Below are 72089 nucleotides of genomic sequence, written 5' to 3' on the forward strand. Positions count from 1 at the left end.
ATACTCACGCTTCCTTTCAGAGGAGCATGATCATGCTTGAACATAGGTTCAAAGGAAAGGTGATATGGTCTAGATTGATCTTAAACATATCAAGGAACACTTTGCATTATCTAGCAGACGAGCTGATCGAGCAGTTGATTGTGGTACGAATAAATCCAAACGAGGTTGTTTGCGTTTGGTCACTTACAGATTGCTATGTGCGTGTACGATTGCTTTAAAGATCAAGAACAACACCCTCATCCGTTTGGATGAAATCCACACTCGCTGGAAGAGGTTGAGGTTTGAGTATGAGGGTGATCTGAAGGATAGGAAGGCAGACATCTCTCTGTTGCCAGAATGAGATTTGTTAAACTGTATTTATAAGCTATATTGGAGAGCTTATAAAAATAAGGTGAAAATAGCTTATGGACATGTCATAAAATCTTATAAATATGTTCAGAAAGTGTTTATATCAATTAATAAGATAAGTCAATCAAAACAGACCCTTGATTGTTAGCATCCGGGAGGGTTGATTTATCAAGGTTTTGTTTTTGGTTGCTATTTAACTTTTCTATTCAGTTATTAATTATTATTTGTTAGGATATTTTTTTCTCCCTTTATGAGGTTATAATTTGTTCTCATGTTTTGTCAGTGTATGGCTGTTATTGTGCAACTTCTTTGTTGGAATCGTGTGTTTGTTCCTTTTTTGTTTGAGAAGCTTTTGGTGTATCAGGCAAGTTTATGTCATGCTCTTTTTACACCATCGTAGATGATTCTTGTGTATGTAGTCCTAAAATTGGTTTTGCATGCGGAAAATGTAATTTTTCTTAAATATATATATATATATATGTATGTATGTATGTATGTATGTATGTATGTATGTATGTATGTTAAATATGAAACATAATGTTCACCCATAAACTAGCTGAAGCTCACCACCCTACACCTCTAGAAACACACCATTCGTGATTAACATCATCATTTTCGTCTCAATGCAAAGGTAATGTGTATATAATCCTTCCCTCATTTAATTTTTAGGTGTTGTCCTTTTGATCACGTCAATGAATCTGTATTGGAGCATTTAGGATCATATAATTTGAATTCTAACAATGTGGTTCTTATTATATAATCCGAACGACACCAATACATAAACTGTTTGCATTTTCCAACTATTGTTTCACACTATTTTAGTAATCGATGTTCCTGTTGATGTGTTCAATGAATTGCCACCTGAGATTAAACCTCTTACTGTGTTTCCAGTTCTTTTACTTGAAGATGTGGATGATTCCAGAAATGCCAAAGTCAGGGATCCCTCTTACCACCACCGAAACTTGATATTATTTCTTTAGGCGATGCGAAAGTAGATGATGCTCCTCCTCCTATTCCTCCTATTGTACCTCCAAATGTTGTTGTTTTTGTTGATCATCGAGAACATTTTACCACCAAATAAAGGTTTGCTACACAAAATGATTTGTTGGAGTGGATTCGAGAGGAGGGAAAGAAGCTAGGATTTTCAAATGTTATTGGTAAATCAGATAGAGGTGGCAATGGAAGAAGTACATTTGTTACTGTGATATGTGAAAGATGAGGTTCATATACCAAATACAATAAGTTGATTCGGTGCAGAATAACTGGTTTGGTTAAATGCGAGTGTTTGTCCCAGCTAAGAGGTTATTTGTTGATTGCTGGTGATTGGAGCCTCAGAGTTGGTGATGGTAGACACAACCATGTTGGTGATTATACCTTCATGAGATGGCAGAGTCAAACGTTCCTCCGAGGCAAATTATTACCAGCTTAAGGAAGAGGAACCGTAACACTACAACTACTATCAAGCATGTTTATAATGCTTGTCACGAGTATAGGCAGTCCATCAGGGGTACAAGAACATATATGCAACATCTCTTGATATCGTTGGTTGAGAATGAGTATGTGTATCATTGTAGGAAGTATCATGATTATGATGATGTCAGTGATATTTTCTGGGCACATCTAAATTCTATCAAGTTGTTTAACATGCTCTCTATAGTGCTCGTGTTGAATTCCGCTTATAAGACCAACAAGTATCGTCTTCCATTTATTGAGTTTGTCGGTAACACTTCTACCGAGTTGACGTTCTTTATTGGATTTGCTTATACGATGTCCGAGAAGGAAGACAACGTTACTTGGGCTCTTGAGAGGTGTCGTGAACTGTTGCATTCCAAAGATATTTGGCCCAAGGTAGTTGTCACTGTTTGGGACAATGCTTTGATAAAAGCTGTGGATACCGTTTTCTCTGAGGCTACTACTTTGTTGTGCTCGTATCACATTGAACGAAATGTTAGAACAAAGTGTAAAACGGATTGCAAAGTAAAGGATCTCAAAGGCAAGGATGAGAAAGATATCAAGTCAAGTGAGGTGGTGAAGACATTGATGGTAGCATGGGAGGATATTGTGGAATCCAAAACGGAGCAAGCCTACATTGATAATTGCAATCGGTTCAAATTTGTATGCGAAAAATTTCCTAAGTTTTTGGAATATGTTGAAAATACAATTTGGATTCGGTGAAAGAGAAAGTTGTGAAGTTTTGGGTCGACAAAGCGATGCATATGGGGAATACTGCAACAAACAGCTAAATCTGAACACAACCGGTTGAAAAAATATCTGACTAGTAGTTTGGGTGATTTAAGTACAAACTGGACCTTCGTTCACAACATGCTAGAGTTGCAACATACTCAGATACACGCTTCCTTGCATACGAGTGATGTAGTATTTTTGCAACGATCAAAAGTAAGTATTTATGTATCGTCTCCACAGGGACTAGTGCGATATCACAAATCGTTCGACATCATTCATCATTTTAAGTTAAAGAGTAATTTGTTTGTTTGTTTAAAACTAAAATACGAAGATAAAAGTTGAGAGTAATAAGGCATAAAACATGTTAGGATTATAGTTCCTTGATCAAGCATTGCATATAACCTAATGACCACATATACAAATTATAACTTTTAATCAATATTATCATGTATCTCTCGACAAAACCATTCATGTCCAAATGATCTCGTGAAATCAATTGTATCGTTTAATCGTTGATTTCTCAAACTACTAAACAATCCAATATTCGATCGTATCGTTTAATCGACGATTTCTCCATCTATTAAACGATCCGAAAGCATGAAGCTTTGGAAACAAAAAGTGATTATCAAAACATCAATCCTATGTCCAGAATTCATGTTTTGATAGATGATTATTCTAAACCTAGATTCAAGAGTATTTTTCAATAACAATTAAATCAAACATAAACATAAAGTGCAAGAATAATCTCAATATCAATTCAAATGCTAGAATCATATATTAAAGATCAAAAGATTACATGTTTAGCTAGATCAGGTACCTCTAATCTCAACAATGGAGATTTAGCTACTCATTGTCATGGTAACTTTGCAAGTTTGAATTAAAGGATGAAGATTCATGTACAAACTTGTGATTTCTCCACAAATATGGTAGAATCCACCTTCTATCACTCTCACTATATGAGAACATAAGATTTCACCCTATCTCTATCTAAAAAGTATGATAATATGATACAATTGAAATGACAAATGGGCTTTTATACTATTTCTGATCTGACTCAACTCGCCTCGCGGGTAGATGCATTTGCCATGGCGAGTTGATGTTTCTTCACTAGTGGGTTTCTGCCATGTCAGCTCTGAGGAGTTTTGGCCGCCCTAACTCGCCTTGCGAGTATATTGTTCGCCATGGCGAACTCTGATGCACACTGACTTTGCCGTTGCGAGTTGGGGGCGAGTGATTTCATGTGTTCACTGACTTTGCTCGCCACTGACTCGCCTTCTGCTTGCCATAACGAGTTGAACTTTGTACTTTTTCTTTGTTTTTCTTCTTTGCTCGGTGTCTTGGCACTCAATACATGCACAAATGGATAGAGTAAGATGTATAAAGCGTAATAGGGCAATATTCACTTTTCTCTCGGCTTTTCCCTACATAACTTGTGAAACAAGTAACAAACGTGCCTTAAATATACATTTGAAATACTACTTTCTGGCACTTATCAAACTCTCCCCAACTTAACTGTTTGTTTGTCCTCGAACAAAAGATTGAAAACTGACAAAATTTTAGTTTGTGCTTAGCACAGACGGGTCCTACGTGACAATATTCTCTTCTTAAGAATGACAAAATTTTAGTTTGTGCTTAGCACTGACGGGTCCACATACTAGTTTACAACAAACAAATATAATGATATTGTTAAAAGACATTACAATTTTACTTAACTAATAAACTTATGCACTATTGGTATTGAGTATTTAAATTAAATTATAATAAACTTATTACATTAGAAAGTGTAAATGATACTTCATTTTAAAACAATTTTGTAGGAGCATTTTCTGAAGAATGGAGGGTGAGAAAAGCAACAGCAAAAAGTAGAAGCTATCTGCACTTACTAACAAAAAGATGGAGTCAATAATAGCCCACTCCAAATTATTATATTATTATAAATAAATAAAACACGATCGGAAGGAAGAGTAGAGAGAGAAGCGGCGACAACGCAGCAACACAGGTAGTATTATTGAGCTCTTGAATTGAATCTTATAATTATAATATAACATAATTTCTATTAATCAATTTCATGTTGTTGTATTTATGTGTATAAGATAGGGTTTTGTTTCAACAGGAGAAAATTTCATACAATTTTTTGATTTTGAAAGAAAGATGGAGACGAAGGAAGAAAATTGTAAGCATCTCTTTAAACATAGCAACAAAATCTCCTTTTGATATTCATACTTATTGTCCTCTCTCTCTCTCTCTCTCGCAGATTTTCGTCACAAAATTCGGAAAAAATTGGAATCCTGTGGCATTGTTGAAGATGGTAATGATGCGTCAAAACTATATAAAAAACAATTGTTTACACTAAACGATGAATTGATTGCAGCAGATCCGGAAGAGGATTCGTCTGTTATGGATAAAGTGAGAGCTAAGCTTAATGACCTGTTTATAAATGCCCAAACAGAGCATGATGTTATTGCTACTTCTTTGGCTACTACTTTGACAAAGAAGATTGATGCATTAATTGCGAAACAAAAGGAGCATGTTGCATATGCATTTAAAAAAGCGGTCACTGAATTGTACTTGTATGCACAAAAAAAGGTTGCTGCTTTGTATGTGGAGGCGGAGAAAGAAAGTGGTTAGCATCTCTTTAAGCATAGCAACAATATCTCTCCTTATGATACTCATACTTATTTTCCTCCTCCTCCCCTCTCTCTCTCTCTCTCTCTTAAATCTCAGTGCGCAGGTCTAGAAGAAGATTTCGGAATTTTATGAAATCCTATAACATTGTTGAACCTGGTAATGATGTGTCAATGAAATATTCAAAATTTGTGTTGACACCAAAGCTGATTTCCGGACCGGACCCGGCATCTTCCTCAGTCATCCTCGGAGAGTATAAATGGTGTGCATCTTTCTTAATTTTCTATTTATATATTGAAGAGTGAATAATTGTAAAGATATAAGTAAAGATTTATATTCTTAACGTAGGACTTTCATAGTTCTTCGGAAGGGAACCGCGGTGCAATTTAAGTTATTTGCTGACAGAGACAACGACCCAAGCTTGAAGTTTTATGCACTGTACACATTAGCGATAATTCACCCACTTGACTCCGAGAGAACCAATTTTTTTGGTAGGTTTTTTTTGATAATCCCATTGTTTTTTTAAAAAAGAATTAATAATACTAGCTATTTCATTTGAGTTTATTCAGATGCATTTAGGGGCGTTTCTAAGGATTACACTGGAGATGTATTTGGGCATGCCGCTGCGTGTGAAATTGATTTTCTTGACGCTAAGGGTATTGTTAAAGTAGAATTGCAGATTCAGGTGATTGGGTAAGTCATTATGCGTGCTCATAGAATTTTAACCATATTACTAAGTATATTGATCAATAATAGGCATTAAGTGTCACTGCATTACATGCAACTCATTGTGTGATTGTTTTTAATGCACAGAGAAAATGTTTTCCAGCCTTCCCTTAAATGGGAGTTTCATATTGAGCTTTTTTTGGCGTATACGACAAATTTGGACAACATTTGTTCTACATTCTTTGAGAAGACAAAAGAAAATTTGAAGAGTCTGGTTCAAGATAAAAATAAGTGGTCAAGGTATTTTTTTACTTTTTTTCCATGAGTAAGTTGAAATTGATATTTTATTTATTATTATGGAGTTGACAAAAGAGTTACAAACTTATGTGATATTGTTAATTTAATATATGTATATGGCTTGCATTTGAATTTTACTAGTCGCCCGTAAGCAAACAACAATAAATATTATGAACATATGTTATTGTATGTTTGTCATGTCTAAGTTAATTAATTTTTTTTTTTTTTTTTTTTTGTGGAAGGAATGTCTTAATTAGATATAAGTTAATTATTTTAGGATTGGGTTTCAAAGTCATATCCCAACAACTTGCCACTTATTTTTCTGCTGTTCACCATCCAACAAAAGTTAAAATTAGGCGTAGTTAATGATAATAATTCATCCATCTTCTGTTTCAAATTAGGTCGAGTTAGGCGTAGTTAAAATTAGGTTGATTTTGTGGTCAGGATCGAGTTCCTGTACAGGAACGTAATGAAAATCGAGCTGGGCTGGCTAAATTGAAATTGGGCTTTACAAATCGGGTCTGGTCAAAATTAAAACCCGGTTCCCTCTCCGGTCCTTATTATAAGAAATTTTTCAAAATTCTTTTCGGTCCTATTTGTAAGAAAATGTCACAACTTTTAAGGTGTAGTTATTGCTTAAAAGACTTATCTATCCCTCATTTAACATTAGTGAGTGTATTTAATGTTTCACACTTTTTTATGAGGGTATATTTTAAAAATATTTAAATAGTTACATCAATTGATGTTTACATTGGTTTTGTTTATAATAAGGACCGGAGGGAGTATACAGTTATGGCATATGGTTCTTTCATTCTTTCTCTTCCCACCTTCACGAAAAAACCCAACCAAAAACTGCAACCGTGTTCCCTTTCTTCATTCTTCTGTTCTCAGCTTTGAAACGGCCGCCGCCGTTGCCTTTCTCCCTCCTCCGTGATTTGAAACAACCTTAACCAAGAACGACGGCCATGTCTCTGTTTCACGAACGACGGCCGTGTTCCCTTTTCCGGCGAAAAAGGGAAGTTCTCGCTGTCGTTCACTCTCTTCCCTCACCAAAACCCTTTTTTCGTTTTTTCCTCCCTTAACTCTGTTTTTCACACAACCTTTTGGTAATGGCTTCAACATGGCAGTATGTTGTTTCTATTGAAGGAGGAACAAGAAAGGTGAAGTGTAAAATTGTGTGAGTGTTCTTTTATGGGAGGTGCATACAGAGTGAGGCATCATTTGGCTGGAACTGGTAGAGATGTTCAACCTTGTCGAATGGTTCCTCCGGATGTTAAGAAAGCTATGCAGTTTTTGATTTGGTAGAGCTGAAGAGGGAATTGGTAGAGATGATAAACTTATTTTGAACCTAGTAGTTATGATTTAGTAAGTTATTTTGTTCTTATATTGTATTATAATTATTATGTAGTTTTTAATTTTGCAAGTTATTTTGTAAGCTATGCTGTTTTTAATGGTTATTTATTTTTAAGGACTTTTGTTCTTGTATTATAATTTTTATACCAACTAAAACGTGAATTGTGGAAAGACTAAGTCAATTCCACTAGCACTCCCTAACAAATAGGAATAATTTACTACATGATAGGAACAAATCCTATGACTGATAGCTAAGTAAATCAGTTTCAACAGTACAAATGTTGTTCAAACGTTGTAGGAGTCTAAGTTTGTATTCGATGCTTTTGTAGGAGTCTATGTTGTCAAATGTTGTGAATTTAAATGTGATACTCTTAATTTTTGAGAAATGAAATTTTGAAACCCATGTTTTGTTATTCAACAAAAAACACGGGCGTCACACTCCCTCAAATTTTTTGTTTGCTAATTAACTAACTTGATTTTTCAATATTTGCAGATTTTGTGCTTTCATGAAAGAAAGTGGCCAAATTTCAGCGGACCAAATGTTTTGTGAAGAACAAGATGTAATTAAGGAAGCCTTGGTGAAGCACTTTTTTGTAGATGGTGCTGTGACATCTCCTTTGCTAATGGAGATATTATACAATGGTTACAAATCAATAAATGCTAAGAATACTACGGCTAAGTTTGTCAGAATTGAGAAAAATAGGTTTGAGTTGGTTGGTGATGTTCCATCCCTATTTAATAGCGTTGTTGGTATAGAGTATAAACTTCTAAAGGTTAATACACCTACTGAAGAGGATTATGAAAGCAATGTCACAAAGTTTGGTTGCATGATTGTGGAAATATTTGTTCTTGACTATCTATTCAGGTACCATATATGATTTATTTATTGACCTGTGTCTTGTTTCTTTATATTAAGTATTCGTGTGATTGTTTAATTTAAAAAATTAGTTAATAATAAAAAGTGCGATACAATAGTGTTGCTACACTTTTGGCTTGATATCCAGTAGACTGTGCAGGCTGTTCATATTCTAATTATTTATTTAATGGATGCAGGAATAAAATTGAGGTGAACTTTACTCGAAGTGAAACTGAAAAGAAGTACAAGAAAAAAGGAAAAAAAAAGGTGTGTCATACATATATGTTTATTTATACGTTTATCATCATTTTTATCTGTTTATTAAAAAAAAAATAAAACTTGTTTTGTCGGCTAAACCAAAAAAAAAAAATGATAAATGTGTAGAAGAGAATGAGCAAACGGTAAACATGATTTTGGATGATTTAAGAGAATAGATTAAGCATATTAGTTTAGCCTATTAGATTGTGACACTTGTCACTCATTAAGTGCATTCTATATGCTTCTATAAATATGTCTAATTCTCAGAGTTCATTTAATAATAACAATCTCATTTTCTCTCTCTCTCTTTTAACTGATTCTGTTACAAATTCCATTGATGAAGCTTTGAGCTTCTAACATGGTATCTAGAGCTGCTTAATCCGATCCCTGGCCTCTACACCAGAAACTCAGTCTTCCAATACCGATCTCCACCGCGCCTCCTCCGATGCTCAGCACGTTACGGCGGCGGCGAAAACCTTCAAACAGGTTGTTTCGGTGAAATTAGATGATACGAACTACAAGTAGAAGGAATTCTTTGCGGCACAAAAATGGTGAAAATAGCTGTTTCGCCGCAAATTCCTTCAGTTTTTCTCTCCGACGCGGATCACACAGCAGGGAAAGAGAATCGACATACACTGAATGGGAAGAACAAGATTCTCTCCTTTGCACATGGATTTTATCAACTATTTTGTTTTCTCTGCTTTCGCGTTTCGTATTTCTCCGTCGTTCGTGGCAGGTTTGGGATGAAATCCACTCTTATTGCTTCACACAAATGAAAACTCGTTCGCGTCAATTTCGTTCTGATACCAAAGGAACACGCACAATTGCTGAATTCTTTGTCCGAATTAGTCAATTTCTAAGTCCTTGATGTCAATAGGAGATCCTATTCCACAGCGTGATCTCGTAGAGATTATCCTTGAATCACTTCCAGAAGAGTTCAATCCTATTGTTGCTAGTGTCAATAGCAGATCTGAAGTTATATCTCTGTATGAACTTGAATCACAGCTTCTCACTCAAGAAGCGCGCAATGAAAAGTTCAAGAAAGCGCTAATTGCTGATTCTGCTTCAGTTAATCTCACTCAAAACTTCAGTGCTGAAAGCCAGACTCAGCCTTCTCAAACTCAACACCAACACTTTCCTGATGTGAATTCTAATGGTAATCCTTATGGTAATGCTCAGTATGCTACTCCTTATGGTAATGTTTAGTATGCTAATTCTGGAGGTAGAGGTGGCTATTTCAGAGGCAGAGGAGCTCGTGGTGGACGTTTCAGTGGCCGTGGTGGTGGACCTCGTGCCTATATTCAGTGCAGATATGTCACAAAACTGGACATGATGTATTTGTTACCACCGTCTTTCTGTTCCACCTTCCTATGAAGGATATGGTGCTTCTGGCTTTTATGGTGCCACTAGTGGCGTTCTTGGGCCGCCTCCCAATGTGTGGATGCAAGGAATGCAGCGTGCTCCTATGGCTATCAATCCTTACAGAGCTCAATATCCATCTGGAAATCAGAGGCCATAGGTTGACTGGTCTTGATACCAACATCACTTTTCTTAATGTTTGGTATCCAGACTCTGGTGCAACCAATCAATTCACTCCTGATGCCTCAAATCTAATGGATTCAGTGTCTCTCTCTGGAACAGATCAGGTCCATATTGGAAATGGACAAGGTTTGCCTATCACTTCTATTGGCGCTATGCACTTTACCTCTCCTTTTGAACCACAAACTACTCTTAAGCTTAAAAATCTTCTTCTTGTGCCTTCAATAACTAAAAACCTTGTCAGTGTAAGCCAGTTTGCTAGAGATAACAATGTTTTCTTTGAGTTTCATGACTTCATCCTGATGTGTTTTGTCAAATCTCAGGTTTCTTCTAAAATTCTCTTGCAAGGCTCCCTTGGAAAGGATGGCTTGTACCAGTTTGAGCAAGCACCTTTGTCCAAGCCTACCAATACAGACTTAAGTGTCAATGTTCTTTGCAATAAAGCTGTTCGAGCTAGTCCTTCTTTAGAGTCAAGTTCTAGCTTACACAGAAAATTCTTCATGTAATAAGCTTAATAGCACTGATCATACTAGTTCATGTGTTTCAAATTCTAGTTTACCTTTTCAGTGTAACAATGTTAATACTACTGCTCAGTCTTTTCCATCTCTATATAGCATTTGGCACTTCAGACTTGGTCATCCTCATCATGAGGTTGTTAAAGATGTAACCAAACTTTGTAATGTCAATTTACCTAATAAAAATCTATCAGACTCCTTTCCTTTGCATCTACTGCATCATACACAACACCTCTTGAACTCATATTTTGTGATCTTTTGGGTCCCTAACCTGTTGAGTCATTCAGTGGATACACATACTTCCTCACATGTGTTGATGCTTACTCTAGATACACCTAGATATACCCCTTAAAATTGAAGTCTCATACTCTCACTACATTCCAAAACATCAAATCTATGGTAGAGTTACAGGTTAAATTCAAAATAAAGGCTGTTCAAACTGATGGAGGGGGGAATTTCGTCCCTTTACCAAATATCTCACTGAGTTTGGTATCACACACAGATTTACATTCCCCCACACTCATCATCAAAATGGGTCTGCAATGGGTCTGCAGAGAGAAAACATAGGCACATTGTTGAAACATGTTTAACTCTCTTAGCACAAGTCAAAATGCCTCTCAAATTTTGGGACCATGCTTTCTTGACCGCCACTTATCTTATTAAAGATTACCTTCTCCTACTATAAATAATCCAGTCACCATTTTTTTTTATGTTTCAATTTCCTGATTATAAGTTTCTCAAGAGCTTTGATTGTGCTTGCTTTCCTTTCTTGAGACCTTATAGCAGTCAAAAAGTTGATTTTCACTCAAAAGAGTGTACCTTTCTGGGGTACTCCCCTTCTCATAAAGGCTACAAGTGTCTTGACACTTCAAGAAAAATCTTGATTTCAAAGGATGTGGTGTTTAATGAAGTCAGGTTTTCCATACCCTGAACTTTTTTCTTCCTCTTCAAATTATACTATTGCCCCTGATGAGCCAAATTTATCATCCTTTCTTCCCACATATCTTCCTACTTCCACTGCATCATCATCATCTCCTACAAATTCGTCTGCCTCACCTCCCATTATCAATTCACCTATATCTTCTGCTGGTCAGAACTCACCTGCTACTCCTAACCAGCAATCTCCTATTTTGACACCTGCATCCCATACTGACTCAGTTCCACCTTACAGTCCTGCTCATGTTTTTAATCCTACACCCATTACCATACTATCACCATCACCTTCTAATACATCATCTGAATCTCTCACTCCTACACCCATCACCCATCACCCCTCCACCTAAACCTCACAGAATCCATCCCCTTAACACTCATTCCATGGCTACTAGAGGGAAACTTGGCATTGTTTAGCCTAGATTACAACCTACTCTCCTTCTTACTCATCTTGAACCTACCAGTCATAAACAAGCATTATTGGATCCCAATTGGCATCTTGCTATGAAAACTGAGTACAATGCATTGTTACTCAATAATACTTGGTTTCTGGTCCCATTACCTTCTAACAGACAAGCCATAGGCTGTAAATGGGTATTTACGATCAAGGAGAACCTTGATGGCAGCGTCAACAAGTACAAAGCACGTTTAGTTGCCAAGGGATTTCATCAGCAACATGGTTTTGATTACTATGAGACATTTTCACCAGTTGTAAAACCAGATACTGTTAGAACTGTCCTCACTCTTGCTGTTACCATGTTACCAAGCAGTGGGTTATTCAACAATTGGATATTAATAATGCATTCCTAAATGGTTTTCTTACTGAAGAAGTATACATGAGCCAACCACCAGGGTTTGAGTCATCTGATAAAACTCTTGTCTGCAAGCTGCAGAAGGCTTTATATGGACTCAAGCAAGCTCCCAGAGCATTGGTTTGAAAGGTTGAAAGCTGCTGTTCTCAAGTTTGGGTTTAAATCTAGTAAATGTGATCCATCCTTGTTCACACTTCACACTAAGACCCATTGCATCTACTTGTTAGTTTATGTTGATGACATAATCACTACTGGGAATTCTAAAAGTTTCATTCAGAATCTGGTGTCTCAACTTAATGCAGAATTTAGGAACACTTGATTATTTTCTTGGGATAGAAGTTCACCACTCTCCCAATGGATCTCTTCATCTCTTTCAAACTAAATACATCAAAGATCTATTAGCACAAGCAAATATGGAAAATGCAAACAGCATGGCATCTTGTTTCATGGTGGACAAAGAAACAAACTCTTGTTGCCAGGTCAAGTGCTGAGGCAGAGCATAGAAGTTTGGCTCAAGCATCTGCAAAGATTCTTTGGATACAATCTCTTCTTCAAGAGCTTCAGATCCCAAGCAAGACTCCTCGAATTTATTGTGATAATTTGAGTGCTGTCTCACTTGCTCACAATCCTGTTCTTCATTCCAGGACCAAGCACATGGAATTAGATATTTTATTTGTCAGAGAAGAGTCCTTAGCAAAACTCTTATGGTTTCTCATGTCCCTGCTCAAGATCAATGGGCACACATTCTGACAAAGCCTTTATCCACATCTAGATTTACTTATCTCATAAACAAACTTAGAGTGTTTGACAACACCCTCAGCTTGAGGGTGGAATGTTAAAGAGAATAGATTAAGCATATTAGTTTAGCCTATTAGATTGTGACACCTGTCACTCATTAAGTGCATTCTATATGCTTCTATAAATATGTGTAATTCTCATAGTTCATTTAATAATAGCAATCTCATTTTCTCTTTCTCTCTCTTCTAACTGATTCTGTTGCAAACTGCATTGATGAAGCTTTGAGCTTCTAACAGGATGTAAGTAGATGGATTTTTCTTATTTTGTTAACTACTTACTAGAAAGTGTTTGTGGCTGCAGCAAAATGATGAATCGATTGCAGAAGATTTGGAAGAGGATACATATTTTCTGGAGAGTGGGAGAGCTTTGCTTAATTATTTGTTTATGAGTGCCCTAAAAAAGCATGAGGTTATTGCTACTACTTTGAAAGAGAAGATTGATGAATTAATTGTGGAACAACAAGAGGAGTGTGTTAAATATGCATTGAAAAAAGCGGTCACTGAATTGTACGTGGAAGCACAAGAAAAGGTTGTTGCTTTGTATGTGAAGGTGGAGGAAGAAAGTGGTAAGCATCTCTTTAAAAATAGCAAGATCTCCTTAATATACTCAGACTTATTTTCCTCTCTCTCAATTCTCAGTGTGCAGGTCTAGAATAATATTTCGTAATGAAATTCGGGATATTTTGGAATCCTATAACATTGTTGAAGATGGTAATGATGCGTCAAAACTACATATAAAACAATTGTTTACACTAAAGCCGATTTCTCGACATAGCCATTCTTTCGTCATTGATGTTGGAGAGTGTAAATGGTATGCAACTTTCTTAATTTTCTATTTTATATGTTCAAGAGTGAATAATTGTAAAGATATAAGTAAAGATTGATATGCCAATGCAGGAATTTCATAGTTCGTCGGATGGGAACCTGGTTGCAATTTGAGTTATTTGTTGACAGAGACAACATTCCAAGGTTGAACTTTTATGCACTGAAAACAGTAGCGATAATTCACCCCCTTGACTACCGGCTAACTATTTGTTCAGGTAGGTTTTTAAAAAAAGTTACTATTATTGTTTAAAAAAAAAGAGTTACTAATACTAACTATTTCATTCGAGTTTATTCAGATCGATTCCACTCAGTTTGTAAGACTCACCCGGGGTATGATTTTCATCTTTTGTGTGCCTGTGAAAAAGATTTTCTTGACGCTGAGGGTAATGTTAAAGTAGAATTGCAGATTCAGATGTTTGGGTAAGTCGTTATGTATGCATTAGAAATCTCAATCTCATTCTACTGTTGTTGGTCAATATACTCATATAATTTTTACCATATTGCCAAGTATATTGACCAAAAACAGGCACTGGGTGTCACTGAATTCCATGCAACTCATTGTATGATTGTTTTTAATGCACAGAGAAAATGTCTTCCCGCCTCTCCTTGTAAAGAAGTATCGAACTGAGCTTTTTTTGACGTATATGGATATTGTGGTGAAAATTTGTTCTAGATTTATTGGGAGCATAAAAGAAAATTTGAAGAGCCTGATTCAAGATAAAAATAAGTGGTCAAGGTATTTTTTACTTTTTTTCTACGAGCAAGTTGAAAATGATATGTTATTTATTATCATGGAGTTGACAAAAGAGTCACAAACTTACGTGTGTGTGGAGAGAGTTCCAAAAATCTTGTCGAGCTCTTAGTTGGAACTCTCGGCTCTTTGAGGAGAGACGGTAGCCATAAAACTTCAGCAGACGCTTGAGCTAAGCTCCTTTATTCCGCTTCAGCACTGGATCTAGCAACCAGTGTTTGTTTCTTTGCCCGCCAGGAAATGAGGTTGGGACTAGAAAGATGCAAGCACCTGACTAACGGTCAATCTTTTCCTCCATTCCACCAGCTTATCATGTTTCACATGTTCCTCTTCTTTCTCTTCTTTGCTTCCCATTTCACCAGGGCATATGTCAAGGATACTTCCCAGGGCATAATCTTACTATTAGATGTCGATCCTTGATCTCATACTAATTTTATTGATCCTAGTGAACTTGTATTGTGTAATTGTGATGAAGTTTATAAGTATGTAGTCATGGGGCCTAGAAAATGATAATTGTGTGATTAAGTTATGATTTTCCTAAAGGATTAAAACTTGCAAGTTTAGAGAAAATATGCTGGCAAGCTAAACATTAGATATAAGAAAATCTAAGGTTTTTTATGTATGTGCATACAATGATGTACATGTAAGAGTAAAATAGAAGGGAATTGAACGGTATTATTCGAGAAATGAATGTGATACTCTTAATTTTTGAGAAATGAAATTTTGAAACCCATGTTTTGTTAATCTACAAAAAACACGGGCGTCACACTCCCTCAATTTTTTTGTTTGCTAATTAACTAACTTGATTTTTCAATATTTGCAGATTCTGTGCTTTCATGGAAGAAAGTGGCCAAATGTTTTGGGAAGAACAAGATGTAATTGAGGAAGCCTTGGTGAAGCACTTTTTTGTAGATGGTGACGTGACATCTCCTTTGCTAATGGAGATATTATACAATGGTTACAAATCAATAAATGCTAAGAATACTACGGCTAAGTTTGTCAGAATTGAGAAAAATAGGTTTGAGTTGGTTGGTGATGTTCCATCCCTATTTAATAGCGTTGTTGGTATAGAGGATAAACCTATAACAGTAATTACACCTACTGAAGAGGATTATGAAAGCAATGTCACAAAGTTTGGTTGCATGATTGTGGAAATATTTGTTCTTGACTATCTATTCAGGTACCATAAATGATTTATTTAATGACATTGGATCTTTATATTAAGTATTCATATGATTGTTTAATTTTAAAAAGTTTGATACAACAGTGTTGCTAGGCTTTTGGCTTGATATCCAGTGGACTGTGCAGGCTGATCATATTCTAATTATTTATTTAATGGATGCAGAAATAAAATTAAGGTGAACTTTACTCGAAGGGAGCTCGAAAAGAAGTCGAAGAAAAAAGGAAAGAAAAAGGTGTCGCCTTCTAATTGAATCGATTGCGGCAGAATTGGAAGAGGATCCGTCTGTCAAGTGGGTAAGACAGACAAAAAGCCGTAGATACGGGAAATTAGGCGAAGCATTGTTTTTGTTCAAATAGACAGTGGTCGAATTATGGACTTGACTGTATTTGACAATCCACCGAAGATATTTAAGGGGTAAAGAAAAAGAAATGGTCGTGAGATGTATGAAGTAGCTATCGATTTAGAAAGCAACAGTGAAACAATAACATATTCTTTAGAAGGTTCTCTTAGATTATTGTTTGGAAACATGATGTACCTAAATTTTGTGCTCTCATGATTAATTTGATACTATCTGCTACGTTCTTTGTTGAGATAATTATCATATATTTCAAATATGCATGCGACGGAGAATTAAGAGAAGGAGGATCAAGCTGATAATATTATGCTCCTTTCTGATCTTTTGACGTGTCAGTTTTTTTTTTTTTACCGTTTTGAAATAAATTCCTTCAAATAAAAGTTAATTACCTGTAAAAATACATTATGCTTAATTTTAATCTTGACACTGAAACATTTTTTATCATGTCTTTTGTATAAAAAAAATAAAATCACTTCTAGACGAGAGAAGATGAGTGTTAAAAGATTGATTTCAAGAGTTCACTTCATATCAGAGTTTGTTCACATACTCAAGAGGACATATTGATATATGATGATGATCTCGTGATTGCGGAGAATGACACTTATGTATGCAACACTTTATACAATACTTGTGCAAATATTTTCATATAAAGATCTCGGAATACTCAAATATTTCTTAGGTCTGGAACTAGCTCGTGGACCGTTTGGCATGTCCATATGTTAGCGGAAAAGAACTCTTGATATCCTATGTGTTTTGGACTGGTCAAAGACCTAGGCCCAAACACTTAGGCCTAATAACAACTCAAGCCCAAATGCTACATTTGGCAGTTTACTCGCAACACGACAACATGTGCTGCTTTTATCATCATACAAAGTAGAGCCAAAATCCAAAAAAATTAAAGGTGCGCATGAAATCAAGCATTACAATTAAGATATGGATCCAAAGTAACTCAACACCAACACCAACACCTCAGAATCAAGTAAACAAAGACAAAACAAATATTACAAACTTATAGTTTAAGGCACCAAATAATCCCTAAATCCCTTAATTCAATCCAGAAATCAAGAACCGAAATTCTACGTGACAATATTCTCTTCTTAAGAATGACAAAATTCTAGTATGTGCTTAGCACGGACAGGTCCACATACTAGTTTACAACATATAAAAAAATATAATGATATTGGGAGGTTGGGGATATTATCGAAGAAATACAGGTTTTATCTTGGCGTTGGTTTGGTTACTATCCCGGATTAAAACCTCTGTTTGTTTGTTATATATGAATGGAAATGGAATCCGAAGGAATGCCTTTTGAGGTGACGTAGTGGAGTTAGGCTTCCTTGCAGGGGGTTTGGTCACTGGTGGAGCTTTGGTGGAGGTCTGTTGCAGCTGCTGCCTGTTTTAGCGCCTCTGCTGTAGGCTGGCTGGGCAGTTTTCAAGCGTTGCAGGCTTCATGTTTGCTGTTTTCGGGTGCTGGTTTGTTGTTTCAGCAAGTTGCAGGTCCCTTTCTGACTTGGAGCTGTGACACATCCTCCTTGTGGGAGTGGGATCTAATGTGGTTTGGTTTTCTTGGGCTTTAGGGGTTTGGTTAGAGGTTCCTTTTGTATACGGAGCTTTTTGGTGTGCCACCTAAGAGGTGTTCCGCATATATAGACAAGTAGAAAGAGTGCACAGAAAAGCAACATGTCTCTTAATCCTCCTAAGTCAATTCCCGTTAAAGTCCACATACCACACAAAGACCAAACCCCAAATTGGATGCATGATTTTATTGAAAAGGTGGTGGATGTACCTGTTGATGACAATATTCTCTTCTTAAGAATGACAAAATTTTAGTTTGTGCTTAGCACTGACGGGTCCACATACTAGTTTACAACAAACAAATATAATGATATTGTTAAAAGACATTACAATTTTACTTAACTAATAAACTTATGCACTATTGGTATTGAGTATTTAAATTAAATTATAATAAACTTATTACATTAGAAAGTGTAAATGATACTTCATTTTAAAACAATTTTGTAGGAGCATTTTCTGAAGAATGGAGGGTGAGAAAAGCAACAGCAAAAAGTAGAAGCTATCTGCACTTACTAACAAAAAGATGGAGTCAATAATAGCCCACTCCAAATTATTATATTATTATAAATAAATAAAACACGATCGGAAGGAAGAGTAGAGAGAGAAGCGGCGACAACGCAGCAACACAGGTAGTATTATTGAGCTCTTGAATTGAATCTTATAATTATAATATAACATAATTTCTATTAATCAATTTCATGTTGTTGTATTTATGTGTATAAGATAGGGTTTTGTTTCAACAGGAGAAAATTTCATACAATTTTTTGATTTTGAAAGAAAGATGGAGACGAAGGAAGAAAATTGTAAGCATCTCTTTAAACATAGCAACAAAATCTCCTTTTGATATTCATACTTATTGTCCTCTCTCTCTCTCTCTCGCAGATTTTCGTCACAAAATTCGGAAAAAATTGGAATCCTGTGGCATTGTTGAAGATGGTAATGATGCGTCAAAACTATATAAAAAACAATTGTTTACACTAAAGCCGATTTCTCGACATAGCCATTCTTTCGTCATTGATGTTGGAGAGTGTAAATGGTATGCAACTTTCTTAATTTTCTATTTTATATGTTCAAGAGTGAATAATTGTAAAGATATAAGTAAAGATTGATATGCCAATGCAGGAATTTCATAGTTCGTCGGAGGGAAAGCAGGTTCCAATTTCAGTTATTTGTTGACCGAGACAGCATTCCAAGGTTGAAATTTTATGCACTGAATACAGTAGCGATAATCCACCAAAGTTATTTAAGGGGTAGAGGAATGCTATCCTCAAACTCTCTGACACTCGCGGTTTAACACAATCGCTTGCATAAAGACATGTCATAATTTTTTTAAGATCTTTTACTGGTCACCGGTTGGAAGACTTGCAGTTTTTAACTTTTACTTAATTGCTCAGTATGCATGTAACTCACCCACCACCACCTCTACCATGATAAATACAACCTTTTTTCAAGCTCCACTGACGTCTTCTCAGCTTTGTGACAAGCACCTATTTTGAGATGACCATTTTTCTGTAAAACAATTGTTGGTGTTGCCCTTTTGGTAGTTTGTTTATTTCAAAGCCACCAACATATCTTATCTACCATGGTGAACATGCTCACACTTCTTAAACATATGATGTGATAAATTTTAATTTTAATCTCAACCCAATTTCAGAAACCAGAAAAGTAAATTATAAATCGATTCCTCTAAGCACACATTATGGCAATACTTAGATTATAATTATAATGTCATCAAAAAAACTGTAAACAAACGTGTATAAACGAAAAACAGAGCAACTCCAATTCGCCTATTTGAGAGAAATAAAACGGCTGAGATGGCGAAGGTTTATTATAGGCTTAATTGGACTTTTGGTCCCTTAAGTAATTTCTTGTTTTCATTTTGATCCCATAACTTGTAAAATCAACATTTCAGTCCCTCTTGTTTTGTTTCATTATTTAATTTGGTCCATTCCGTTAGTTTTTTAATGTTTAAAATTTTTGATTTGATTTTAACCATTTGATTGCATGTCCATTGTATTTAATGGTGAACCGTCAACACCTAATTTTTTTTTCACTTTTCATCATCTTCTCTTCTTCTTCCTCAAATCTTCATTAAACTTTTTTCCAGAATTTGAAAGAAGAAAAAAAAAAAACCTAGAAAATAATAGTGTCAAATTAAATTAGTACTAATTCACAAAATCAGTACCAATTTCTTCAAATCAAATCCAATTCTCATATTCTGGAAAGCTGTTTATCTCTACCCATTTCTCCATCAATATGAAAATACACCACAACAACAATCAGTACCCATTTCTCCATCAATATGAGCTTTCTTCAAATCAAATCCAAATCTATTTCACAAAGAAAATTGCTTTTCTGACATTCATAACTTCACAATGACACAAGTAAATGACTAAATTACCCCCAACAGTAGTTAACTGCCGCTGGGCCCCAACGGTAGTTAACTGCCGCTGGGCCCCAGCGGTAGTTAACTATCGCTGAATTCATTTCTCAATTTATGCCTATTCCTTATTTCCATATCTCACCATGAATAAGGAACTTGCAGAATCGTTAATTGCAAAATCGTGAATAAGGGAATAAGAAATTAGGAATTATATAAAGTTTGGGGTTGTTGATTACTGAGGATATATATAAATTAAGAAATTATGAATCTGCACTTTCTTTTTTTGACACAGGAAATTAGGAATCTGCACTTGTCTTCTTCAATTTTGCGGTTCCAATTTTTATTAAAAAATTGATGCTGTGAAAACGTGAGAAGGAGTTATATCAATTTTGCTGAGATATTGAATTCCCATTCCTTATTTCTAAGATTGAGATTGAAAAAAAAAAGGAGGAGTTGTTGCTTCATTCACATCTCTGTTTTAATGGGTTTCCAATTGAATCACAAATAACATAGCCCATATTCTTTTCCACAAATTGTATCTTCACGTACAAAGAGGAATTGTTGATTACTGAGTTTGTTGAAGTAGTTTTGTTTCCAGATCTAAGTGGAAAAAGGAAGAAGAAAAGAAGACAGAGAAAAAGAAATGGTACATCAAACGTAGTTAGGATATATAAAAATGAATTCAGTGGTAGTTAACTACCGTTGGGTCCCAGCGGCAGTTAACTACCGCTGGGGGTAATTTAGTCATTTACTTGTGTCATTGTGAAGTTATGAATGTCAGAAAAGCAATTTTCTTTCACAAAACCAATCCAGAAAAACAAAACACAACAGGAAACCGCAAGGCTTCAAAGTCCGAAACCAGTGAACAATCTTTTTCTTTACAAAATAATTATGTTCTTCCAAAGATTTGTATCAATGCATCAGATTGAAAGTAAACGTAAATTGAAAATAAAATTGGTGTGAAACCAGTGAACACAAACAAAACAAATGCCAACTGATATTATCCATTGTCCGGCGCAGTGGAGTCATTTTCCGGCGCGGTGGCCGCCGGAAAAATTCCTCTGATTGTGGTTTTTTTTTTTGCGTGGGTTTTGTAGAGAATATGAAGGAGAGTATGTTTATGGTGGTGGTTTGTCACAAAACAATTTGTGGAGGTCTAGATCTAACAATGAAAGTGACAGTTTGAAGGCTAAAAATATGTCTCCGATCCAAAATTAAATTTCAGGATGAGATAGAGAAAGAAGAGAGGATGAAGATTATGTATTTTGTTTGACAAAAGATGGCCGGAAACACCACGGTGGGTAGTGACCTGAATCAATTATGATGTTACCCTCATCACCACCATTTGAAGATCTGCCAAATTCTATTCTTTTGTTTCTAACACTAAATGCTTCCAATGTTAAATAGTAGAAAACTATGGGGTCTTTTTTCACTATAGGAGTTGACACAACATCATCACCGGAAACCACAGCGGCATCTCCAAAACTGAGTTTGCTTGTCCTGTTTGACTCAAGAGACAAAGGAAGCAAACAATAAGAGAATTTTGAACCAATTGATGATCCAAGTTGTGTTATAAGAGACACGGGACCACCTCCAAGGCCAACTACACCAGAGCTTGCACCTTTAAACGAAACTGTATTGTCGGTTCCACATCCTATCACATTTTTAGGAAATGAAATATGACCGCCAGTAGTGGACTCTAATGTAAGAGTATCAACACTAAGATCTCCTTGTGAATGTGAATGATCACCATAAGCAATAGTATATTCACAAAAATTTTGGGCATTACAAGAGATATCTCTCACGGATTGACATAGGTTAGATGAACATGGGATATTTTTGTAAGTTGAGGATTTTGATGGTTTAAACTTAGGAGTGGTTTGGTTGTAACATTTTTTACAAGGCTCGCATTGAAGCCAAACAATGTCACTACCTGTATCAACAATACCATATAACTTAAATGGTGGGCTACCAATTGAATAGGTCATGAGATACTCACCATTATCAGGGATTACAGTTGATTCAGGTGTAATTGTAAGTGAATTTTTGTAGAAATGATTAACACGGTTGATAGAACGACGTGCGGCATTGACAACTTTTTGGTACTTGTTTTGTGTAGGTTGGTAAAATGGTGATTATGAAGAGTCACGGTGGATGAGTTCAACTTTTTGGTGAAGATTCAAACTATTCTTTTTACGTATTCAATTGTTATCAAATTTTTTTTTGAGGGAATATTCAATTGTTATCAATTATAAAGGATAAATTTGGTCAACAAAATAAAATTATAAAAGACAAATAAAACGTAAGATATTCGTGTTGCTTATTTTTGTTTTGACTAAACATGTTGATTTATTATACACTAATTTTGATAGCCTGAAAAGTTGTCATCATTCAAAAAACAAATTTACCTATTCAAATATTATCAATATAAATGCAAATAAAACTCAAGACATTCATATTGCTTTATTCCCTTCAAAAAAAAATTCATATTGCTTTATTCTTTAAAAAAATAAATCATATTGCTTTATTATATTATACCATTCCGCTTCAAAATACATGTCGTATTTTTATAATGTTCATTATTCACATAACTTGTTTTGATCATATTTTTTAATTAATATATAAATACAAATTTTAGTATGATAGATGTTGTTCGATTTGTCTCGATAAATATTTTAAAAATATTAACTGTCAAATTTGTGTAATGACGTGACTAAAATGATTGATTGCGACATTATTTTGAAAGAGAGAGTGCAAATTTTAATTTAGTAAGATTTCATATCATATTTTCAATCGAATTTGGTCAACGGTAGTGTAATTTTCATTCGATGAAATTGCATTTGATGGTAGGGTATTTCAATCATGTGCAAATTTGCACATGTTAAGAAATCTAAGAAAGTAAGTTTGCAACCGAACTTGGGCATTTATGTTAAATATGTACTCCTTCCATCTCAAAATGTAAGCAAAAACGGTTCAACATAAGTTGATGTATTTGGTTCAAAATTTGTACCAAATACATCAACTTATGTTGACTCGATTACCAAATACATCAACAACTTATGTTGACTCATTTTTGCTTAAATTTTAGGATAGAGAGAATAAACATGTGCAATATTACATATGTTACATAATCTCTTATACTATTATACTGTTATTAAAACACGACAATAAATATTTTGTTATAACATTATTATATTCATAATTACTATTATCTTAGTAAAGACTAAGTTAGTGATAGTGTATTCTTCTCAACAACAGCAAAATGGTGAGAGATCCAAACTTCGGCTATCTATGTATTTAAAAAGATTGAAAATGTGCATTTGATTTATTTAAATATAGTGAGTTTGGATTTTGGTTCTTATCAAAAAAATTGAAATATGCCCTTGAAAAAAATTGTTTTTATAAAAAGTCCTTGGTGTGAGATTGTACCATATGTAGCCAATTTTTTATGATGTAGAAAATGCTGCCTTTTTTTTGTTACATGAGAAAAAGAAAAAAACAAAAATAAATTAAGTCCTTGAAAAGGACACGCCTAAGGCATCACATAGTAAAACTAATGCTAAACAACGAGGAGGTTCATTGAAAGTAACAAGATGATTTGAATTGTTAGCTCTCTTATCTTAGCAAAAATATCAAGCACAAGAATTCCCCTCTCAAAGGATATGATGAATCAAAATAGATCAATCCATAACAACATACACGTGAATGACTTGTAAGAAATTCACATAATGGTGGAACCTTGTAAACTCCTTCATTACCAACTCCATTACGTGAAGAGAGTCGAAGTAACATACGCGCTTTTTATATCCCGCATCTCAACACAACTTCACACCGGTCAATAGAACTTGAATTTTAGCATGTAGTATATATTAAAAATAATAAATAATTAAATTAGTTGACTGTGCTATTTTTTAATTAAAGATAAATAAACAATTTTTATCAATAGAAATTCATCATCCATCATGTTCATCTTGCTGCCCAGAAAAATCCAACAAAAATTCATACGCAAACTCATCTCCCTCTCCATCATCATACTGCCCGTAAAAAACACTAACACTAACGTGTAACGTTTTATTCTACCACGGATGATGATGGTCACATGGATGCAGATTGCAGATGAATGAAAGAGACTGTTTTCAAGAACCAGTATGAAATTTGAAGGGTCTTACAGTGTAGGAGGTAGTGTTGGGGTTGATGAGAAGATTGGCTTGCCTGAAATTGAGATTCAAGGCTTTCTTGTCATAGAAAATGAAGAAGATCAAATAATGAAGTTGAAGATCGAAGAATGAAATGGAAGAAAAGAGGAATTCAGGATTATGGATTACTTCAGTTTGAGTGTTTGGCAGGGGAAAATTAACACTTTTCATTCAATTTCATCCCTGTATACATCAACATAACATCCATGTGGTCTTTTCAATATCACACATCAACATTTTTGACGGAGTTAAACGTCTTTAGTTAACAGTAGAGACCAAAGTGATTAACAGATTGAACTATGGAAAATTTATTTGTGATTTTGTTAGAGTCAGCGACAGACGTAACAATGTTTTACACTTTTAAGGACCAAAATGGTTGTTTACACTTTTAATTGACCTTATACTCTAAAAAAATGAATTGTTCACTTTAAATGTGCCAGATTCATAACATGTACATAAACATCATAGACATGTTTGCTAGAGAAGTCAACGGTCTCATCCTTTTACAAGCAGTGTTTTAAGTTGGCACTCCACCACAGCTAAAAGGACGAAAGAGGATCCTTTCAACTTTGGACAGTATTATTGGAAAGCTCAGTTTTTATACGAGACTCAATTTAATTAGGCAGTCTCTCAACTATTCTTGGACATGTACAACTGTGCAAAACAAGCACAACCGATTTATCCTCTATGAACTGTCAGCTAATTTAGTCAATGATCTGGCTGCAAACCTGTCTATATGATCGATGGGCACTTTCGCCATTTCATTATATTTAATTTATTTTTGGCTCTACCTTTGATACAGTTTCTTGACTTCATATTAAAGGGTGATTAAACGTACTGCATAAGGGAACAAACTAAATTCATCCCTTCTCTGACCTACTGTGCTATTTGGAATTTTCAGTTTTCTCACAAGACAGTAGTCATGATGACAGTTCAATATTCAAGACTCCTCCTTCTGATCTTAATGATCATACTGATGACTAGCCAGCTCTCGAATTGCGGTGAGGCCGCAAGATGGATGAGTAAAGGAATCAAGCAGGAAGAAAAGAGAAGCTCTTTTCAGCGTTTCTCAGGCTCATTGCATTTCTATACAAACACACAACAGGGACCCGACACAGAAGTGGTCCACCCAATTTATGGAGTTTCTCTACGAGATGTTCCGGGGGGTCCAAACCCCCTTCATAACTGATCAAGTGGTCAACTATCTAGCAATCAGCTGCTTATCAAGTTATACAAGGTTTTGCAGGCTTCCCGTATAGAGTACATAAGTTTCATAGCAAAGATGTATAGAATAGATTAAGTTTGAGAGAATCAAGACTCTAGCCTTTCAAAAATAAAGAAACTGTACTTGATCCAATAGAAAAATCTGATGTATTGCATGCATGTAATTCTAAATTGCCAAAATAAAATTATATTGAAAAGGTTACATTGTGTTGGGTGTCTGAATTATATTAAAAGTGTACCTTGAAGGTTTGATTTTGACATTAACATAATATTTGACCCGAAACAATAAACAGATAGCAGGACCAGACACATTGAGCTTTAAGAAAATACACATACACAAATAAGCAACAAAAACTTTCCTATGACAATTGAGTTTCAGAATGTTGGTGTCAATACTAGTCATAATTCATTCATAGCCAAAAGAACATGTGAGTGGAAATAGAAGCAGGAAATAACCATATGTTCCTTGTTCCTAAAAAGAAGAGGAAACCAAGTCACATTTCAAGTAGAAAAGCTGCGAGCATTTGGAATAAATACGAGAAATATGTCTGCCACTTGAAGTATATGGCAAGTAAGTTAACAACTTACATAAATTATCCTCACTACATAAGCTCGGTTCCCACTGGATCAACAGAGAAATGAAGAGACAGTGATTTCAGGACAATAGGCTGGAACTTAGATATCCATACCTGTTTACCAAATCCAAATATAGTTTAGTTTATATTCTTGTTGTGCTTGTTCTCGTCAAGATATAATCACGCAGTTATTATTTCAGTTTTTTTTTTAAGGAGTTATTATTTCAGTTTTGTAAAATGTATTTATCTACAGGAAATTATATTTCAATTTTGCTCATTAGAAGTTCATTTAAAAAGTAATATTATCAAAATGAAAAATTTCTCAAGTAAAAATGAAAGTGTCAGCGAACATTTTAGAATTGTGTCATTTACCAAGAGGAAATGATAGCATGATCCCCAAACAAATATCCCGAGTTATATAGTTTACGGGAGCATTTCATTTTCCATTTAACAAGCTACCTAAGCATAAAATAATGTTTTAAGAAACAAAAAAAAGAAGAGATTCCTTACATCTTTATATTCTTGGCTGCGTATAAATATCTCGAAGGCCTCAACTGCAGAAGATGATGTCATACACCAGAATGGGTTAGCACAACCAAATTGGGAGGAAAAAAAATCAGATATAAACCGTGAGATTGGGATCACCTGATCGAAATCGTATCACTACTCCATGAGTATACTCCTTAGAACTTTCGTTGAAATTCAAACCTGACAATTAAATATTAATAACTCGAGTAGAAAATCAAAACATACTGGAAATGATTTTATTCATACAATCCTTGTCAAAACAATGAACTGTTGATGAGCCAACAAACCATGTTAAAAGATCTAATTACACAACGGCTAACACAAGGCAACATCTGAATAAATGTTGGTGGAACTGAAAACACACCTTGTGTAAATTGTACTATCAAGGAAGGAGATTCCAACATCACTGTTGCCAGAGATGCCAGTGCATGTTCCGCCTGGTTACCTAAGGTACCCTCATTAAATGATATCAAAAGAATAAACTCCACTCCATGGCTGAACTCCTGGCGACAAAATTCATTTAAAGTAGTGTTGTTAAATAGCGGCTACAGCGGTGGTATAATGCTACAGTCCACTGGAATTTGTACAAATCACTATTGATATGTGATGTGTTATTAGTACAAAATTTTGACTAATAGCAGCTATAGTGGCGCAATAGGACTATTGTGTAGCAAAATTTCAAACAGACCACTTTTTCAGCGATTAGTGGTTGAAAACACTTATATCCTAAGACTGAAGTATATAGGAATAAATACCTAGAACCCAGGAGCAACTATGTTCATTTTAATAAACAATTTGTAATGAACGTAAAATCTGCTGCCCCTAGGTTATGGCCAAAGAAGCGTGCTAGCAACGTGCTTTTTCTAACACTCACTTTCTCATTAAATGAAATTAAGGTGGTCCCCACACTTTGTAATAGATCCCACATTAAGTGGTGGGATCCACATTGATCTCATCCAATGAAGAGAGTGAGTACTAAAGAGAGTGTTGAAAAATCAGATATAAACCATGAGATTGGGATCACCTGATCGAAATCGTATCACTACTCCATGAGTATACTCCTTAGAACTTTCGTTGAAATTCAAACCTGACAATTAAATATTAATAACTCGAGTAGAAAATCAAAACATACTGGAAATGATTTTATTCATACAATCCTTGTCAAAACAATGAACTGTTGATGAGCCAACAAACCATGTTAAAAGATCTAATTACACAACGGCTAACACAAGGCAACATTTGAATAAATGTTGGTGGAACTGAAAACACACCTTCTGTAAATTGTACTATCAAGGAAGGAGATTCCAACATCACTGTTGCCAGAGATGCCAGTGCATGTTCCGCCTGGTTACCTAAGGTACCCTCATTAAATGATATCAAAAGAATAAACTCCGCTCCATGGCTGAACTCCTGGCGACAAAATTCATTTAAAGTAGTGTTGTTAAATAGCGGCTACAGCGGTGGTATAATGCTACAGTCCACTGGAATTTGTACAAATCACTATTGATATGTGATGTGTTATTAGTACAAAATTTTGACTAATAGCAGCTATAGTGGCGCAATAGGACTATTGTGTAGCAAAATTTCAAACAGACCACTTTTTCAGCGATTAGTGGTTGAAAACACTTATATCCTAAGATTGAAGTATATAGGAATAAATACCTAGAACCCAGGAGCAACTATGTTCATTTTAATACACAATTTGTAATGAACGTAAAATTTGCTGCCCCTAGGTTATGGCCAAAGAAGCGTGCTAGCAACGTTTTCTAACACTCACTTTCTCATTAAATGAAATTAAGGTGGTCCCCACACTTTGTAATAGATCCCACATTAAGTGGTGGGATCCACATTGATCTCATCCAATGAAGAGAGTGAGTACTAAAGAGAGTGTTGAAAAGAGAATTTTGCTAGCACTCCTCTATGGTCAAATATGAATTGAGCATCGATACTTGATGAACTCTTCAATTTATCGATCCATAAGAGGAAAAGTAAATCAGTACTAACCTCTCCTTTGCGAAATATATAAATCATGTCATCATCGACTTCAGATTCGTAGTCCACATTAATTAATCCCTGAAACAAAATCAGTAAAGGTCCGTGTCAAAACGTTCATAAGGAGGTTGACTTAAGAGTAACAGAAAAATAAAGGAAAAGAGAGTCGGTGTTTACATGTTGGTGCATACATGGCAGTAAGTCATTACGTGATCCTTGAGAACCTTCAAGTAAAAGGAGTTTTCATAGAACTTTTCAAGGTTTTCATTTTTCTGAAACCGCATGTAAACAGCATGAGTATAGTGGTCAGGATTCTGAGCAGAAACACGCCCTGCAGGAGCACATAAGCTAGACATAGTTAAGCAATGCTAGACACATAAGATATATAGCACATAGTAGATAGCCTTTTTTTGTTCTTTCTGGATCTTAACTCTCATGTTCCCAAGTGATTGGTACGTGTGAGTGTTGTAAATCTTGAGATACAGAATTTAAGTCCTAATGTTGAAAAAAATAGATAGAATAGCATTTGAATTCAAATGTTACTCTATCTATCAGCAGAGAAGAGAGGAGACGCTTTACATTAAATGTGTGTTCTACATGTTACATTTGGTCAATTTGCCTAAATATTAAACTAACCTTGTTTTTTGGTAATAGATGGAATATTAAACTAGAGAAGTGTTAAGAACACTTTTTGTTTTCAACTCTCACTCTAACATTCTAGATGAAATTCATGTGGGTCTCTTCAGTTTAAGTGAGACCCAATTCAATGTGTTTGAGTGTGTGACTCACATTGATTTCACCTAATAACAAAGTAAATGTTGTTAAAGTGAGTGTTGAAAAGAGAGTGTTTATAATACTCCTCGTTAAACTAACTTAAATTTTACCTAATGAAATAGCAATAATACCACCCATTTGATATTGGGTTGTGTACAAATAATCAAGCATGTCATTCTCTTCGACTAGTGTGAGGACGCAGGATGGGGATACCGGAGATTTTCCCATAACAATAGGACTGCACCAAGGGTCAACCCTAAGTCCTTATCTTTTTACTTTAGTTTTGGATGTACTGACGGAACACATCCAAGAGTTAGCACCGAGATGTATGCTTTTTGCAGATGATGTAGTCTTGCTTGGTGAGTCGAGGGAGGAGTTAAACGGGAGGCTAGAGACTTGGAGGCAAGCCTTAGAAGCGTACGGTTTCCGCCTGAGTAGAAACAAGACGGAATATATGGAATGTAACTTCAGTAAAAGGAGAAGTGGGTCTACCTTAGAGGTGAAAGTTGGAGATCATATCATACCCCAAGTTACACGGTTTAGATATCTTGGGTCCATAGTACAAAATGACGGAGAAATAGAAGCTGATGTACATCATCGTATTCAAGCTGGGTGGTTGAAATGGAGAAGAGCCTCAGGTGTTTTGTGCGATAAGAAAGTACCACTTAAGCTGAAAGGAAAGTTCTATCGGACAGCAGTCAGACCGGCAATGTTGTATGGTACGGAGTGTTGGGCGATTAAGAGCCAACACGAGAGTAAAGTAAGCGTAGCGGAGATGAGGATGTTGCGTTGGATGAGTGGTAAGACTAGACATGATAGGATTAGGAATGACATCATTAGAGAGAGAGTGGGGGTAGCACCTATAGTAGAAAAGTTGGTAGAAAATAGGCTTAGATGGTTTGGACATGTAGAGAGAAGGCCCGTAGACGCCGTGGTAAGAAGAGTAGATCAAATGGAGGAGAGTCAGGTTAAAAGAGGTAGAGGAAGACCTAAGAAAACTATTAGAGAAACCATTAGAAAAGATTTAGAGGTCAATGAGTTGGATCCAAATATGGTCTTTGATAGAACATTATGGCGGCATTTGATCCATGTAGCCGACCCCACTTAGTGGGATAAGGCGTTGTTGTTGTTGTTGTTGTTGTTGTCATTCTCTTCCTCTTCAGATAATTTCTCCTTTGCTTTGAGCAGACAAATGTGTTCCACAACTTTTCTTCTACATGAAATTAATTAAAATACTAATCATATTCATAATCATAATGACATGAAAAATGGAGAATTCGAACCTAATACGTAATAACATTATTATAACAATAAGAGTATATACCTTTTCCTCTGATAAGCGAGATTGGAGCTTTGGTCGTCTGAACTACAAAATACTCTCATCTGATTCTTCTTTGGTTGGCTCTTGAACCCATTCCACTGGCAAGCTGAAAAAGAAATTCAAAAGAATGTATGAACTCAAATCAGTGCATGCATGCGGTAACAAATGAGGAAATTGAAGTAACTTACCTTGTAAAGGTAAAGGTAAAGATAGAGGTGTTGGGGTGAATTGACGAGGGACACAAAAAGAAGAATAGTTTGAGCATTGCATTGCAAAACTCATAATTCTCACTATCTTCAATTTTCACTGCCTTTTTAGCTGGCTAATGCATTGCATGCTTCCCCAAATAATAAAGTGAGAGATGATGTTAAGGTTCATCAGCATCACAAAAACAATGGGTGGACCAGGTTTGGAGTGAGTAAACAACGCCTTTCATTTTTATTTTTATTGAAATACCACGCGTGATTTGGCGCCTTATATTCTTCTTTTGGAAATTGGACTTCTTCTAGTTCTTGCACGTCCTTCATTTTTTGTTCTTTCTTTCTACACTTCATTTGCAAACAGGGTTTCATGAACTTAATTTGGTGTCTCACATCCAACGTCATGATTTTGAGTTGGACATTGGATCAATTTGTATTACTCTTGAAACAATGATATATCTTGTTTTTGAGTTTGATTTTATTATTTACTTTGCATTTACGAGAGAGAGAGAGAGAGAGAGAGATAAACACAAATATAGGTCAGTACTCAGTAGGATTATGTTTTTTAATGGATCCAACAAAAGCTTTCATGTTTTTATTTTTAAAAGGGCTATCATGTGTGTTTATATTTCTCGTAAATGGATAATAAATATAACAAAGTCAAACTTCTCGTTCTTTATTTTTTTTTTTGTGTGCCACGCATTTGAACATCCCATTCATCGCCCAATTCTTTTCTTTCGTACAAAATATACCGCAAACTTACCGTGATTAAGAATATATTTTTCGTGTTTGTTTTTCTATCTATGGTATGCAAGCCTGCTTGCAGTGACTAGTGAGGATTCTCAGTCTGCTACCTCTGATCTATCTGTCAAAGTAAATTGTGTAGCAAACATTACTCACATTTTATTTTCATTTTTTTTTATTCCATTTGATTATAAGAATTTTTCCAGATACGCTAACAGTAACAGTAATAAAACTGATTAAGAAAAATAGGTAGACTGAGAATTTATGTCTTGCAGTGTGAATTTAAGGTATTTTCAACCAAACCCACTCCTGATAGATTCAGGCCAGAAAATAAGATATTAAACAAGGCTTTAGTATACACAGTTTCACAGTTTATTTCTAGAACTGTTATCAGATCACACCAGTCCACCATTTGCTTACACCCTTGATGTATAAAAACTAAAAACAAATATCAAAAGTAGGGCAGAGCAATAAGAACCTCCTGAATATTTTTCAACCTGCTGATCTAGCTTAAGCTAACAAATTATCTATTTGAACAAATACTTCACTTGCAGTGAGTTAATATATATATATATATATATATATATATATATATATATATATATATATATATATATATATATATATATATATAGGGGCTGCTAACTTACACCCACCTAAAAACACTAAAGTGCAAGTTAGCAAGCTATACCCACTTGTGTTTTACTAAAAAACCAACATTATCCTTTTACCAACCACTCAAATATGAGGTATTAATGTAATTTGATATATATAGATTTAGTTTTTTAATTTATCTCTCCTGCATTATTATCTTCTTCCCCAGTTTTTTTTTTCTTCTTCTTCTTATTCTAGAACAAATTGCACATAAATGCTTCCGTCATAATTATGAAAGAAAGAGCTTGAATATCAATAATATAAAAATGTGATGATTTAGAAAATCCATTAAATAATTCACGATTGATAATTCAGTAAAGCATTTTAAAACATTATTCAATTTATATAGTTCAAAAGGAAAAGAAAATAGGTATTTATGTTTAAAGATAAATTTACACAACTAACCTTTACTTTATACTAGTTCAAAATAGTGGATAAATGAGTTTTTACTAAAAAAACAAGTGGGTGTAGCTTGCTAACTTGCACCTTAGTGTTTTTAGGTGGGTGCATGTTAGCAGCCTCCATATATATATATGGGGAATGCTATAACACACCTACCCTTTTTCATGAAAGTGTGCATTAGCAACCTCCACCTTTTGGTTTTGGACAAAAATACCCATTTGCTCTTTCTACATTTGGGATTAAATGCATGTCTTTTAAAGATATTTCACCACTTCTATTAACATTCTCTCTCTTGCTCTTAAACAAGCCACTTTGTTGCAGGTTATGAAAAGAAGAAAACGTTGTTACTGATTATTTTTTCTTATTGATTAATGAACATATATCTCCTTGACTCTTATAGATTTTTTTTATTGAAACACAAAAGCATCAGTTTTAGTGGGTTTTTCATTGAATTTTTTTTTGAGAAATGTTTTCAATTGAGGATTTTGAGAGGAACCCAATTTAGGAAATTTTGTTCATCTAATTTCATGTCCTGCATGCAACAATGCTATCGCTGGAATCCATTTTCTATAGGTTTAGATTAAACACATGTTGTCACAAATTGCAAGATTAAACCGTTAAAGCAATAAGCAATCATAAGATTAAGCAAATGTTGACCCAATTTTTTTATGGAGATGCAAGCAAGAGGCTGGTTCACTTGGTTTGACAGTAGAGAAATTTGGTTCAATTGAGGGAAGGAGCTAGTTGGAAGAAATTTGACTTTTAGTTTCAATTTCAATTAGGAATTAGGAATTTTTATATAATTCAATTTCAATTAAAAAACAAAAAAAAACTCATCAGGGATGTGATGTTGGAGAAGAAGTCAACGGAATATGGAGAAAAGGGAGATAAAACAACAGCAAATTACTTTCCTACCCTCTAAATCTAATTTAAAATAAGGGTTAATTATGTTTCTAGTCCCTATAAAATAGCGACCTTGTAAGTTTAGTCCCTACTTAATTTTAATAGCATTTTTAGTCCCTATAAGAAAAATTTACTTATAATTTTAGTCCCTGCTAAAACAAAGTTTGATTAATTATCCTTAAACTCTTAAATTTTTGAACGATTTTTTTGAGACAAGATTAGAACACTATGAAAGGTTCGTTTACTAAAATTTAGAATTTTCTGACATGAAATGAATTAAATATGAATTTTTTAAAACGACAAAAGTTAAAGATAAAAAGTAATAAAATCTGGATGTAGAAATCAAATTTTGCAATAATTTTTTGCGGACGAACTTTTAGTAATGTTCTAAACATGTCTGCAAAAAATTGTTCAAAAATTTAAGAGTTTAAGCATAAATTAAACAAATTTGAATTGAGTAGGGACTAATACTCAGTGCAGAAAAACAAAATTAGGGACTAAAAATGCTATTAAAATTAAGTAGGGACTAAACTTACAAAGTCGCTATTTTATAGGGACTAGAAACATAATTAACCCTTAAAATAATGGTATTTTTGTCCAAAACCAAAAGGTGGATGTTGCTAATGCACACCTTCATGAAAGAGTAATGATACATAGACATCCTTAAGTGGCAATAGACCCTTGACACCCACACAAAAATTTGACACGTAGCCATATGGACTCCACACAAGCACATTTTCTCTTTCATCTCCTCTTCTCCCTTCCTAGTACATGAGGTGTACAAGGGTGTATGAAAATAAAAGTGTCTATGTAACATTTTCCTTCATAAAAAAGGGTAGGTGTGTTATAGCATTACCCTATATATATATATATATATATATATATATATATATATATATATATATATATAGCATAGAACTGAACATACACATCTAATCTAATATAAAAAAAATTAAAAACAATTTAAGCTATAAGAGTATAAAACGTGAAATAATAAAGGGACAAGCTTAAACATAGTAAATGTAGTTTTTAGTCAACATGCATGTTACATAAAAGATATTTATAAGTATGTACTAGACTCTTGACTCGTGCGGTGCCTGTTATAGCGTTAGATCATTATATTATTTAATAACCAACAGGGAATTAGTTATTAACTCTAATAATGATATGCAAAAGTATAAATTTATCACTGATGTCAATAAATTAATGGAAAGTTTTCTAATAATAAGAGTTAACTAAAATACATTTTGAAATATTTTTTTATAAACCATAGTTAATGTTACATTTGTATCCTCACATGTATGACATTTTTATCAAATGTTTCAGATGCTCGAAAACTTGATAGACGATCCTTCAAAGATCCTTCGTACATTGCAAAGATTAGCCAACTCTTCACAAATTGTGTGGGTTACCTCTTTTTTTGGTAGGTCATCTCTGAGGCATGGCGAAACATCAAATAGCTTAAGTAATCCACCACAGTCACTTCTGTCTCAATGCTCATGAGAGCAGTTCTACAAAATCCAAGCCAAGTGAAATTTTATTTTCATATGAATTAAAAGCAAGTGTTTGAACTTACCATTTTTTAAAATAAATACCTTAAAACTTAGTACATACCAGAACTCAATTAATTGTCGGTAACTTTGTGAGTAATCTTTTAGTAATCACTCAAGTAATTGTCGGTAACTTTGTGAGTAATCTTTTAGTAATCATCCAAGTTATGCAAATCATCTCTGAAGTATAAATTACCATTATTGTTTTCAACCATTACCTTGGTTTCAATTTCATCGGTTAACTTTAATGAATAAGAGATATGTTGTTTTTTATTTCAGAAGCATTTCGATTAAATTAAATAGAGTTAATTAAACATGGGTAATGTATTAAAATTAATCATCAAAGTTAGGTTAAATCTAGGGCAACATTTAGCGTTCAGGTTAACTTTGATGAATAAGAGATGTGTGTTTTTTTTTTTTTTTTTTAATTTCAGAAGCATTTTGATTAAATTAAATAGGGTTAATTAAACAGGGGTAATATAGTAAAAATAATCATCAAAGTTAGGTTAAATCTAGGGCAACATTTAGCGTTCGGGTTAACTTTAATGAATAAGAGATGTGTTGTTTTTTATTTCAGAAGCATTTTAATTATATTAAATAGGGTTAATTAAACAGGGGTAATATAGTAAAATTAATCATCAAAGTTAGGTTAAATCTAGGGCAACATTTAGTGTTCGGGTTAACTTTAATGAATAAGAGATGTGTTGTTTTTTATTTCAGAAGCATTTTGATTAAATTAAATAGGGTTAATTAAAAAGGGGTAATATAGTAAAATTAATCATCAAAGTTAGGTTAAATCTAGGGCAACATTTAGCGTTCGGGTTAACTTTAATGAATAAGAGATGTGTTGTTTTTGATTTCAGAAGCATTTTGAATAAATTAGTTCGGGTTAACTTTAATGAATAAGAGATGTGTTGTTTTTGATTTCAGAAGCATTTTAATTATATTAAATAGGGTTAATTAAACAGGGTAATATAGTAAAATTAATCATCAAAGTTAGGTTAAATCTAGGGTAACATTTAGCGTTCGGGTTAACTTTAATGAAAGGGCAACATTTAGCGTTCAGGTTAACTTTAATGAATAAGAGATGTGTTGTTTTTGATTTCAGAGGCATTTTGAATAAATTAAATAGGGTTAATTAAATAGGGGTAATATAGTAAAATTAATCATCAAAGTTAGGTTAAATCTAGGGCAACATTTAGCGTTCGGATTAACTTTAATGAATAAGAGATGAGTATCACATGACTCATAACACGCCTCCTCATGCAAACAATATATCAAACAACATAAAAGTAATTCTAGGTCTGAACAAAAGATTCACAATAGTACCCTATTTATTTACTCATAAACAATGAGCAACATGAAAAATAAAAATAGCAACTTCTAGTAGAGTTTGGGAAAAGCTGTGGCAAGCTAGCACTTTTCAGATCTTAACACAACATCATTGGGTGTTCTGTCCATCATTGCAGTTGCCACCAACTCGGTTGAAGAAATAAGCCATCTTAATAAACAGAACAAAGCACCATGGTATTCGCAATCAGAATAGAAGAATAGAAAAACATAATATGCATTGTGCTAATAGCAATCAGAATGATAGTTCTACAGAACTCAACACATCCGCATTGGCGGAGCCAACAATATTTTTATGGAAGGGGCCGTATGTTTACTATATATTAAAAACTTACATATAAAGTTGTAGCTCAAGTGGTTTGTGCATTTTTATTTAGGTCCCTTAAATGTGGTTCAAAACTCTCCTTTTTTCAAAGCATTTTTTTTAAATCAAAGAAATCTGCTAAAATTTTCATGGCAGAGATAGAACTCAAGAATGAAAGGTTATAGGCGCGCTACTTGACCACTACACCGGATGTAAGCACTTGAAAGATAAATGCAAATGTTAATATATATAATATAACTTTTAGGTAAAAATGTATGTACATACCTATTAAAAATGAAAATTTTGGGACTTTGGGGAGGCCATGACCTTCCCATGTCCCTACATAGCTCCCCCACTGCACATCCGGTGGTGGTGTATGTTGACAGTTTGATGGATGTTCTTCCCATTTACGGTGGTGACAGTTTGATGGATGATCTTCCCGTTTACGGTGGTGACAGTTTGAGAGATCATCCTACTCTCATATTCATCGTCATTTTGCTTCTTTGCTGCAGTGGGAATGTTACCGTTTGCTGCAGTGGGAAAAAAAAAGACATAATGTCCTACCTTAACACCAGAAAACTAATATGACACGGTTGTTGAGCAAAAGTCTAAAAACCATAACAGATAATGCTTTCAATGAACAAAAGATTCACAATAGTACTATATTTATTCCTAAACAATGACCAACAATCAAATTTGTAACTACTTGTAATTAATGGAATAACATATAAACAAATGTATGTGTTGTTCCACATAGCACAGACAGTGCAGCATCTCAAGCTCAACACAATAATTCAACCTTTTCCTAACTATCAACAAAACAAAGCCAATTCCCACAACCTTAATTTTCCTACCATCAGTACATTCACCCTCAGGAAGCCAAGATTGCCTTAATTACATACAAGTCACATTCGATTGTAAACAGTTATGCAAACAGTTCCACCCACCATCAAATATCATGTTGGAGAATGTATAAAAATATAGATGAGATGACTTGCACACACACCGCAAGTAAAGAACACAAGTTTACCCGTTCCAGCATTCCCACCTAGCCTCATATTATGTGTCAAGAGGGATGCATACCACTTAACTATCCTAACATAAGTGAAGGAATTAAATTAACTTCATAGGCTGCTAATGGAAGACAAGTTCAAACTGAGGTTATATTGGCCTTTTGAGTGTTATACTATAAAACTGAGAGTGGGAAGATGCTTATAAACAATACGAAATGGTGAGTGTTATACAACGTGCTATACTATAAAACTGAGTGGGAAGATGCTTATAAACAATATGGATATGATTTATGAACATCTTAAAACCTAGGTTTGCATGCATGCCATTTGAAGGGAAAATTTTATTAGGTGTAAGTATGTTGTACAAATATGGCTGTTCAAATATCATGTCTCTAAACAATAACATACAAATAACAAAACAATAGTGCATGAAAAGAAAAGAAAAGAAAAAAAGAAAATCAAAAGTGGCAGATTGTAACAAGAACCGAAGAAATCGAAAGAAAAAAAATCTCAGCAAAACATGCATAAAAGTGGCGCATGCAAGAAGCGGAAAATTAATCGGATTTTGATTTTCAACTATGAGAATCATCAACAAAATCGACCAATTAAGATGAGTTGATCACAACAATAATATCAAATTAACCAAAATAGTAACTGAATCCAATAGTTTGATTTCTATAAATAGACAAATCCAATAGTTCTTCTACGTACTTCTCCATGAAGTCCGTCTCTTTGGGAAGAGACAGCGCACCAGCTCCGCTGCATACAGCGGAGTCCAATCATAGTTTCTTCCATAGTACAACAGGATTGCTAAGGCAGGCACTACAATGACCTTTCTAGGCTTGAGCTCCCTAAGCAAAAGCAAATACATATCTATGAGATTAATCGGTTTCCAATTTTTATTGAACACATAAAAATAAATAAAAACTCACCCCAATATTATGCGAATAGCAAAAATGATTGGAAACGTTAAAAGAAAATTTACAAAGGTAGCATCCATTTTCCTTCTGCAAGCAAGAGAGAATAGATAGTAAGAGAGACAAAATAAACACATACAGAAACAAGAACTTGAGTATGAACAGTGACCGCATGATAGTGTATTTGTTTAATACACATTAGAGTTATGGGAGGAAAATGCACAATCAGAGATTGTGCAGCGAAGCTAAAAATAATTTCATAAGGTGGCCACATAAAAAAAAAAAATCGAAAGATACATGAGAGAATGGATTATAAAGGGTCATAATTTACTAATTCGTTATTTGTTAGCTAAAAAATAGAAGCTACTTGTTAATAAAGGGTAAGTTTTGACAATAATAAAAAGGTAAATAAAGCATCACGAAATTAGTTTGGGTCAATAGTGATATTTTTTTGGGAGAAAGAAATTGCTGTTGTTGTTGTCGTCATATTTTCATAGTAAATCAAAGAATATAATTTTTTTCCTGTATATTCATCCTCCAAATTCCTACAATATGGAATCAGGTAACTAGGGGTGGATAAAATGACCAAAACTCTTAACTGAACTGCTGAACTGAACCAACAAAAAAACTTAACCATCACTAAAAAATCTGAAACTGAACTGAACGAAAACAGTTCAGTTCAATTAGAAACAGCTCAACTCAGTTCAATAACTACAAATTTTGTTTATAATTTTTTTTCAAAGGTATCAATAAAAAAGTTACAATTTCAATTATTTTAAATTTAACAAACAATTCAGTTTGGTTCGATTCAATTTTCATCATGAACTGAACCATGTCCACCCCTACGCGTAACCCATAGGTAAAATCCGACAAAAAAAATTATTCAACCCAAAGTCAAACATGGGGTAGCCATGTATATATTATTATTATTAGGGGGTAGCTTAATATAAAAATATACCCACTCAATCAATAACTCAATAATTTTTTTTCTCTCTGTAGAATGAAAGCAATCATCCATGATCAATCAAGACATGATAAGAAGAAGAAAGAAACCCTAACTTTTACTCTATAATGATCACATGCAGTACAGACGTGGAAGATGAACAGAACCGCAGTAAACAAATAGGAGGGAAGAAGTAGCGATTTGCAATGAATTTTTGATAGCATACACAAGAAGCGATTGAGATTTTGGATGGAAGAGCATGCAATCAGAGAAGTTCGATCAGATATTGCAGGGACGGAAGGGAAGGACACGGAAAGATAGTGACTAGTGAGTGGGTGAGACCTTGTCTTGAATTGAATTGATTTGCCTCACAGTGACACGATATAACAGCAAAGATAGAGACCATACCAGTTAGAGAGAGAGGATGGCAAAGATGGATCAGATCATACCTGTTACTGTTAGTGCGAGAGAGAGAGAGAGCAGGGTCACCTGCGGTGATCAAGGGTGTGGTTATGTAAATATCAGGGCTTATTTGATTTCGAGGGTTTCTTTTTAAAGGGCAATGAAGGGGTGTTTATGTAATTACAACTATTTATGATAACTTTTTTACAATTCTTTTTATACTCATTTTTATTTTCTCTCTTACACAAGGTAGATTCGCCGGGGTTACCGGTGAAAAATATTAGTGACTTTGAGTTTTTGGTTTGCTATCAACATAAATTTCACTTAATAACAAATGATATTAGGGAATGTTGAAAAGAATGTGTTCATAACATTTTTATTTGTTTTAATGTATTAATTTGATAGATAAATGATTAAAATGAAAAAAACCGACCCTAGTTATTTTAGTGAGAGAAACTCCACTTTCTCTCCAAGTTTTCTTTCTCATTCGTTCGTTGAGGAGGGATGATTTTAGATCATTTTTGACTTATAATCACCAAAAGATTGTGTATATTTTTAAATTAGTCTTAGACCTTTATATATTTTCTGTTTATCATGTCAATTCCTTTTAATATATTACTCTTATTATATATGCTTCTTTTTTTGGGTTCGGGGTTATAGAGAAAAAAAGTTGTCATCATCTAAAGATTGTGTATAATGATACATTATTTCTCATTTGAAATTCAAAGATATATTATTTTTGCATTAATTGTAAAAATGAGTACATTTGATATCAAATACATGGATGACGACATGAGTTTTGATAGCTTGACATGGCCTTTGGGGTACACATGTTTATGACTATTTCTTTCCTTGTGTTTTTGTACAGAATCAAATCTTGGATATTTCTTAAACAAATCAACAATTGCTGGTGTACGTGGTTTTTGTTTTTCAGCACCGTGAAGACTCGAGGAAGTTATTAGAACTTAGGAATCAATTGAGTTTGATATTTTGTATACCTTCAAGTTATTAGAAGGATAACCTATTGGATGATTGATAATACTTTGATATTTTGTTGGATACTTGTATGCAGTGGCGGACCTTCATGGTGGCGGAAGGTAGCCACGGCTCCCCCCAATATTTTTCTTTCTTTCAAGTACTGTTACTGCAAATCTGCAAGGCTTATCTGTGACCTTCTTCTAACGGCACCCCCCACACAATTCACTTCCTTCACCGTCCTTGAACTCTCCTTCTTTTTATCATATCAGCTATCGGTGCGGAGATTGCGGTTTAACAGAAAGAAATGTTTCTAGCGTATTAAAGTTGCTCCATGGACTGTTGATGTTGGCTGGCCTTGATTGCAACGTGCAGCAACACAAGAAGAATCAAAATCAAGAATTTTATTTGGAGATTGAAATTAAGAAACCAAGGATGGAAGCTTCACGATAGTTTTTTTTTCTTTCTTCCTTCTTCTGTTCTCTCTCTTCTAATTTCATTAGCTTCTAGGAAGCTTTTTGATAGCTATTGTTTTCCTTATTTATTGTTTTATAACAACTTTTTTAACTGAGTAAAAAAACAACTTTTTTAACATATAAGATAAGGTTGGAATCAATTTTTAGTTCTTATATATTCTAAATCTAGATTTATAGTACATAAATTCTTGGTTCTTATTCTAAATTTAGTACATTAATATATTTATAGTTTGAACTAGGTCATGATAAAAAAATGGGTTAATTATGTTTTTGGTCCCTACAAAATTGCGATCTTGTAAGTTTAGTCCTTACTTAATTTTAATAGCATTTTTAGTCCCTACAAAAAATTTCTGCACTCAATATTAGTCCTTACTCAATCTAAATTTGTTTAATTTATGCTTAAACTCTTAAGTTTTTCAACAATTTTTTACAGGCGTGTTAAGAACGTTATTAAAAGGTCCTCCGAAAAAAATATCGCAAAAATTTGATTTCTACGTCCATATTTTTGTTACTTATATTTTAAACTTTTGTCGTTTTAAAAAATTCATATTTAGTTTATTTCATGTTAAAAAATTATAGATTTTAGTAAATGAACCTTTCATAGTGTTATAAACTTGTATAAAAAGAATCGTTAAAAAATTTAAGAGTTTAAGGATAATTAAACAAAATTTATTTTAGCAGGGACTAAAATTATAAGTAAATTTTTTTTTGTAGGGATTAAAAAAGCTATTAAAATTAAGTAAGGACTAAACTTAGAAGGTCACAATTTTATAGGGACCAAAAACATATTTAACCCTAAATATATATATATATATATATATATATATATATATATATATATATATATATATATATATATATATATATATCACTACACACCTTATTTACAGGCCGCACCCATTCTTCTTAGGGCTAGCCTTCTTCTTAATGGCGTCTGATATTGCTTTTCACATATGTTCCTTTTTGTTTTGTGTTGATATTATTTTCAATCTTTCATAAAATTATATAGAGCTTTTATGAAATTCAATTATAGTATTTGAGTTAGTATTTATTGCTCCCCTAATTTTTTGGGCAAAGATCCGCCACTGCTGGTATGTTTCTGATGGAACTATTGATGTTTACAAATTGAATTGTACTCTTGGAATGATTTTTTGAAATTGTTATGACACAATTAAATGTGCATAATATAAGGATATTAAACCGCATAAGAATATGGTAAATAACATTTGTTGCACATTATTTATTTGTGACTGATTTTTATATAAATTTATCCCAACAAATAATTAAAAAATAATAATAACCCAATCTGGGACGGATTATAAGTATTTTGCGCAAACATTGGGACGGAATTTGAGATTTCTGTCGCAATGTTGGGACGAAATTAATTAATTGGGATAAAACAATTAATTACATTCCATCCAAAAAAAATTACGATAACAAGAATTTCGACGAAAGTATTTTGTCCAAAATTTCGTCCCATATTTCAACTGTGACGAAATTTACACTACTATGCGACGGAGACGGAAATTTTCGTCTCAAATCAATGTTTTTCTTGTAGTGACCCCAAAAGCACATTCCCACCAGACCTACCTCCACTATATAAACACCAGTGTTATGTGTAAACTCTCCTATGTGGGGCTTCTAAAAAAATTCAATTCACACCCAAACACATCGTGTTCCAACAAGAATCATAATCTATGTTTTTTAGAGGATATATGGCACCAGAATATGATTGAAGGGGTTACTTAACTTACAAGGCTGATGTTTCCAATTTTGGAGTTGTGGTCTTGGAAACTGTTGGTGGAAAGAATAATCACATGCCAAATGATAATTGTGTTTGCCTTCTAGATAAGGTATTTTAGGCCAAATACCTCCCCAGATCCTTTATGTTTCATGTTTGTTTCAGATAGATCCTTTAAGTTTTAGGGAATAATGTTATAAACCGTTTTTTTAAACTGATAAATTAAAAGCCACTTAACCTAGCTCATCAAAAACTGTTTTTTTAATTAATTAAATAATGTTATAAACCGGTAAAAAAAGTTATAAAATATAATTTTCAAACAGTTTTTAAGATCTAAGGTCTATTTTTTTAGGGAAGACTTAAGGTCTATCTAACTTGTGCTTTTAGGCACTCATTTCGCATCTTTTTTGTTAATTATTCATTAAAAAACACAATTATATTTTTTAGGATAACATTTGTAATTAAATTTTTTTTATGATAAACTTAAAGTTTGATCAAGTGGTAAAAAGATATGTTTTGAATCCGGATTTAAACTCCAGAAGTGTCATTGAAAGAAGGAAAACATAAATATATTTGTAATACTCTTTTGAAGTTTGAACCCTAAGATTTTCTCTATCTTGGACAAGCCACCATCCCCTCACCTCAAATTCAAGATATTCTACTAAACAAGACATCCCCCTAAAAAATTGTATCTAGGACCGTGGAACAAAAAATGGTTAAGTGAAAGTGTACAATGAGTCATGATATGTTGACATTGGGGTAAATCACTTACATCAAACCTCAACCATCAAATTGAAGGTAAATAACACAAATCGATATTTAATTTAATTTCATGTAACCGTTTTGTCCTTTATTTTTTTTTCTTCTGATTTGATCGTTTATGTTATAAAATGTCAACATTGTTATCCTTTTTTTTTTATATATAAAAAAAAAACTTATCAAACTCAAATCTTCATCGTACAAACATAGAATTCAGATTTCATTGAAAAAAAATCTCATAAGAAATGATACAATATTGTCATTTTATAACATGAAGGATTAAATTGAAAAAAAAATACGAAAAATGTTATCTAATATTAAATTAAGCGACGAATTGTGTAATTTTCTTTAAATTAAACTAATCACATGACTAGGGGTGTAAATGGTTCCCGACAAAACCAAGAAAACTGAAAATTTCAACCGAACCAAACCGAAAAGTATCTTATCATGTTTGGTTCAGTTTAAAACTAAACAAAACTGACCTAGTTTGAGTTGGTTCTTGGTTTTTTATTTTGATATCTAAAGAACCGATGAACCGAACCGATGTTCACACAACCTCAATTTACTTATATCATTCCGTTTTTATCTCACACACACTTAAATAATGTTAGGATGTTGAATTGGAATTTGCCAATTCAACACTACAAGAAATCTTGCATATTGCCAGGGAACAATGCTAGGAGCAAGAACTCCTGGCAAATTTGCCAGGAGCTATGCCAGGGAAAACTCCTGGCAAAGTTGCCAGGGGGAACCCCTCACAAAAGTCCTGGCAAAATGTATGGAGCAGAAAAGATTCTTGTGTGGTCAGAAAAAGCAGGACGGTACAGCACTTTGCCAGGGGTTGTGCCACCAAAAATCCCTGACAAATTGCAAAGCCTGTAAATTTGTCAGCAAAGCCTGCAAAGGCTACGTGAATAGCCTGTATTGTAGCGCTGAAATGAGTTGACTAAAGAGCCGTTGGGAAATCACAGCACTTAGAGAATCGTTCCCTTTCATTTTAGTCACAACACTTAGAGAAAAAAATTTCTCTTCTTAACAGAGAACATAAACCACCAAAAACTACTCTCCACAAAACACTCTCTTCTTCAACAACACTAATTTCTTTCACTTTGGTAAATTACTACACCAACATTTTTATGCTTCTATTTTATTTTCTTATATTGGCATATAATTTTATATATATTGTTGTATTTAATAATAAATATGCATGTTATTTTTTGGTGAAGCTAAGTATTAATGCATGTTGAATATATGTTTGTTTTTGTCTAGATCATCTCTTGAATATATGTTTTTTTTAAATGTATGTTGAATATGTGTTTTTTTATTAGATCTATTAGTTTTTTTTATTAGATCTATTAGTTTCTTTTTATTTGATATATATGTGATAACAAAAGAAAAAACCAGAATCGAATTTTTTTTTAATAAAAAATGTTTTTATTATTTAAACCGTATTTTTTAAAGTTTAATTAAAAAATATGTTATTTATTAAAATTTTAAATTTATTGGTGTAATAAGTATTAAACTGATGTTATTATAAGTAAATAGAATTAAAAAATTAATTTAAATGAATAAGTATAAAACTGATTTTATTATAAGTAATTAGAATTAAAAAAATAACTTAAATGAAAAAGTATAAAAAGTGTTTATTGAAAAAGTTTGTGTTAGTAGTGATACTTAAGGAAAAAAAAAAACTAATTGTTATATATGTGAACGTTATAGCTGAAGGTGCCAAAGATGGAGTATTATCAGCATTATCGTAGTTGGATGTATGACAGAACGTTTCCGGGAAGAAGAGGATTAAAACCCCATTTTGTAGGAGTTCACGGATTTATTTCATGGGCATGGGGACAACAAGTTTGTAAAGATGATGGAGGGATAAGATGTCCGTGTCTGAAATGTGCGTGTAGATATATAAAGACTGACCCCAATGAAGTGAAGAAACACTTGGAGAAAGTTGAATTTATGCCTGATTATTGGGTTTGGATTTATAACGGTGAACAATTTCAAAATTTTGGGGCGGGAGTCAATGCACAAGCTTCGAGTAGTGGAATAAATGTGGATGACAACGAGCAATTCAACGATGAACAATTCAACATGATGAATGATATGGTCGCTGATGCTTTAGGTGTGGAATTGTTGGTTTACTAGACTATAAAGCATAAACTCAGTGTGAATGATGCATACACATTGAATACTCTCAAGTGGTGTCCTTAACTATTTTGTTATTATTTGAACATGAGGAGTATGACCGGCAGCTTGCCGAGGCTATTTCTCAAGGGTCAACTGTTGATCATTCTTTGTCCTTCCGCACTTGGACAAAAGTTGCTGGCGACAAGAAGAAAGGGAAGCTATATGGTCTTGGAAACTTAGCCGCCAACTACCGGAAGGGTAGTGTTGCATCAACCCTTAGACTTAGCCTCAATCATGGTGAAGGATCCTCCCAGCAGCCTGAGCTGACGCCAGAGATGCGGGAGCTTATTTATAGATTGACACAAGAGTAGTTCGCGCAGCAGATGGCGAGTCAAGCGGCCGTTGTGCAAGATTTGCTTAACCGCCAAAGGTCATATGAGGAGCAGCTGGCTTAGTTTAGGCAAGCGCAGGCTCAAGATCCCTCTCACACTAGAGCGCCGGTTTTAAGTCCCAATGTTGAGCCTTATCCAGTTGATAGAGATGAGGAGGATGATATGGATGATGATGAGGATTGAAGTCCCAATGTTATGATATATTCTCTCGTGCCTTTATCTATTTAATTTCTTGGTCGGTAATATTTGGGAAAGTTTATTATACTTCCCGGTACAATTTCTACCTATTTGATACTTATGTATGTAATATTTTGCACAATTTTAATTTCAATGCTGCTAGACCTATTATTTTATGTGTTCTATTACTTTAATTTGCATTGTTAACTTCTTTTTCTAAACCAATTAAATTAAAATAACATTTTAAAAACGTTTATTTTAAATATTTTAATAATTAAATTTAATTAATTTTCGAAAAGAAAATTTAAATTCTTTTTTAAAATTATTTTAATTATTAAATTTTAATATTTTTATTTTTTTAACGAATAAAAAACATTTTTTAAAAAATTAACCGAACACAATTTGCCAGGGGTTAACCCCTCGCAAAGTCCCTGACATGTTTTGAAAAAGACTGATGTGATGCTGACACAGTCTGCAAAAGCCTGCATTGACTAGAATGCGTCAGAAAAGTCTATATTTATGCAGACACATTTTGCCAGGGGTTGAGCCAGGGCCTATGTCAGGAACGCATTTGCCAGGAGCTAAAGCCCTAGCAGGGTCATTTGCGATGAGCGGATTTGCTGGGTATTCTGCTTCTGACAAAACTCCTGGCAAACGTCCATTTGCCAAGGCTTTCTGCATTTTGCCAGGGAGGGCTTATGCCCCTGGCAAAATGCAACATTTCTTGTAGTGCAAGTTGAAATTTTCTTGAAATTTTAGTTTGGATTTTTTTTTTTAATTTAGCTTGCATGGATTTGTTGTTTTGAGCATGTTTTAATTTTAGAATTTTTATTTTATTTTATTTTTCGTGTTTGATGAATGATGTATCGATGATTGAAATATTTGAGTTTGATGAATGATGGATGAATGGATATATAAAATATTTGAGTATTGTTAGTTATACAAAGAACATGGAAAACAAAAAAATGGAATACAAAGCTCCATGAAATATTTGAGTATGTTGTATGCATGAAATACAAATCTAAGAGAAAATGGATTTTTTGTTATTGTATTTTCAATCAAACCGAACCAAACTGATTAGCTCGGTTCGGTTCCATTTTTGAAGAACAATAAAAACCGAACTGATGAAAATTTCATTCGTTCAGACATTTTTTTGATTAGAAACCAATCCAAACCACACTGTTATACCGTTGCAAATGACTCGTTTTTTTTTGTCAAGTAGTATAGTGGTTGAACTCACACATAATGTTTTAATATAAAGAAGTGGAGAGTTCGAGTTCTCGAACCCTAATCTCTGCATAATATTGTCCTTGCAGCTACCAAGAGTTATTACTCACATTTGTTAAATAAAAAAAAGAAATATAGGTGGCACATAATATTTCCCCTGTAATCATTTTCCAAAGCTCCCATTTGAGACCTTCGATTAGATCACAATGGTGGCTTTAGATTTTGAAGCCTATGTCTGAGTCAGTTAATCAGTATAGTAGCCTATTTATGTGTTAAGTTGAATATGTGGTTGAAACTGTTACAATCGAATATGCTTAGTTACATCACAGAACGCTTGAGCTTCTGAATGTGTTTTCCCTGTATAAGTAGACTGTGTATCATATTGAAATATCCACAAATCATTTTACCATACTCTCTTAACAGACATGTGTACCCTTATTTTCCCTTTCATTGTCTTAAAGTTGAAATGGTGTAATTTTAAACAATTTTCATTTTCTTCTTTTCAGCTTCCTAACTGGAAACAAGCTACGTGTAATGAGTTGTGTATAAATAACATCATTTATCTTCAATCTTGATGTTATTGTAAAACTGATGAACTTTTCACCTTGATTAACTTTCTCAGGAATTTTAACCTAAACTTGTTTGGCATATCCTTAGGGGCCAATGCACTTGTAAGACCCTTTCTATTTATTTTTCCTTTGTTTTAATTATTTGAGTAAATTATGTTGAAAATTGGAAGTGTGATATCATTTTTTCCTTGATTCTTGACAGATACAGAAGTCCTCAATGTTAAAAAATGTTCCACTGTATTAGTACGTACTATTCTATATTTGAAATTTTTTGCGACTTTATCAAGTCTCAGAGAACCAACCATCTTTGGACGAGAACCAACCATCTTTGGACGTATACTAGTACACAATTATCATCTTGGAAGTAGCATCATAGATGATGCACAACTGTTCTATGATATTTTTCTAACTTCATTTTTCTATCATTGCAGATTCAAGTTGTTTGCATGTTAATTGTGGTGGAAGCAGTACACAAGCGATGAAAAATGGTAAAGATAATCTCTATATTAGATATGGAGAAGTGGTAGGTGGCTTTTGATAGCACAACACCAATTACTTGCAGTGCAAGTTATTGTTCTAGAGAGAGATACTTGAGAATAGAGAAAGAGAAGAGAATACTATGCGATTGTAAACATCTTATTGCATCATCAATGAATTTCTGGTGTTACATCATATTTATATACAAGTTATGTCGTTTACTTGTTATGCAAGTAATTATTCAAAACTAACCAACTTCCTAAAATTAGCTAACAAACTTAACAAACAGTTTTTACTAATCCTTATCTCAACTAACTTGATATTGTCCTAACTAATTTGAATTAAAACTAACAACTTTGCTAAATATTATAATGATTATGAAAAGCACTGGGGGTTCAGGAGCAATGGGGACTTTATGGATGACGGAGATTTCCAAAATACACACGTAATTGACATGTTCAGGTATGTTGGAACTATACACAACAGCTGGCCTCTCCCATTTCACTTGCCTAATTTCACTATTGCTTGGAAAATGGGAAATATATTGTGCATCTCCACTTTGATGAAATACAATTTACAATCGATAAGACATATAGAAGTCTTGGGAAGCGCTTATTTGATCTATTTTCAGGTATTAACCAAAATTAAAGAAGTATTTTTGTTAGCCGGTCCATGATTTAACAAGAAAAAACCTCCGTTCCAGGGAAGATTAGTTTTGAAGGATTTTAATATTGAAGATGAATCGCACCAAAAACCGTGTATATTATCAACATTTAATATGACTATTAACTAACATTCAATAAGGAGACTACTAGGATTCCTGCCGGGGGAGTTTATGGCCCCCTTATATCAAATTTCCCTATTGTTTGTGATGAAGAATATTAACTGCTAGTATCATTTTACATGTTTCAGTTTCCTTAAGGGATGTTTACATAATATAAAATGGGTCAAGTTCTGCCGCAGAAGAATAGAGTTTAGTTATCATTGCAGTTTAACAGCTCTCTCATTCTCCACTACCATCCTTGTGCATATAAATGGATCATACGCTTGTTGGTTTAATCTTTCCATTTCAACCAGACCTTGGTATATGGCAGACTAGCAGAGTTTTTTTTTTCTTTTCATGAAAGCATTCAAAAGGCATTGAATTATGTTTCATTGTCTCTATCCATGGGAAGTTTATTACTAATGTGACATGGCTAAGCATAGTTTAACTTCATTTCTTATGCATTTAATCGAAACTTGATTTCTAAAAGTTGCGGTTGTGACTTAAATATTATACCATTCTATTTGTTATTTTATAACCAGAATAGCTATCTTGTGTTTTTCTTCCATATTATAAACCTTGTTCAGACCAAAAGAATGAGAGGCGTGAAATAGTCGTTGGAGTAGGATTTGGAGTTTCAGCTCTGTTTCTAGTCCTTATTGTTTGGAAGGCATTTTTTGGAGGAAATGCAACATCAAAGGAACAAGTAAAAGAGGAAAGAAAAAAAGGGTGAATTTCTTGAATCCCATAGCCTTTCAGAGCGGATAGAAGATACTATTTATTAGTTTCAATCGTATAAATAATGTCTCCAGTTCATCCCTTTTATATCAACAAGCATTTCTATGTAAATTGGCACATACCAAATATCAGTACTTACATCAACCACTCTACAGTGCAGATTAGTGGCGGAGCCAGGATTTTTCTAGAGCCTGGGCAAAATCCTAGTATTACCTCACCTGGGAACCTAAATCCTTGGCAAAATCTGCAGGAAATGTGTTTCCATAGGAAAAGCTCAGGAAAATCTGCAGGAATTAGCCCAAAAATCCGCAGGAAAAGCTCAAAGTTGTAGTAATCTCAGGAAAATCTGCAGGAATTAGCCCAAAAATCCGCAGGAAAAGCTCAAAGTTGTAGTAATGGCTAGGCTGGCTACAAAGGAAAGTTGGAGCTGAGCCTGGGCACTAGCCCAGCCTAGCTGGGGGGTGGCTCCGCCCCTGTGCAGATATGTTATGCATTTTTCTTTAAACTCCAGTCAACTATCCAGATAAAATAAACTTGATATGTTATACATATAATAATTAACAAGGCAAAAGATACAATATATAAACATATATGTATCTTTTGCTTTGTTAATTATTACATGTTTTGCGAGATAAGTGCTAACGATTCATATTAATTCAACCATAACTTCCATGCATATTTATCCAACTATATATAAATTATTTTTGCACATTCTATAGGTTCCGAAAATCAGCTTCGACTTTTTTTTTTTAACAGCTTCGACTTGATTGACAATCGAGGCTTAGGATCTGCATCCGCATAGCAAAAGGTCTCGTGTTTCTTCACGAGGAATCAAGACTCAAGGCTGTTCATCGAGATACAAAGCTAATGATTTCAAGGCCAGTCCAATAAATTTTAGTAGTAAGTGGGGTCTAAAACATTTGAATATATGATGCTTTTTTTGTTAGAGCATGAGGCATTTTTGCTTGTAAAATCTAATGGAAAATTATTTTTTGATGCGGGCCTAAAGCAAGGACTTTAGTGGCCTTACTCTTGGACCGGCCCTGCTACTGATGTGTTACTGGATAGGAATTTAAACCCTAAAATGTCTAATTTTGGGTTGGCTAAGCTTGATGTAGAGGACAAGACTCATATTATCACCCGAGTGGGGACACAATCTCAGTTATCTCCCCCTTGATAATTAGTAAAACTCGTAATTTCTTATTAATTAAGAATCATAATATCTATTTATTAGAGGATATATGGCACCAAAATATGCTTTATGAGGTTACTTGAGTTACAAGGCTGATGTTTACAGTTTTGGAGTTGTGGTCTTGAAAACTTTTATAGGAAAAAGCAATATCAATTACATGCCAAGTGAATGATTGTGTTTGCCTTCTAGATAATGTATTCTACCGTACAACTTCATATCCATGTTTGGCATTATAAGTCACCCTCTTAATAGTCGTCAATGGAAACATTTGTCATTTTCATTGCGTAAAAGTGTTATGACAAAAATTAATAATGCAGGCCTTGTATCTGGAATAGATTGAAAGTTATATGCAACTGTTTGATGAGAGATAGGGGTCAGAGGTAAACTCAACTGAAACAAAAAAATGTATTAAAAGTAACTCTCGTGTGCACTAATCCATCACCATCGCATAGACCTACAATATCTAAGGTTGTAAACTTGCTTGAAGGGAGATAAATTATTATAGAAATAAACCATGCATTAAGGGAAGGAAATGTTTATCACAAAAAGCATCTACAAAAACTCAAACAATCAACAACCAAAAACCTGGAAAATACAAGTAGAAATTCCACAATTTACTGTGTGTTTGGAATGGCTTAATTTTTTCAAAACGCCGGTAGGAAATCACGTTGCAGCAAAAGCTAGGAAAGTAAGCTTCTAGATTTCCACGAAATAGCTCCTTGAAACGTGGGTTTGGCTTTCCCACCGCCAACCAAACAGATACTTATTCTTAAGGAAAACCCCATGATAAAGGACACCTTCATAGAACTTCCATAAGTCAACTAACTTATTCTCTTTGACCAAAAGCACAATCAAATACCTACCATTGCTTTGATACCGATAAGTCATGACTTTTTTGGTATTATGCAAGGTGTGGTAGGGAATTAGCACTACAAGGTTTTAGATATGATTTGCTACCAAATTTCCTAATGATGAATGCAAAAGGTCTACATTGTTGGAACAAAGTTGCAGTAAAATGTCTCTATTATTTAGATTTAATATTTCACCTTTCTTCTTAAAAAAAAAATGTCTCTATTATTAATTGTGTTATGTGTAAATAAAAATTAAAAATTAAAAACAATTTAAGCTTTAAGAGTATAAAACGTGAACTAATAAAGGGCCAAGCTTAAACATAGTAAAAGTAGTTTTAGTCAACATGCATGTAACATAAAAGATATTAATAAGTATGTATGAGTATCACATGACTCATAACACCTCCTGATGCAAACAATATATCAAACAGCATAGAAGTAATTCTAGGTCTGAACAAAAGATTCACAATAGTAGAGTTTGGGAAATAGCAACTTCTAGTAGAGTTTGGGAACAGCTGTAGAAATCTAGCACTCTTCAGATCTTAACACAACATCATTGGGTGCTGGGTCCATCATTGCCGTTGCCACCGACTTGGTTGAAGAAATAAGCCATCTTAATAAACAAAACAAAGCACGGTGGTATTCGCAATCAGAATGTATAGAAGAATAGAAAAACGTAATATGCATTGTGGTAATAGCAATCAGAATGATAGTTCCATAGAACTCCACACATCCACAGAGGCGGAGCCAACAATACTTTTATGGAGGGGCAGTATGTTTAATATATATATATATATATATATATATATATATATATATATATATATATATATATATATATATATATTTTGTAAAAACTTACATATATAGTTGTAGCTCAAGTGGTTTGTGCGATTTTATTTAGGTCCCTTAAATGTGGTTTGAAACTCTCCTTTTTTCAAAGCATTTTTTTTTAAAAAAACAAAGAAATCTGCTAAAATTTTCATGGCAGGTATCAAACTCAAGAAAGAAAGGTCATAGGCGCGCTAAACTGTGGTTCAAAACTCTCCTTTCCAATATTTTCAAACTAATTTAATTTTTTATAAAAAAAACGAAGAAGTCAGCTAAAATTTTCATGGTAGAGATAGAACTCAAGAAAGAAAGGTCATAGGCGCGCTACTTGACCACTACACCAGATGTAAAGACTTGAAAGATAGATGCAAATGTTAATATATATATATATATATATATATATATATATATATATATATATATATATATAACTTAGGTAAAAATGTATATACATACCTATTAAAAATGAAAATTTTGGGACTTTGGGGAGGCAATGACCCTCCCATGTCCCTACCTAGCTCCGCCACTGCTCATCCGGTGGTGGTGTATGTAGACAGTTTGATGGATGATCGTCCCGTTTACAGTGGTGACAGTTTGAGAGATCATCCTACTCTCACATTCATCGTCATTTTGCTTCTTTGCTGCAGTGGGAACAAGCTGGATGTTACCGTTTGCTGCAGTGGAAAAAAAAAATCATGTCCTACCTTGGCACCAGAAAACTAATTCTAGGTCCATTTCATCGTAGAGCAAAAATATGACACGGTTGTTGAGCAAACGTCTAAAAAACATAACAGATAATGCTTATAACAGATAACGATTTCAATGAACAAAAGATTCACAATGGTACTATATTTATTCCTAAACAATGACCAACATTCAAATTTGTAACTACTAGTAATTAGTGTAATAACATATAAACAAATGTATGTGTTGTTCCACATAGCACAGACAGTGCAGCATCTCAAGCTCAACATAATAATTCAACCTTTTCCTAACTATCAACAAAACAAAGCCAATTCCCACAACCTTAATTTTCTTACCATCAGTACATAATATTCCTTAAGTATGTTTCAATTACTACTCAAATAACAGATACTCTCAAAATTCACCCAAAAAACAATCCTCAACTCAGCTTTGTTCCATCTGTACATTCACCCTCAGGAAGCCAAGATTGCCTTAATTACATACAAGTCACATTCGACTGTACTGAACTATCAGCATCAATTACTTGCATGTACACCGCAGGTAAAGAACACAAGTTTACCCGTTCCAGCACCCCAACCTAGCCTCATATTATGTGTTAAGAGGATGCATACCACTTAACTATCCTAACATAAGTGAAGGAATTAAATTAACTTCATAGGTTGCTAATGGAAGACAAGTTCAAACTGAGGTAAGGTATATTGGCCTTTGAGTGTGTTATACAATGTGCTATACTATAAAACTGAGAGGGAAGATGCTTATAAACAACACAGAAATGATGAGAGTGTTATACAACGTGCTATACTATAAAACTGAGAGTGGGAAGATGCTTATAAACAATACATCTTAATGCTACAACGGAAGACATATATACATATACGAACCTGATACAATTTGCCACTTTTATAATGGTCTGTATCAACCTCGGTTTGCATGCATGCCATTTGAAGGGAAAATTTTATTAGGTGTAAGTATGTTGTACAAATATGGTTGTTCAAATATCATGTCTCTAAACAATAATACACTACGCAAATAACAAAACAATTGTGCGTGAGAAGAAAAGAAAAGAAAAAAATAAAATCAAAAGTGGTCAATTTTAACAAGAACCGAAGAAATTGAAAGAAAAAAAATCTCAGCAAAACATGCATAAAAGTGGCGCGTGCGGGAAGCGGAAAACTAATAGGATTTTGATTTTCAACTATGAGAATCATCAACAAAATCGACCAATTAAGATGAGTTGATCACAATAATATCAAAGTAACCAAAATAGTAACTGAATGCAATAGTTTGATTTCTATAAATAGACAAATCCAATATCTCTTGTACATACTTCTCCATGAAGTCCGTCTCTTTGGGAAGAGACAGCGCACCAGCTCCGCTGCATACAGCAGAGTCCAATGATAGTTTCTTCCATAGTACAACAAGATTGCTAAGGCAGGCACTACAATGACCTTTCTAGGCTTCAGCTCCCTAAGCAAAAGCAAATACATATCTATGAGATTAATTGGTTTCCGATTTTTAATGAACACATAAAAATAAATAAAAACTCACCCCAATATTATGCGAATAGCAAAAATGATTGGAAACATTAAAAGAAAATTTACAAAGGTAGCATCCATTTTCCTCCTGCAATCAAGAGAGAATAGATATTAAGAGAAACAAAATAAACACATACAGAAACAAGAACTTGAGTATGAACAGTGATGGCATGATAGTGTATTTGTTTACTACATATTAGAGTTATGAGAGGAAAATGCACAATTAGAGACAGCGGCGAAACTAACAATAATTTTATGAGGTGGCCACATCAAGAAAAATAAAACATTTTTTTTTTAAAACTAATAGTAAATTTAGCCAATAAACAAATAAAATTCACAATAACTATTCCTCATATAAAATGTACTTCAAAAATACACTTAGGCTTTGTTTGCGAGTTTGAAGGGGAAGGGAGGGAGGCTTGAGAAAAAAAGAATGAGCAAATGGAAGAAATAGAGGAAAATGTGAGGGGAGGGCTTTGGGGGTTAACTTTTCTTCATAAAACTAAACCCTCCTCATTTGGGGGAACTAAAAAATTGTATTGGAGGAGGGTTTTGGAGGATTTATATGAATTCTTCAAATTTAATATATGTTGTTATATTATTTTTAAAATAAAAAATATAGTAATCATATGCATTACTAATTAATTATTTTTTAGCTATACAAAAAAGCAACGTGTTAATAAAGGGTGAGTTATGACAATGATAAAAAGGTTAATAAAGTGTGTGAAATATGTTTGGGTCAATAGTGATATATATATTCTTTTTTTCATGTTGAAGAGATTGTTGTTGTTGTCGTCATATTTTCATAGTCAATAATATTGAAATTTATGAATTTGTAGAAGACGGGATTAGGTAACCCATAGTTCGATTGAAAGTAAGTAAACAAAAAATATTATTCCACCCAAAGTCAATCCAAAGTCAAACATGGGGTAGTCATGTATATCTTATTATGGGTAGCTTAATATAAAAATATACCCCGAATTAAAGCAATAGCCCTGATCGGAGAAGAAGAAGAAGAAAGAAACCCTAACTTTTACTCTATAATGATCACGTGCCGTAAAGACGTGGAAGACAAGGAAAGATCGCCAGATAAAATGCACAATCCAAAAAAAAAAAAAAAAGATGGCTCAGCTAGTATACAAATAGGAGGGAAGAATTAGCGATTATCAATGAATTTCTGAGAGCATAGGCAAGAAGCGATTGAGATTTGGGAAGGAAGAGCATGCAATGCAATCAGAGAAGTTCGATACGGAAAGATAGTGACTAGTGAGTGGGTGAGACCTAGTCTTGTATTGAATTGATTTGCCTCACAGTGAAACGATAATGGCAAAGATAGGGATCATACCTGTTAGTGCGCGAGAGAGTGAGGTCACCTGCGGTGATCAACGGTGTGGTACGTGAGACAGAATGAGGCCGTAAATATTAGGGTTTATTTGACTTAGAGGATTTCTATTTAAAGGGCAATGAAGAGGGTGCTTATGTAGTGAGTAATAATATTTGTACAACTATTTTACTATTTTATGACAACTTTTGTCACAACCTTCTTTTTCTCTTTTTTTATTGGTTAAAAACAATAGAAAAAGAAAAGGAATAGAGAGGATAAAAACATCGTGAGTATCTCACATGAGAGAGAAAGTTGTCCAAAAGTTGTCACAAAATGTTTGTACAAATATCATTACTCTATGTAATTACAACCACTTTTTTTTTTTGGTTACATGTATGTAATTACAACCACTTTGCGACAACTTTTTACAACTCTCTTTTATACTCATTTTTATTTTCTCTCTTCCTTTTTCTCTCTCTTACATCAGGTGGATTCATCGGGGTGGGTACCCAATAGAAAATATTGGTGACTTTAAATTTTTGGTTTGCTATACATGAATTTCACCTAATAAGAGATGGTGTTAAAGAGTGTTGAAAAGAAAGTGTCCATAATATTTTTATTTGTTTTAATGTAATAATTTGATAGATGAATGATTAAAATAAAAAAGTCGACCCTAGTTATTTTAGTGAGAGAAACTCCACCTTCTCTCTATGTTTTCTTTCTCCTTCACTCATTGAGGATGTATGATTTTAGATCATTTTTGACATGGAATCACCCCTTTGCATCTTTTTTCATTTTTTTTTCAATCTAAATAAGTAATTTTCACATGTATCAAGTTTTTCCTTCGTGTTTTTTTCCACTGATTTCGTTGTCTGAGTGTGGTGTTGTGTTGTTCGTCGTCTTGTGAGGTGTTGTTTTGATTTTGCGTCTTGTTGGAGTGTTCATTTTGGTTTCTATTGAAATACCAAGTTCAATAAATTACATATTCAATCAATGATTTGAGTGTAACGTTGCAAATCCAGAAGCATGGGTATTTCGGCCACTTAAGATTTTATTATATCATTTGTAGACATTTTGCCGTTGTATGCTATTAACATGGATTGTGAGTTTGTTTGTAAATTCACCCTTTAGGTTTTTAGTGATGTTGAGCACGTGGTTATATCTCATGTATTATATCGATTTAAATAAAAGAATATCGTTTTCTTTTTGTCAAAAAAAATTGATGAGAGACAAAAAAAATTGGTTAAGCTCTTTAAAAAAATAAAAAAATTGGTCATGTATTAATTTGGTAGACGAATGATTAAAATAAAAAAATTAACCTTAGTTTTTGCAGTGAGAGAAATTCCAACTTCTCTTTAAATTATCTTTCTCCTCCACTCATTGAGGAGGGATGATTTTAGGTTTCCACGTAAATCATCAAGTTTTTTCTTCCGTGATTTCGTTGTCTAGGTACAACGTTGTGTTGTTTGTCGTTTTGTCCGGTTAGCACATAAAGAGTATATTGTCATAGTTGCATAATTTTCTAGACAACAAAAATAATTTGAGTAGTAATATAAAATAGAGTAGCATAGATACCAAATAGATACACAATACAATCACAACTCCAAACTATCCTATATAAATTTTGCAGAAAATTTTCATTTCATTTTAAAGATTCTCATCAAATCGATATTGGCCATGTTTGTATAAAAAGTAAAGCAAACAATAGCACACAACCTGCAGAACCTTATTCTAGAAGCTAATGCAAGCAAGGACCATAGGTCATGTAATATTCCTCACTCTACATCAATTACATTAATTCAACTTCACAAGACTACACCAATTTCCTTGCCAGCAGCATGTGGCTTAATTATTTATCCATAAGACAAAATCAAACATCACTAAAACAGGGAGGAAATACCAGCAGCATGTTTGATGTGCCTGATAACATTATCGCATATCAATTTTTTTACAGTGTTTGTAGTGATATGGTAAATATATTTTTTTTGTGCAAAAAAATAAAAAAAAATATAAAGATATATATCTCTATATATATAAATTAACATTTGACATTTCCAAATTTATAAATGAACAAAAAATGCCAGAAAAGTGTAAATATGTGATGAAATATTTTAAAAATTCACTCACAGTGCAAAATAAAAAGTTCAATTTTTTTAAAAAGTTATAGGACTAACTAAATAAAAATAGATTGTATAAATAACAAAACTGCATTTGTAAGAAAATTAAATTTATTTTATAAAAAATAATTTAATATTCTTTTTTTATAATTTTGATAATTTTTATTTTATAATGTTCTAATTTCAATATATATATTATATAAAATAACAAAAACCGCTGTGATAAACCATACATATTTTTTGTGGGGAAAACCATACATTTTGATAATTTTTATTTTATAACGTTCTAATTTCAATATATATTATATAAATTAACAAAAACCGCTGTGATAATTAAACCATACATATTTTTTGTGGGGAAAACCATACATATTTATTTAAGTTAATTATTAATATTTATAAGTTTAACTTGATATCAATTGATTTGGAAAATTATCTCCAATATGTTTACATTGATTTTTTTCATATTATTTGAAGTTATTTTGCCATTTTAGTATTACTTTGGATGTTATGAGTTTATTCGCAAATTCATCATGTATAGATTAACTTGGAAAGAGAGAATGTCAAAATTAATATGTGTATATGCCCTATAGCCACAGTTGATTTTACACGGTTGGTATATGACACCTATACCTATACCTATGGTTTTATAATTGCTGTGACTAAAAACTACACTTTGAATGAATGAATATATTTTACTTGTATATGTTCCATTCCCATTTTACAAGCTCATTGACACCTTGATATGTTATCAAGAATAGAAAAAAAAATCAAAAAAAGAACCGGCAACTGCACGGAACAAGAAATGTGTCAAACATGTCAAAAATACATGTTGTCATACCTTATAATCATGTCTTCCAATCCAATGCAACTATAACAAAAAGAGTTTTTCTATCATGTGCAAATTTGCACATATTAAGAAATTTAAAGGGGTAAGTTTGTCTTGGAACTTGTGTATTCTATATTAAATATATATTTTTTCATAAATAATTGGTGTAATTTTTCAATGAAAAGTTACTACTTTTAGTTTCCTTAACATGTGCAGTATTGTACATGTTAGACAAACCCTAACAAAAATACATTAGACAACCCCTAACAAAAATACATCAAAAGAACTTTCAAGAGCTGAAGTTTGACCTGAAGTTTGACCCGAAGTAGTCACTCTTAAGTTAAAGATGCTCACACACACTACATTTTTTTTCTTCTTCATGTGATTAATTTTTATATATAGTGTATATTTGGTTATGCGGTGGATATAATTGATTTTAATTGAATTGATTTTAGGTAAAAGTGAGTTGATGGAAAAAGATATTAATTCCTTTCGTATTACAACTTACTTTATTCCACAACGATGATTGTTTGTGGCCATATAAGGGGAATTTGAGAGAGAAATAGGCGAAACGTTTATCACAAAAAGAATCAGCATAAACTCGAACAAACCAATAAACTTGGATAATACGAGTGGAAATTCCAATATTTATTCTAAAACTAAAACACATGATAAAGGAGACCGTCGTAAAACTTCCATAAGGCAATTAACTTATTCTCTTTGACCAAAAGTAGGGTGGCCCTGAGCATAGGCCGAGGAGGCAACAACCTAGGGCACCATATTTTCAGGGGCACTAAAATTTTATATTTTACCTTATATATATATATATATATATATATATATATATATATATATATATATATATATATATATATATAGGGGTTTGTTAGGATACACCCACTAGTTTTAATTAAGGTGTGTTTTAGCAAAGATATAACTAAAAAGTTGTTAAATGCACCTTAAGGTGAATGTTGCTAAAACACACATTCTTAAAAAATAAATGGGTGTATGTTAGCAACTCCTATAGGCATTTGCTAGAATACACCCACTTATTTTTTACGAGGTGTGTTTTAGCAAGTTATAACTAAAAAGTAGTTAAATGCACCTTAAGGGTGTAGCTTGCTAAAATACTCCCACATAAAAACTAGTGGGTGTGTTCTAGCAAATCTCATATATATATATATATATATATATATATATATATATATATATATATATATATATATATATACTAGATTTTTGACCCGTGCTCCGCTAGGGTTTATTGTAAAGGGATTGACATACGAATAATAAAATGCAATATATAATAGGTAACGGTGAAAAAATAACACGTGATAATCCATAGTAGACAAAATAAAACACTTCATAAAATGCATGACATCTGAAAATATTATAAAGAAAATTCGGTAATCCTATCAATAATTCAGGTATATATAACCGAGTTTACATGGAAATTAGGGTAACCGAAAAAAAAGTATAAAATAGAAGACATCAAACGTGATCATTGATATGCTCATAGTTTCTAGAACAAATGTGCAGCATCAAATAAATGTAGAAAATATTTTCTTCAAAAAAAAAAAAGGCAAGAGGATATGAATGAAATTGGTGCAATGCATTTTTTTAGATGGAATTTGTTAGGTTAAATAATTGCAAACCTAATAAAGCAAATGAGCGGGAAAAAATTAGGTTAAATTGTTGCAGACGTAACAAAATTAATAACTAAGGATATATAGAGGATGTTTACTATGAGAATGACTATTTTATATGAGAATGATGAGAATGATCATCAACCATCAACCATTAGATCAAAAATAAATGGTTGAGATTAAAAAGTCACATATGTACTCACCTTATTACATCAATTCTCATAAACACATTTCCCTTTTCATCTTCTTCTCCCCACAATCAGGATTTTTGCTATTCTTCTTTCTTCTTCTCTTCCCTAAAACAAATCAAATTCTACTTACTCTCTTATCTCTTTTGATTCATTCATTATAACGTTTCTTCATGTCCTAGATCTAACCCTCCCGAATATTTTCAATTTTTAAATTCAGTTTAATTGATTTATCCCAATCGCTTTATACAAATTCTTACGACAATTCATTTTGCACTAAATTGGAAATTGAATATTAGTTCAATGGCAGGTTAGCAATGTCGATGAAACTACTGTTCGTAATGCCAACTGAATTGAAATTAGACGTCCCCAATTAAAGAATTCACTTGCTTGGATTCAATTAAGATATAATAATGAAAACATGAAAACAGTGTAAATCATTCAACAACTCACTTTTTTGAATTACATATATTCAATATAATTTCAATGGAACATTCTATACTTGAATCTCCAACCTTTCAACAAATTCGTAAACCATCAATTGATAATTGTTAGAGAGAGGGTTCGTAAAAATTTAATTTCGTTTAACTATGATTGTGGGGAGAAGAATATGAAAAGGGAAATGTGTTTATGAGAATTGATGTAATAAAATGAAGTACATATGTGACTTTTTAATCTCAACCATTTATTTTTGATCTAATGGTTGATGATCATTCTCATCATTCTCATATAAAATAGTCATTCTCATAGTAAACATCCTCTATATATATTGTACGTAAATTTTAAGTTAAAATGTCTACTTGAGCTTCTTAACAAGTGTCCTTTGGTCACTTGTTAGCATTTTCCTTAATTAGAAGGTAGTCGTTTCTAGCAAACATTGTATGTTGCTAACACTTTTCTCATTGTAATTGGGTTATAAATTTAATTTTCGGTTAAAGATCAATATTATTTTTTTGGATTTTTCTAAATTTCTAAAAAAAAAATCCAAACTTAAAATTGTGGACAACTCTTTTTCACGCCAACTCGACTGCACTACCATAGAAGTTTTTTTTTTTTTTTTTTAACTCCATATTTGATTCACGATGATTCCCAAGGGCGGAGCTATGTTTCAGCTAGGGGCTGCAAGTGCCCTCAAGTCTTGAAATGCATACCAACCTTAATAAGACAATCATACTCGTCTTGAAGAATTAACGAGTAAGATGAAGTTTGTCGGTTCTTATTTCAAATAATTGTGACGGTTTCACCAAATTCCCGACACCAATATCAGAACACGACTAACAATGCAACGATTCTTTTTAGGCAGGTAGTAGATAAAAGGGTAGGAAATTTAGAATGAAAATCACTTAACAATTGGTTGCCATAACAAAAATGTAAGGAGGTTGAAAATAGCCTGCAACTCATTTGCACCTCACAAATTGGATGACGTTGTTCTCAATTATGGATAGACATATTTAAAGATTATTGTTATAATTGTCATATTTCGATTATGCGTTATTATTGTTATACTGTGTTTTAGCCATTTCAGATGTGGCATGTCCTTTATGCAACGTGGCAATGCGACGTAGACAGATAACTGCCACATCATCCTAATTGACAGAGAAAACTAACGGAGATGGGTATCAGACGTTTGACAAAATCAAGGGTTTTTTATATTTTGCAAATTTCAAGAAGGTAACTCCACGATGTACAATTTCTAGGGGGTGATTGATCATTTACTCATTCCAAAATACTCTTGCCTTGTCAGTGTAAGTTTAATTATGCCCGGGCCCTTTAATGGAAATTACGAATTTCCTATAGTGTTGTATTTGTGTCTAAAAAACTTGTTTTATATATTGACTCATAAACTCTTGTGGTAAGAAGAGTTCGAACACAAGATTTAGTCGTACTCACATATATAAAAAAAATGTAAAAAATAATTTAAATAATTTGTATTTTCTTTATGGGAAGTAATATGTATTTTTAAAATTAAATTATTGAATAGTATATATTCTAACGTTTAACGTCCCCGTTGAGTTTAGCTCAGTTGATAGGGGAAATGAATTTTCGAAGTTTGAACCTCAGACACCGCAAAAAACAAAAAGCCAGGCTCTTAGCCCGAAATTACCCATATATGTATGTTTTTCCTTTTTTTTTTAATCTAAAAACATGGTTTCTGTATTTGCTCCCGTGTTTCTTTTGAGCTTTTGTCATTGATGTAGAATTTCTACATGTCATATAACTATGTACACGTGAGTATATATAGGATCGTTTCCACAGGGAGTTACGTTAATCATAAGCATTTTCACAATAGTTCACATTAAGGGTTTGGATATAAATTGTTTGTTTGTAACACTATATCCACAGATGACATAAAAGTAAAAACGAGAGGAGATTGAACTATTTTGCTTGCGGTATAAGATAACAACCAAGCATAACAGCAACAATCTCTCGATCGATTAATAGACTCTAGCTTTAGAACCAATATTATCACAATCATTTCTACAACATCCTTCGTGTCCAAAGCGACATCGTTATTTCTAAGTTAGCGTTTAAACATTCGTGTCCAAATTCCTTAAACGATAACAAAGTCGATCGGATAACTTAATCGACCGTGTCCAGCCTGATTAAGTATCCGAAAGCATTATGTTCTTGATTAAAAGCAATTATCAAAGGTTTACAAACTTGTCAAGAGTGTTATAACATAAGATAGATTGTTATTATAGTTCTAGATTCAAGAGTTTGTGTCCAAATCATCTTGAATCTCTTTGAAAGCATTAAACATAATAATAACAACAATATTGAATCATTAAGCTAGAACCTTATGTATTAAAAGATCAAAAGATTACATAATAGCTTGTTTGATTACCTCAATACTACAAGAGTAGATGATAGCTACACATAGACATGTAAACTATGCAAGAGATGAAGGAAAGATGAAGATTCCATGTCAAGATCCTTCGTGTCCAAAGTGATCTTGAGTTGAATCTACTCCTCAACAACTTGCTTTGTGTTTCTCTCTTGAAATAGCTCTAACCTCTCTCTTAGAATGTATGAAAATATCTTAATAAAACAGTGAATGACCTAAAAGAGAGGTAAGAATGCTATTTATATGGGCCTGTGTTTTTGTACCTACGCTAATATCGCCATTTACGCTAATAGCGTGGTATGCCGGCCTATAATCTGGCCAATGGGCTGTTGCCACGTTGGCCTTGCCCTGCTTCTACGCTCCAGCCACGCTAATGGCGTGGCTTTCTGGACTCTTTACGCTAATAGCGTGTCTCACGCTAATGGCGTGTTTCTTCATGGCCTGCTACGCTCCAGGTACGCTATTAGCGTATCTTTCGGGAGTGATTACGCTAATAGCGTGTTGCTTCACAAGTGCTCCAGATTCACGCTCCAGGTGCGCCATTGGCGTACCTTTCTGACCTTGGGCTTTTCTTCCTCACGCTAATAGCGTAGGACACGCTAATGGCGTGGCTTCCTTGAATTTTGACTTTTCTTGCTCCTTGCTTGTATTTTCCTGCACAAAAAGGGTAGAATAAGGCTCAAAAGCATAAATGACATATTAACACCATATTTGGAGTTTTCCATAGAGAATCTTGCAAAACAAGTCACTAAAATGCCTAAACTCCTATATGAAATATATCACTTTTAAACACTTATCAAACTCTCCCCAACTTGGCTTTTTGTTTGTCCTCAAACAAATCAATTGAAAAGGAAACTAACAAGGCTTTGGACAAGGTTTTCAACATGGTGTCAAACAATTCAAAACAAAAATAAACAAATGGTGATTCAAATATGATCGCGTGGACAAGCATGAAGTCCTCCGCTACTCTAGATGCAAACCAAGAATGCGAAAAATGTCCTAAGCACAAACTATACATCATAAACTTCAAGACATAAACATAACTATCCATGAACCACACCTAACACACTTCTTTAAAAGTAAATGAAATACTATGATAACAATAAGTAAGGTAATGAACACACATCCAAGAATCATGCTAACATCCTATTTAAGTTAGGTGTCCATCCAAATATCGTCTTAAAATGCATAAAAGCATGGATCAAAAGGTCTTGCAAGGGTTATAACTTGGCCGGGCTACAAAAGAAATGTCATATGTGGGGCAATTGATCAGAAAGCCTATCAAAGAGGAACATTCTTTGTAATACAACTTGAAATCCAATATCTTCCCTACCAATAATTACAACCTTTGGTGATTATCAAACAAACCAATAACCTTGACAACTTATTCTATTTTTTTCTTTTCCTTCTTTTTCTTTTCTTTTATTTTTCAAATGTACAACTTTTTCTTTGATTCAATGTTGTCAGGTTATTTTAACAATTTCACCATAAACTTGACATATAATGCCTCCTTTTCTCACCAGTGTAACCTTCTTAGGAAGAAATTATTGAGTTGAATTGTTTAAATATATGAGCGATATTGAATTTACTAGTAAATACAATAATTTTTGGGAAAGGACTGAACTAAACTAATTCTTTTGTTCAGGGTCTCTAAATAGATTCAACTTATGAATTATGTCGAATTCTCAATTATAAGTTCAGCTGCTGCAATTTTAGTTGTTTAAAATCCTAAACTTTAAGCTTATTAGTTTAAGGGGGTTTTAGTAATCGAGGTAAGGGAAGAAGTTGCGTTTAAGAATATGCAGATTTCTGTGTACTGCAGTGAGGTTTAATTAGCTAGCCACCGTAAATGATTAGTTTGATTTGGAATTATAACATAGGGATACTAATATAGAGTTAGAAATTAATATGATGATTTAATATTGAATTTGGTTGACGTTATTTGTTAGGTGACCACATAACTAATCCCATCAATAATTCCATATATGTTGTACACTAATATATGTGTACATGCCCTTCAAGCTACTTACTGGATTTATACTTATATATAGCATATGTGTACATGTTTTGTGATAGATTTCTAGTAGATTACATGAAGTTGCCGAAGTCAATTAATTTCCCTGTATATACAATTGTGTGCGGCGAAGAATAATTGCTGCTATACGAATTATAATGAACCTATTGAGATGATACTTATCATGAAAAATTGTTCCTATTGTCTTTAGTTGATGTATTGCTTAAATATGTGTTATATAAAGATGTGTTATTTGAAGATGTATGATTTAATGATAATTTTAAAAAGATGTGTTGTATAATGAAGTGTTATTTGGAAGATGTGTGATTTAAATATGTGTTATTTATGATGCTTATGTTGATGCGATGTTTAAGATGTTGATGTTTATCATTTGATACTGTTAAGTTATGATGCTGATATGATGTGACTTTATAAGTGTTGCATATGTTGTTGTTGATCTTATTTAAGATGTAAATGTCGGTCTAAGTCAAAGAGTTTGTTAAGTCGTCGAGTCGTTATGAAGTCATCAAGTTGTTAAGATGTTATGTTGTCAAGATGTTAAGATGTCATAGATGTTCATGAAGTTTCTAAGACGTAAGATGTTGAGTCCATGCATACTCATTTAAAGATGAGGGCTCATGCCCTGGAGCTTTTGCTCAACCACGACGATGGAGCTTTTGCTCAACCAGAGACGAGGGCTCATGCCCTAGGAGCTTTTGCTCAATAGCGACGAGGGTTTATGCCCTAGGAGTATATTTATGCTCATAAGCGACGAGGGCTTATGCCCTAGATTGGTACCACATGCATTTGCATTTTCATGATGATTCAAGATGGTTTAAGACGTTAAGAGTTGCATAGTCAAGTCTAGATGCATTGTCAAGTCAAGTTGTTAAGTTGTGATGTTTTAACGAATTACTTTGTGATGCCTTTTAGTATGATGATATGCGACGATGATTGTGACTGCTGTATGATGATATATTGCTAAGATGAAATGATGATGTCTATGTATTTGATTATAATTGTTAAATTATAAGATGTTTATGTTGTTAAATGTAATTTATGATTTATATACTTAATATTATTGTTTGAGAAATCTCACCCCTTCTGCTTGAAAATGTTGCTCTTCGTATGGGTAACTTGCAGGTAATCAAGATTAGCTGCGGTCGTGGGTGACTATCTCTCACTGTGTCCTTAGGTGCTCTGATACGTAACAGGATGGGAATTTTAATACTATTTTCTGTTCCTTTACGTATTGCTTTTGAAGTTTAAGAATTATTATTGAACTAAGAATTTATGAGATCATTTAAGATGAGGCCTGCGTGCCGAGACTATTTCTATTGTTAAACTAAATCCGCTGCGAAGTTTTTAAATATTATGTTGATGAATTTTTGAAGGATAAATTATTATCTATTTTGTTAAGATTTTATGAATAAAGAGATGTAGCATTCCGTTTATGTGAATTACTCTGATAATTTATTATGAAATTTTTATGTTGGGAAAACGGGGTGTTACAATTGGTATCAGAGCAGGTCGGTCCGTCCGGCCAAGTAGATGAGTCGTAGTGTCGATTAACAGTCGGAATACCATTATTATGTTATTCTAAATGTTGTGTGTTGTGCAGAGAAGAGACCTGGAGGCTGCAAATTTTATCTGCTATAAGAGAACTAGAATGGCTGGAAGGAATGATGATGCGATTGCTGCTGCGTTGGAAGCTGTGGCCCAAGCTGTGGGACAACATCCAAATGCTGGTGTTAATGCTGAAGGGAGAATGTTGGAGACCTTTCTGAGGAATCATCCTCCCATTTTCAAAGGAAGGTACGACCCTGATGGAGCACAGACATGGCTCAAAGAGATTGAAAGGGTTTTCAGAGTTTTGCAATGTACTGATGATCAGAAGGTGCGTTTTGGTACGCACATGCTGGCGGAGGAAGCTGATGACTGGTGGATGAGCATCCAACCTACCCTAGAGCAAGATGATGCGGTTATTACTTGGGCTGCGTTTAAGAGAGAGTTCCTAAACAAATATTTTCCTGAGGATGTTCGCGGAAGAAAAGAGATCGAGTTCCTTGAGCTGAAGCAAGGAGACATGTCGGTGACAGAGTATGCAGCGAAGTTTGTAGAGTTGGCTCAGTTCTACCCACACTATACTGGTGACAATGCTGAGTTTTCTAAGTGTATCAAGTTTGAGAATGGTTTGCGTGCTGACATCAAGCGAGCCATTGGTTACCAACAGATCCGTGTTTTTTCTAATTTGGTGAGCAGATGCAGAATCTATGAAGATGATACTAAGGCTCATTACAAGATTGTTAATGAGAGGAAAGGTAAAGATCAGCAGAGTCGTCCTAAGCCTTATAGTGCCCCAACTGATAAGGGCAAGCAGAGAGTTAATGATGAGAGGAGACCTGAGAAGAAAGAAGTTCCTGTTGAGGTTGTCTGCTATAATTGTGGTGAGAAAGGCCACAAGAGTAATGCTTGTACTGGAGATGTGAAACGGTGTTTCCGTTGTGGTAAGAAGGGGCATACTAGTACTGAATGCAAGTTTGATGATGTTGTGTGTTTTAACTGCAATGAAGAAGGGCATATTGGTTTGCAATGCAAGAAGCCTAAGAAGGCTCAGACTACTGGGAGAGTGTTTGCTTTATCTGGTACTCAGATGGAGAGTGAGGATCATTGATCTGAGGTAAATTTTCGAGGACGAAAATTCTATAAGTTGGGGAGAGTTGTAACACCCTCCTTTTATTTAATTATTTTTATTAAGTTAGAGTCTATTTATGTGATTTATTTATATATATGAGGTGTTAATATTTTATTATGTGGCATTATTATATTATTTATTAGAATATGAGAATTATTAGTGTAAGTAGAATTGGAGGTTAGAATAGAAAGAAGAATAAGTTATTGGGCCTAAATAGATTTAGGAATAGTGATTAGTATTATAAATAAGGAAGCTCAGGTTAGAAAAAGTTTTTACGTTAAACCACTTTTTGGAGAAAGAGGAGAAAGAGGAGAACTCAGAGAGAGAACCCTAGGAACGAAGAACGCTGCTTTTTGATTTTAGAAAAACAATCTAAGGTAAGGGTGAGACTATCTTTCACTAATATTAAGTCTGTGAATCATTAGATTGCATCTAACAAATTATAGGATGAGTTTGTGAAGATTTAAGGATTAGGGTTTGAGTGGGAAATTGATGAATAGATGATGGAAAACTGAGAATTGATGATTAGGTGTTTTTTTTTAAACTACTTTCTGTTATTTATTTATTTATTTATTCTTGTAGTTGTTTTCTTTCGAGATGCTGATATGTTCTTCGACTTTGGCCTTACGTTTCTGAGTCATTGTTTTGCTTAAATTCTTCATTTTTATTATCTATATTTTAGACTAAAGTGACTACTGTGTAATATACCTATACTAATCCTATCGTGTCACTGTTACTTTATTTTCAACCTCTGTATCAACTTATAGTGTGGAACTAGTCATACACAATGGCGATATTGGGAACTAAATTATAGGAACATGAGTTTGAAGTAAAATTAAGAAATCTGAAATCATACCAGTGGAGTCCATGAAATAACATGTAATTATATTCAGTAATGTTTAAATCTTGGTGAAGGAAGAATTTAATTACAGTATATAGAGTATATATAGGGTTGGTATATGATACTTTGGCACTTTAATAGAGTTTTAATTTTCCTTCTTGTGCTTGAGTATAGCTCACGGTTCACATTCATTAATATAGATGATCTAGAAGTTTTAATTTTGATGAATGTACAAGTTTTTATGACTATTTCATTTGGTTTAATGATATGATTATGACCTTTATTTTAATTTGTATCACTTGCAACGTCTTTGGTCATCAGGAATATATAGGAGTACAAGTTTTTAATTTCATTGTTTATCTATAGCTAATAGCTAAGTAATTTCACCAGTGTAACCTTCTTAGGAAGAAATTATTGAGTTGAATTGTTTAAATATATGAGCGATATTGAATTTACTAGTAAATACAATAATTTTTGGGAAAGGGCTGAACTAAACTAATTCTTTTGTTCAGGGTCTCTAAATAGATTCAACTTATGAATTATGTCGAATTCTCAATTATAAGTTCAGCTGCTGCAATTTTAGTTGTTTAAAATCCTAAACTTTAAGCTTATTAGTTTAAGGGGGTTTTAGTAATCGAGGTAAGGGAAGAAGTTGCGTTTAAGAATATGCAGATTTCTGTGTACTGCAGTGAGGTTTAATTAGCTAGCCACCGTAAATGATTAGTTTGATTTGGAATTATAACATAGGGATACTAATATAGAGTTAGAAATTAATATGATGATTTAATATTGAATTTGGTTGACGTTATTTGTTAGGTGACCACATAACTAATCCCATCAATAATTCCATATATGTCGTACACTAATATATGTGTACATGCCCTTCAAGCTACTTACTGGATTTATACTTATATATAGCATATGTGTACATGTTTTGTGATAGATTTCTAGTAGATTACATGAAGTTGCCGAAGTCAATTAATTTCCCTGTATATACAATTGTGTGCGGCGAAGAATAATTGCTGCTATACGAATTATAATGAACCTATTGAGATGATACTTATCATGAAAAATTGTTCCTATTGTCTTTAGTTGATGTATTGCTTAAATATGTGTTATATAAAGATGTGTTATTTGAAGATGTATGATTTAATGATAATTTTAAAAAGATGTGTTGTATAATGAAGTGCTATTTGGAAGATGTGTGATTTAAATATGTGTTATTTATGATGCTTATGTTGATGCGATGTTTAAGATGTTGATGTTTATCATTTGATACTGTTAAGTTATGATGCTGATATGATGTGACTTTATAAGTGTTGCATATGTTGTTGTTGATCTTATTTAAGATGTAAATGTCGGTCTAAGTCAAAGAGTTTGTTAAGTCGTCGAGTCGTTATGAAGTCATCAAGTTGTTAAGATGTTATGTTGTCAAGATGTTAAGATGTCATAGATGTTCATGAAGTTTCTAAGACGTAAGATGTTGAGTCCATGCATACTCATTTAAAGATGAGGGCTCATGCCCTGGAGCTTTTGCTCAACCACGACGATGGAGCTTTTGCTCAACCAGAGACGAGGGCTCATGCCCTAGGAGCTTTTGCTCAATAGCGACGAGGGCTTATGCCCTAGGAGTATATTTATGCTCATAAGCGACGAGGGCTTATGCCCTAGATTGGTACCACATGCATTTGCATTTTCATGATGATTCAAGATGGTTTAAGACGTTAAGAGTTGCATAGTCAAGTCTAGATGCATTGTCAAGTCAAGTTGTTAAGTTGTGATGTTTTAACGAATTACTTTGTGAT

At 33.6% G+C, this 72089-nt stretch overlaps 4 protein-coding genes and 4 pseudogenes across 4 annotated transcripts; 5 read left to right on the forward strand and 3 right to left on the reverse strand.

Annotated features, from left to right (window-relative positions):
• The first annotated feature begins 4490 nt into the window (after positions 1–4490).
• Positions 4491–16619, forward strand: LOC146933691 (uncharacterized). Its single transcript, XM_085705476.1, has 16 exons — positions 4491–4531; positions 4630–4705; positions 4904–5155; positions 5257–5419; positions 5506–5648; positions 5727–5850; positions 5971–6123; positions 7967–8338; positions 8527–8596; positions 13485–13749; positions 13823–13994; positions 14081–14223; positions 14305–14428; positions 14592–14744; positions 15583–15939; positions 16105–16619. Exons 2-16 carry the CDS (start codon positions 4684–4686, stop codon positions 16190–16192), a joined length of 2601 nt encoding a protein of 866 aa, XP_085561602.1. The 5' UTR covers positions 4491–4531; positions 4630–4683; the 3' UTR covers positions 16193–16619.
• Positions 16620–21030: 4411 nt separating this feature from the next.
• LOC146933692 (aspartic proteinase CDR1 pseudogene) lies at positions 21031–25211 on the reverse strand (annotated as a pseudogene).
• Positions 25212–25838: 627 nt separating this feature from the next.
• LOC146933693 (uncharacterized) lies at positions 25839–32384 on the reverse strand. The gene is made up of 11 exons (XM_085705477.1): positions 31054–32384; positions 30869–30971; positions 30700–30757; positions 29655–29727; positions 28962–29101; positions 28783–28851; positions 27143–27281; positions 26896–26958; positions 26761–26804; positions 26264–26364; positions 25839–26147 (listed from the first exon to the last, which is right to left on the reverse strand). The coding sequence occupies exons 1-10, from the start codon at positions 31145–31147 to the stop codon at positions 26278–26280; spliced, it is 870 nt and encodes a 289-aa protein (XP_085561603.1). The 5' UTR covers positions 31148–32384; the 3' UTR covers positions 25839–26147; positions 26264–26277.
• A 4198-nt stretch (positions 32385–36582) lies between these two features.
• On the reverse strand, positions 36583–38989 carry LOC146933694 (uncharacterized). Its single transcript, XM_085708407.1, has 4 exons — positions 38918–38989; positions 38697–38836; positions 37258–37502; positions 36583–36819 (listed from the first exon to the last, which is right to left on the reverse strand). The coding sequence occupies exons 1-3, from the start codon at positions 38983–38985 to the stop codon at positions 37312–37314; spliced, it is 399 nt and encodes a 132-aa protein (XP_085564533.1). The 5' UTR covers positions 38986–38989; the 3' UTR covers positions 36583–36819; positions 37258–37311.
• Positions 38990–46381: 7392 nt separating this feature from the next.
• On the forward strand, positions 46382–47073 carry LOC146933695 (uncharacterized; annotated as a pseudogene).
• A 320-nt stretch (positions 47074–47393) lies between these two features.
• On the forward strand, positions 47394–50701 carry LOC146933696 (putative LRR receptor-like serine/threonine-protein kinase RFK1; annotated as a pseudogene).
• Positions 50702–50735: 34 nt separating this feature from the next.
• LOC146933697 (putative LRR receptor-like serine/threonine-protein kinase At1g53440) lies at positions 50736–52358 on the forward strand (annotated as a pseudogene).
• A 16059-nt stretch (positions 52359–68417) lies between these two features.
• On the forward strand, positions 68418–69422 carry LOC146933698 (uncharacterized). The gene has a single exon (XM_085707850.1). The coding sequence runs from the start codon at positions 68418–68420 to the stop codon at positions 69420–69422; it is 1005 nt and encodes a 334-aa protein (XP_085563976.1).
• The last annotated feature ends 2667 nt before the right edge of the window (positions 69423–72089 follow it).

This window comes from Medicago sativa, chromosome 4 (genome assembly GCF_051527215.1).
Source record: "Medicago sativa cultivar Bolivia chromosome 4, Bolivia_mono, whole genome shotgun sequence".
Classification (NCBI taxonomy): Eukaryota; Viridiplantae; Streptophyta; class Magnoliopsida; order Fabales; family Fabaceae; genus Medicago; species Medicago sativa.

Excerpts from the sequence above, each read along its gene's own strand:
- LOC146933691 (XM_085705476.1), top strand. The coding sequence starts at position 4,684 with ATGGAGACGAAGGAAGAAAATT. Across the intron at positions 5,156-5,256 it reads GGAGGCGGAGAAAGAAAGTG|TGCGCAGGTCTAGAAGAAGA; the intron begins GTTAGCATCTCT and ends CTTAAATCTCAG. Across the intron at positions 5,851-5,970 it reads TTGCAGATTCAGGTGATTGG|AGAAAATGTTTTCCAGCCTT; the intron begins GTAAGTCATTAT and ends TTTAATGCACAG.
- LOC146933693 (XM_085705477.1), bottom strand. The coding sequence starts at position 31,147 with ATGAGTTTTGCAATGCAATGCTCAAACTATTCTTCTTTTTGTGTCCCT. Across the intron at positions 29,728-30,699 it reads AGGAGAAATTATCTGAAGAG|GAAGAGAATGACATGCTTGA; the intron begins GAAGAGAATGAC and ends CTCACACTAGTC. Across the intron at positions 26,365-26,760 it reads GCAGCCAAGAATATAAAGAT|GTATGGATATCTAAGTTCCA; the intron begins GTAAGGAATCTC and ends TTTGGTAAACAG.
- LOC146933694 (XM_085708407.1), bottom strand. The coding sequence starts at position 38,985 with ATGGATGCTACCTTTGTAAATTTTCTTTTAACGTTTCCAATCATTTTT. Across the intron at positions 38,837-38,917 it reads GCTATTCGCATAATATTGGG|GGAGCTCAAGCCTAGAAAGG; the intron begins GTGAGTTTTTAT and ends GCTTTTGCTTAG. Across the intron at positions 37,503-38,696 it reads GAGACGGACTTCATGGAGAA|CAAACGGTAACATTCCCACT; the intron begins GTACGTAGAAGA and ends TTCCCACTGCAG.
- LOC146933698 (XM_085707850.1), top strand. The coding sequence starts at position 68,418 with ATGGCTGGAAGGAATGATGATGCGATTGCTGCTGCGTTGGAAGCTGTG.